At 39.3% G+C, this 72,089-nt stretch overlaps 1 long non-coding RNA gene across 1 annotated transcript; it reads right to left on the minus strand.

Moving 5' to 3' along the window:
• Positions 1-4,593: 4,593 nt before the first annotated feature.
• LOC144302273 (uncharacterized) lies at positions 4,594-32,513 on the minus strand. Its single transcript, XR_013369109.1, has 3 exons — positions 32,487-32,513; positions 6,840-6,925; positions 4,594-5,486 (listed from the first exon to the last, which is right to left on the minus strand). It is a non-coding gene; the product is annotated as an uncharacterized LOC144302273 (long non-coding RNA).
• Between the last annotated feature and the right edge of the window lie 39,576 nt (positions 32,514-72,089).

Consider the following 72,089-nt stretch of genomic DNA (forward strand, 5'->3'; position numbering starts at 1 on the left):
AGAGGTTCTGTGCTACCCTGTAGCCATGTGTCCCCTCTTCACTAGAACCAGATGCTTCAGGAGTGTCTCCTGTTGTGTGTGCCCTACCATTATGGCCGAGCCCACTTGCCCTAAACCCAGTCAGCTGCAATGGCCCACCTCTCCTGTGACGGGATGGGTTTAGGGACTATCTGGGGCCACTGTGGACTTAAGAAGCTTTTGTTGGTGGGCAGGGCTGGTAGTCACGTCAGATCTCTGCCTCCAGTCCCTCTGTTGGGGATGCTGACACACTGATAATCAAGGCACTCTCTGTGCATTGCCAGTTCCAAGATTTAGCTACAAGGGCTGTAGTCAAACTAGTGTATATGGATATCCTCCAGGCAGTTTCAACTGCTGCTTCTGTGCCGTATCTCTAAAGGATTATTTACATGGAAGGGACTCAGTTTCCTATTGCCCTTCAGCTCTCCCAGAGTTAAACCTACTGGTTTTTAAGGTTCCCACAGTTAAGTCTCATTGATTTTCAAAGCCAAATGTTAGTGGTGACTCATATTCCCAGTGTGGGTCCCCTGTTTGAATGAATGGAGTCTGTTTTTCCTTCTCTTAACCACTTGTGGTTAGTCTCATGGGGGGTTTGGTTCTCAACCACATTATTACCCCTCGTACCCTTTCCAGTGTGCCTCCTCTCTATGATTAATTATGGAAAGTCTGTTCTGACTTTTTCACGGGTCATTTTCTGGGTTGGTTGCACTGATGTGGCTGTTATCTGGGTGTATCAATGGGAGAAGATGAACTCAGGATTCTCCTACTGCACTATCTTCCTAACAGAACACGTTAAAAAAAAACCCAACAACATATGGAACATGAAACTATGGCTAAAAATATTTGACTTCTGAAGCTCTAAAGAGAGCTGACTCTGGAGGCAGATCGACCACCCCGTTCACCTCCCACGTAGGCCCAGTTTCTAGATGTGTGCCCTTGGCAAAGTCTCTGAGATTCAGTTTCTTCATTTGTAAAATAAGATGATAGCATACCACAATAAGCACTAAACAAGTAAATACATCTAAAGTACTACTTGACAATAATATGAGCACTAATAATAATTATCATTACCTAGAATTAGGCATGAAGTGAACTTTTGGCTGTGATTAATAGACCTAGCTACCTACAGTTTACAAGTCATTTCAATGTACATTAGTCAGTCAGTCACAAATATTGTGGAGATATTTAGGATTTGTGTTTTTATTCTCATTTTATAGAAACCTAAGGTAACCCCCGCCCCCCCATTAAACCCACATCACATTTAAAATTTAAAATAAAATTGAAAATTCTTTGTAGGATGATTTATACAAAGCAATGGAGATAAGCCAAATATAATCAAGAGAAAATGATTTTAAAACCCCCTCCCTCTTGACATGTTTAAAACAACTACTAAATAGTACTCTTTCAAATGTCTTTGCTAATAGTTTTGTGAAGAAAGCATAAAGAATTATAGAAAATAATGAAAATACTAACAATCATAAATAGAATTTTAGGTAGGAATGTCAAATGTGTGTATGTGCATATGAATACACAGTCACACGTATATTCATATATATACACATATATATAGACATGAGTTAAACTTTGCCCAGATTGAAACCACAATATAAAGATGCCATACATAGCTACCTACCACACACCACCACTGCCCCCTCATCTGAATTAAAACTACTTATCCGATTTTAGATAAAACCCTAAATTGATATTTTTATAAGATGCCTAAGATTAACTGAAGTAAAATCAGAATGCTAAGCTATTTTTCTTTAGCAAAACATTATCACTTGAGGAAAACTTCCCAGTTTGTCCTTACATTTCCATAACAGGAAGGATTATAAGAAAGCTTTGGTAAAACTGCTGATAACCTCTCCCTTTTACATGAGCGATACACAATCTTGGGACAGCAGAAGCTGTCTCCCTAGGGCTCCTCCTGGTTAGCACACACATTTGGGTCCCAGTCCCCACTGCTCTCAGGTGTGCATCCTGAGGTCTACTGAAAATGGATCCCAGAAGGAAATGACTTATCAGGACTGACACGTTCTGAAAGGCCAGTGGGTTTTCATATCTTCCTAACTTGTACTCATGCTGGACTATCTGTCCCTAACCCTATGTCACATATTCTTCTTTGCTCCTTTTGAACTTTCATCTAGTTGTTTCTCCCTGGGATTATTGGCCCTCCAGAGCAGGCAGACAGTCTGTCCCCACAAAGAGAGAGAGAGAGAGAATGAGAGAGAGATGCTTGTCATTACTGAGGACATACGTGCTCTCCTCTCTACCCCTGTGATAGTCTGAGGGACACTCTTCCTCCCAACTTCATGTCCTCTACCCCACCCATCAGGTATACCACCTGACCACCACTTGGGATTAATTTGGGTTTGTGAGAAGGAAGAAAAGGAGAAAGGGACCCTGTGACAATGTCTGATATGACGGGATCAGACAGGCCTCTGAGGAAAGGACCACACCAGGAAACCACAGCACAATACCACGTCAGACACCAGAGCCAGTAAGTTCTTCACAAAGGCCATTTAATCTGCACACGTTGCTCCAGGAGTTGCCTTCGGCTCCCTGTAGTCTGGGCCTGGACACTTTCATTGACCAGTGAGCTTGACAATTAAGTGGAAAACTCACCTCTTTTTCAATATTAGAGGGTTTGATACCTGATTCTTGAGAGAGAGAGAAGGAAAAAGCTACAATAGATAGCTTCCCTCTCATTAATTTTTTTTCTCCCTGCTACAGCATCTAATTATCTTGTCTTGAGGCTACTGGTTCTTAATCACTTTTCTAAATCACCTAAAAGCTAATTTTAGGTTAAGGAAGGGGATCATTTAAAACAGAGTTCTATCCTGCTGTGCCTGGGCACACCTGACTCCCCAAACTGCAGTGATGACCTGCTTTCTCTCTTCCAGAACAACTGATCCTGCCCAGCAGGGACATGCCCACAAACCTCATTATGCGATGCCTCTCTAGTCCAGCCCTACCCGCCACCAGTGGCTCCCTCCTGTCCCCCCCCCCCCATACATCTGGAGCCACGGCCTGCCCCAGTCACCTGGCCTCTGAAGCTGGAGGCAGATGAGGACCCTGAGCACCTCACCCCTGCCCAACTTGCTGCTGCCTGGTGGTTTTTGATGAGATGCTCAGCCTGACCCCAGCTACCTCCTGCCCCCATACTGAGCCCTTTTGCCCAGTCCTGGACCTGCCCAGTCCATATGCCCTTGACCACCCTTGACCTCACCTCTCACCCCTAGCCCTTCCAAATCTATCTGCTCCCACTGGCTGCATCTTGTCCAGTGCTGACCCTTCTGTTTTGATGACCCTTCATGTAACCCAGCCAGCAGGGAGTAGGGCGGCTCTGTCCTAGGTCTGAGCTTGGAGTAGGGGTTGGGATCCTTCTTCCCACCTGAAGCTTCGGCTGTACAATAATGTGCATAGTGTGGAAACACTAAGAGCTATAGAGTGACCGGTCCCTCATGAGCACCAGGGACTCTACAGGGTCCTGCCATACTTGGATGCACACAGCTCAGGGAGGGAGGGTCTAGTGGTGGAGGTTGTAGCAAGCTTCAGCCCGTGGGGAGTGGGTGCTTACACTCTGTTCCATGTACAAATTTTCCAGTGGGCTGCTCCTCCAACTTCCCCTTTTTCATGGAAATGAAGACTTAGTCTCATCATGTTTTGTAAAACCACCTCTCCCATGTCCACCCTTGGCAGGGACATGCCAAGTTGGGGAGGAAGACACACCACATCCATTGCTCAGGGCCAAGTCATGACCCTGTCTGCCTAGCTCTAGTAAAGGAATCCCTTGTAAAGGAAAAAAAAAAAATATATATATATATATATGTGTGTGTGTGTGTGTGTGTGTGTGTAAGTTATAAATGCTCATAAAAGGTAGCCTTCCAAAAACGCAGAGTTCAGAAGATATTAGAGTTAGAGAAGACCTTGACGTGCTCCCTTCTGTCTCCCTGAATTTGACAGAGCTGGATGTTCAGGCCCAGTTAGATACATGACGTGGTCATATTAGCCAGTTGCAGTGTTAGGACCAGAATCCAAGCCAGCGCCTTCTCTACGTGTCTCCACATGGGTGCACACGACTTCCTTTATCCACTTTGGATATGGGTAGATTTTTATCCAAATAACGACCATCTTTGTAGTGCTTTATAATATGATGTGTGCTTTTACCTTTATGATCTCGTCTAGGATGTCTGTCCCAGCCCACTGGGACAATGCAGGAAGGTGGAATCAGAAAAATCAAACCACTGATTTTCAGGCTATGCAATATTAAGCTAGAAAATCTAAATCAAGAGTCAATGAATAGTATGGTGGCTGGAAGCTAGTAGAAGACAACTGGCAGGGAGAGGACTGACATGTGGGGAACGAGGCAGACCGAGGTGTCCTGATGTGGTATGGTTGCTCCACAACGAATATCCAGGAAGTTGGATTCTAGTGGCTGCGCCCCACCAGGTCAGACCCTCACTAGAGCTCGGCGAGGTAGGCGGGTTCTGTTACAAATTTCCTAGGGCTGCCAGGATAAATTACGCAGAGTGTGTGTCCTAAAACAACAGAAATGTATGCTCACCACTGTGGAAGCCAGAAATCTGAAATGAGGATGTCGTCAGGGCCTCACTCCCTCCACTGCCTTAAGGGGAGAGTCTTCCTTGCCTCTTCTAGCTTCTGGGGGCTGCTGGCGCTCCTTGACATTCCCACAGGTCTGTATCCAGATGTCCCTCACCTTAGAAGGACACCAGTTCTTGGACGAAGCTCCACTCTAATCCGGTTTGACATCATCTTAATTTGGTGGCATCTATAAACACCCCATTTCTAAATAAGGCCACACCCACAGGTTCTGGATAGAATATAAATCTGGAGAGGAATGCCCTTCAACTCAGCGCACGGCCCTTTTAGAGAAGCGGAGACTGAGGTCCACACAGGTTAAGCAGTTTTCCCATAACAAATTGGAATCTAAAACCAAATCTGATTCCAATCCTGTGTTGTTTCTGCTGTCCCATAAAGTATGAAAGTTTTTGATGTTATTTGATTCTCCATATAAAGCCTATAAAAAATAGGAATGCTGCAGCATGACTGTTCTCTATATTTTCACTAAGAAAAAAAAAATGGCTTCCCTGAACTTTCTGCCCCTTCTATTTGTTCCCATGGCAACCTATTATAAGTCTTTCATAAGAGTTATCACTTTATTGTGTTTGCCCAATTATTTATCTCTTTCTACTAAAAGCAGAGAAAAACAGCATTGGTGGTGGTGCTGGCAAACAAGAGGGGGACAAGAGGGCCCGCCTTTGTCACCTAGGTTAGATACAAAGCTTGGACTTGAACCCATCCTCGGCGACCGGGGCTTCGTCTCACGTAGCTCCTTCCAGGGTCCAACCCGTCCTCCTAGGTGCAGGGCCACCTATTCGTGGGTGTCATCAGCCACAGTGCCCATAACTGATGAATTTCATAAAGGCCAACAAAATGTGCGACACCTGGAAAAACACCACCCCGTTACAAAATAAAAGAACACAGCAGCACTAAAAGCGGCACGCGCCGTAATTAAACTGTGATAAAATATATGAACAGAATAACTGCAGTAATCATTACAGAAATAAATATGCAGATCAGAATTGATCGAACACCTCAGTACATTCTAATTTACTTATAACGTGGAATAGGTGGTGGTGGGGGGGTCTCCAACAGTAAGAAGGCTTTGGGCCTATAAAGATCCTAAAAACGCCCGATGGCCACATTAAAATCAGCTCTTTTTATGAGGATCAAAACAACTCCAGATTGTCTGGCATATGAGACGGGAGAGTGTGAACAGCTCTTTTTTTTTTTTTTTTTCTTTCATCACAAGTAAAGCAGCTTCTCCTTCTTATATAACCATCTTACTCAGGCTCAGTAATACAGCATTTGGTGAGGTCGTCATGTACTATTTGTGGCTCACTTAATCCTAGTGTTCCTCCCGGGGATAGGCCTAACCGAGAGATGTTTCATCTTGGTGTGTTTTTCCTGTGAAATTTTTGATCCAATTATCTTTTAATCTTTTGCTGCACAGTGTGTTGGGCAAGCAACTTAGCAGCGAGAGCCCTCGTCTATAATGACAATTAGCCCAAGAGACAAGAGGACTGAAAATATTTGAAATCAGGGACGGTGATTCTAAGCAGGAGAAAGCTTTATCATTTTCTTATCTCTCTGTTCCAGAGGACACCCAGCTAAAAGAACAACTAGATCTTCAGGATATTGTCAATTCTCTTAGTGAGGATTAATTTTAGTTCCAGCTCCCCTATACCCCCATCCATGCAATGAGTCCCTTCACGGTGAACATTTCCATGACATTCAAAGGAGATCTCGGAAATCGATGTGGACAACGTGGTTCCATACTGGGGAACCCTACAACCCTGGTGGGCAATGAGGGTTTACTGTGCTTAACTACAACGAAAGCCAAGGATGTAAAGGGACTCTGCACTTTTGTCACAATTTCCCAGCCTTCTACTGACTTCCCATCCTTTATTCTCTGGGCTGAACTCTTAGACCAGGATTTCATGATTCTCTTGCCAATCTCCCTAACTCCCTCGGCCCCTTGGCCTTCTCCCGTGCACATTTCACACACCCTTGTCCTGTGTTCATCCCGGGACCTGTCACTTGCTTCCACACGAAGTCAGCCGAGTACCGTTGACCAGATCCCCTGCTGTTCCACTTGCAGTCGGCCTCGGGAGAGTCCTCCTTCTCTTACCCTTTTATTTATCTTTGGTCAGCAGCCTACCCCAGTTCCAGTGCATCCTAAACGTTCTCCTCAGGTCCTCATCCCAACACTCAAGCTCATCAAAAAGCTCACCCACCTCCACAGAAGCATCAGGCTTGTGCCCCCTCAAGTTTCCTTCCCAATTCTCAGAAGTCTCTCTCTGGCCACACCTTCTCCTCCAGTCTGAGAAAAGGGAAAGTCTGGAAATTACTGATTTAGATAGAAGTGAATGAAGGACTTTCCTACTAAATCTAACTTTCACTTGGTCAGCAGGGTAGTTCATACTGAAATAATTTGCCTTTTTTTTTTATTTCTAGAGAAAACATCTCTTTTAGTTTAGGTTAATCAGCTCTGTAAACTATTAGTACCCATTATTTAAAATAAATGGGAAAGTAGAAATAGAATAACTTCATACAGTGGCTTTTAAGGATTACATTCTAGGGTATATTCCGATGTCCATATGCTCTCATCTATTCTATATTATCTTTAAACATTTCTATTGGGGGGAATTTTGGGACCTGGGGAGAATTTTGGGACAATCAGAACTTAGGCAATTTAGATAATTGGACAAGAGCCCTCTATACCTGGAAGGTCACGTGCAAGTGGGAAATATGTCCCTGTGATACATCTATAAGATCTCTACTCCAAAGCATAAACGTGTCTTCTAATTCCTGTTAGTTTTGTATGGAATTAAGGCTCACTTCTAGCATCTGTCTCATTTCCCACATTGTGTGGATAAATTTTCCCAATCGGGATACGCTAAAACAAAGAGTAATTCTAACTATGGGTCACTCAAATAAGAGAAACGTTTTTACCCAATTTTTTTTTTTTTTTAAAGACTTGTTATATGAGGAGAGCTGATGTCGGAAAGACTGGCTACTCAGCTGGCTGTTAGAGCGTCTCCTGACACCCCCTCTTTAGTAGTGGCGACGTGAGTTTGCAGATTCAGGATGTGACCTATGGAGAGTCCTAAGGAAAGGAAACTCATGGCTGGAATTCCACCAGCGACGTGCCAAATCGCCCTGGCCCTGACCAGCTAGGGCCAACCAGTTCACTTGGGCAGCCCAGCGTTCTGGTTTCTGCAGGATACTTCTGGAAACGGTTCCGTTTCACCCCTTCCACGGTCTTGGGCTAATCTTTGCAGATCGAATGCCCACTGGCAATTTTGAAGGAAGGATCAAGTCTGCGACTGATGAGACTAGAACTAGTGTCAGAAAGTCTGGCATTGGGCAGCCCTGGTGGCTCAGCGGTTTAGCACCTGCCTTCAGCCCAGGGCCTGATCCTGGAGACCCGGGATCGAGTCCCACATTGGGCTCCCTGCATGGAGCCTGCTTCTCCCTCTGCCTGTGTCTCTGCCTCTCTGTGTCTCTGATGAATAAGTAAATAAAATCTTAAAAAAAAATTCTGGCATTTGTTGTCTCCACTGTAATTTTTGGTGGCATCACAGGAATATAGAAAGATATCAGATATTATGGAACTGCAACACCCAACGAGTGAAGGCCAGGAATACAAGGTTCCTTTTTCACATTCAATGTATTTTTTTCTCTTGTAAGTACATTTCTCATAGTCATTGAAGGCAATGAAAAGTGCTACTGCCTGGTTTTAGGAAACATTAATATGACTTCTTAGGCCTTCAGAGAAAGAGAGAGAGAGAGAGAGAAGGACACCGTGTGTTGTACACAGCAAACTTGTTATTAAGTTTCCATGCCTTATTCAAGACCCAGTCTTAGGAATTCTGCTCCCTTACCAGATTATGTGAACAAATCCCAACCCTGATGCCAGCCATTATTCACTGAGCCCAGAAGGGGACATCTGGCTTGAGATGACTCACTGATTTTCTCATCTGGGAGTCTGAAATTTGTATCCAGAAGTTCTAGTTAATGTCATAGGAGCTTTTACTGTGCAGCCCTTCCATGTTCACTCAGAAACAGAAAGAGGCAAGATCTACAAAGGGGCAAATGCTTAGAAAGACGCCAGTAAGGTCCTGAGTGATAGGTATGCACGTGAAGGGATGAGGGAGAAGGAGCAAGAGAACCTAGGGACTAAAAGAGAATGGAGACTAACTTAGCCCCCAGCTGCTTGCTTCTTGCAATTCTTGCCCTTAAATTCCATAGATCATCCGTGCATGCTAGTAAAAGTTATTTTGTTTGTTTGCTTCTGTGTTTTAATCCAATATACACAAGTGTGTAACTCCCAGCAAAATGATTCCTAGGAGAGTATGAATACATCCGCTAAGTAATTGAAGCATTCCTTCCAAACTACAATACCTTCCATATAATTTTTGATAATATTTTTGGTAAGCAAATTTTCTATTCATGTTTCAACATTTATTCTGTACTTAAAATATGTATACATATATGTATATGAAATATGTATATTCATATATATGTGCATGCGTGGGTGTATCCAATTTTTTTTAGGAAACACCCACAAGACATTCAATTAGTAATACCACTTATGTTTTGCCCATGTTAAAGAACCAACAAAAACTCCCTAGTAATATGTCTTTTGCATAGTGATTAAAAACATGGGCTTTGGTGCCAGACTGACTGAAATATTGGGAGGATTACATGAATTAATTTATGTGCAGAACTTGGAACCATTTCCCACATATATAACAAGCATTCAAAACTAGTATAGCTTATTATCATAATGTTCATTATCTTTATAATTATAATATATAATAAGCATTCAAAGTTATTGTTTTCATCATAATTACTAATACTATCATTATTAAAAAGTTGGTTTAGTCTCTGGAGAACTTGTTATAAGAGAGAACTACAAACCTAAAAGAGCAAAACCACCTTTTCAAGGACCATAAAACTATTTAAATTCAGAAAACAAATCAGCCAAAATCAAATATAAAAGCACTAAGCTTAAAGGATGAAGGTTTCTTCTACTTGGGAGCCAAATTAGTGGTAGAACATGAATTTGAAGAAGGTTGGACAAACTGAGTTTTGCTGCTTAGAGATTGTTTGGCAACATGGCAACAAGACATCAGCCAAGATCCTACGACTCCAAGCACCTTGTACTGCTTTATAAAATGTATGAAAGGGCTATTGACATCCTCTTGGAAAAAATAAGAGAACAAGGTGGGATCAAGGGTAATTGATATGGCCAGAGACTTGAGAAGTATGAATAAGAGCTCAAGCCAAATGCCTTCTTGATTATTATTCAGGCTATATGTGTGGCCCAAGAAACTAAATCTGTCAGAGAGTATCCTTTTTGCTGTACTTCCATCTTAAATTTACTCTCTTAATCATTAGAGCAGTACTTAAGATGACCACGATTAATATGCTTCCTAAAGAGTTTAAGAATGTCTTAGAATAATTATGAGTAAACTGTTCTATAAACCATCAAACCGTAAATACTCTAAATTTTGTGAGCCATTGTTTCTCTGTTGCCAGTACTCATCTTTTCCTGCCGTTACAGCCTGGAGGTAGCCAGAGACAACACTAATGAATGAGCTTGGCTGGGTCCCAGTGAAGCCTGATTTACAAAAACAAGAAATAGACCAGATTTGGCCTATGGGATATTGCTTGCCAGTGCTTGTCTTAGAAGATTCCAATCACTTTTCCCCAACAATCTTCTCTCTCAGTAAATACTTACTTAGAGACTTGGTAGGCACTTCAATATTGTTTAATCTCTAATGTTTGATAGAGCAAAAAAAGCCAGACCACTAGTGTTTGTATCTAAAGAGGATGAAGGCAAACAATTGGAATGGTAAGCTTCAGGTCATGCCTTGTAGTGGCAAGGAAGAGGAGAGACAAGATATGCCACTGCTCAGATTATCATGCATGTGCTACAGTGGTTCTTTAATGAATCTGGGTTAGAAAATAGAATTATAACACATCAAGCAGAGATATTCCTACTAGGTAAAAGGAAGAAGGCAGGTGCATAGGAAAAAGTCGGTGAATAGGGCTAATTTCCCAAAGGAAATGGCTCGGTCCTAATACAGGGAAGTCATCGGACTGTGAACACTACAGTGACAGAAAATATACTTCTTCACATATTTGGGACCCTAACACCGAGCCTGCACTCAGAAAATGTTTAATAAATCCTTGTTCAAGCATATCCAATCAAGTGGCAACAGGGAATATAATCTAATCATACCAATAGGGGATCCAAGCGGTGGTCATCACTAAACCCTGTGTCTTTACGTGGAAGATGTCCAGCTCAAAAGATGACGACATGAGAACAGAATCTAGTCCTAGAAAGTAGAATACAAAATCCAAGGAGAACTTTGTGAAGTAGGAAAGAAGAGAGGAGGAAAAATCTAGGCCCTACTCCAGAGCAGGTCAACACTAGAAGAGGAAGCCATTGGAATAAAGGTGTCTTGGGAAAATATGAGCATTTCATATCTACAGTATTGGATTCCCAATCTGATTGATAAAAAGGAGACTTAAAGGGGATCCAAAGGAAGTCAAACAAGGAACCCATCAGATGTTACTGGAACACTGACTTCTAAACCTAGAAGAAATTCTTAGCTTCAAAACTCAGTGAGGTTGATGATATAGTATCATAAGTCAGGGAAGATTTTTAGGGACGAATAGAACTTAAACACATGGGTATTGTGTAGAGGTAGCATATAGTTGAAGAGGAGAGGTTGAAAGGTTGGTTAAAATACAGTGTAATCCACTAGGATCATAGATCTCAGAGTCAAGTATCTTGGATTTAAATGTTGACTCTGCCACTTAATGCTTTCCCACGTTTAGCTTTCACTCTTAAGCAAGTTATTTAATATATTTATCTTCAGTTAGCATTCCTATAAAATGAGCATAAAAATAGCACCTGCCTCATAAGATTGCTATAAAAGCTTAATGAGGGAAACATGCAGAGTGCCTTTTGTCTGGCTATATAGGAACTTTTCAATAAAGGAAAGATTTTATTAAATAGGAAAAGGAAAAAAAAAACTAGTAGGGAAATAGGTCTAGCATGTCCTACATTAGTATTTGTTAGAATATATTTAGATTTATCAAAGTACAAATCTAGGAGCACCAAGTTCATTTTTATTTTCTTTTCTGTATTGGCAAGAGCCAGCACTCTTGGACTTTGCAAATTTTGCTAAAAGCAATTTCCAGGATAGATTCAGAGCCTCCAGCAAATCAGATTCTAATCTATGGGTTTGGGTTGAAATTTAGAGACTGCTCTACTATAAGGTAAACTGGCAAGTTCCTGGCTTGAAGAAAAATACACGAGCTCCAGCATTGCAAGGAAAAACTAAAATTGTTCCTAAAACTTTCTCAGAATCAGCCACTCCTCAGTCCTTAAATTTTTCCTGAAACCAAAAAATGAGCCTAACATGAGACAGTTATCCTTTGGAAGGCTGTCAGAATCAGGCTTGTAGGCCTGTGATGACCTCAATCTGAACCTTTGGAGGAGTCAAGAGAACACTAGTGTGGCCTGGTATTCAGTGTATCAGTGGATTCATCAAACAGGAGCTTTTATTCTTTTCTTTTATTTTTTTAAGTTTTGTTTATTTGAGAGAGCAGGGCAGTGGACGGGGACAAAGGGAGAGAGAATCTCAAGTCGACTCCCCACTGAGCGTGGACCTGACACAGGGCACAGGGCTCCATCCCACAACCCTGAGATCATGACCTGAGCCAAAATCAAGAGTTGGTCACTTAACTGACTGAACCACGCAGGAGCCCCCAAGAGCTTTTATTATTTATGGTTTTCTGTGGCACAGTGACCTCTCCCTCCCAACCTTGCAAAAGGCCAGATTTGGACAGAAAATAGAAAACTCAGGATAGGGAGAATGTCCTCCATCTCCCATACCTCCCTGGACACAATGGGCTTCAGAGACTTACTTCAGATAGTCAGTCTAGCAGATGGCATATTGCCTGATGCCAAATATCCTTTGGAGAAAATGAAAACCAAGCCCAAGTGCCACGAAACCTTGTCATAAAAGGTATATTCTTTTTCCCACATTTTTCTAGATGTAAGGTGGTTTGAGTTTCCAAATGAACTCTGTTAAACATTTAAAATATGTCTTCAATGTGATTATAAGTCACTTAAAACATCTTCCAGGCTACCTTTGTGATATTTAATTCATATCAAATTTAAATACATTTCATTTCCTGAATCGAGAGGCAAAAAATTCAAATAAGAAGGAAAACAAAACTTTGAGTTTCTGTATTTTCTTATTTGGAATGATTGAATGTAAGACCCACAACACCTTGAGGCATTGCAACACTTAAATTATGCTTTCACCTTGAAGAATCAATATGGTCATTTGTCATTAAACAGTGACTCAGAAGGAAAATATCAACAGCACAAGGACATTTCATTTGAATTTTCTCTCGGACCTCCTACATCAGAATCAATAAGAGTATCACTAAAAAGCTGTGATACATCACCCCCCAATCCCCCCAAAAAACCCAGTTAGTTAACTAGAATACCTGAAGTAGGGACTCAGAAATTCACTCCTTGCCAAAGTTTCCAGCAGATTCTTGTATACTATAAAATTTGAGAATCCATGACTCAGGGATTCTGTTCTGACACTAGATTCAATAGTCAAAAAGATTTTTAAAGTAAAATTTACATAAACTTTATAATTCATTTTTGTCCATAATTTCTGGCACATCACGGACTATTCTATTACATTAAAATATTGTATTAGTAATTTCTTAAACCCAAATAAAAATTTTAACTTTCAACCAAATATGCAAAATTTTGGTATCTTTTCCTATTGGAACTATATATAGTATTAACTGGAAATTTCAAAAAATAATTACCTTGTCTTTCACAAGAAAAAAAGAAAATTTAATAAAAATCCGTGGAATTATTATCAAGCATTGGGAACATAGGAGCAAGGGACCCTTCTTTCTGATAAAATCAGCACAAATGAGGTAAGCCCCATAATTTCCCTGGCTTCACTTCAGTAGAGTATTCTAAGAACACAGTTCTGGGAAGAAGGACTGAAACAGATCAAGGAAGTTTTGTTGAGTTGAGAAAATAGAGATTCAACCGTGAGAAAGTTGAGGCAGGAAGAATTTTCAGGCCAGGGACCTGGAAGGAGTGAGTCATCAGAGGGAGAACCTCAGAAATCTGTACGGAGGTCTACCTGGGCGGGTTGCTAAAGACCACGTTGTATATGCGTAAAGTGAAGCTCAATGATACCAAGCAAAAATCAAAATGTTTAACTATACAATTTCTGAGATCACACAGGGGTAGAAGATATTCATCCTCCAACCAGCAGAGAGTAGAATGCTCAATAAAAATTCAGGGTATTTATCAGAGACCCCAGAGAGTCAGACCTTAGTAATAATGCTACACTGGGTAAAAGGCTATTCTAAAACTTTCATAACAAAGATTAAAACTAACTTAAAAAGGAGACCAAAATAAAAGGCTGACAAGTCCAGCTTGATGAGAAATGGCTTATTAAGGGGCCTTACTGGACAGAACCCTGTCTAGGCAGCTGCAAGATGAGTAGCTCTCTGTAATCCCCTCCCTTAAGACCTTCTGTACCCTAGAAACTGGGAGTACGTGCTGGGGAATCACCCGAGGAGAGAATGCTTAAGAACCGACTGTGCCATCCAGGTGCCCCTGCATTGTTTACATTTTTAAATAAACAATAAAGGGGAAAAAACATCCCCTTCCAAAAAAAGGTAGTATGTGTCACAGTCATATCTCTAGGGCAGATCAAGGGTGTTATGCCCTGGAGTATACTCAAGGGTAGTAATTAAACAAAAAGAAAGAATGTGGAAAGAGGGTCTGTGCTCAAGAAAGTTTCAAGCCACAGCATGGTCTTCATGGTAGATTTGTTCAAGATACTGTTAGTCTGGTTCCCACTATAGATACAATGTATGTAATCATATCACAATGGCCGGGATCTGATCCAAAATTAATAGGATGTGAAGACTTGGAAAAAGGTCATCTATAACCATCTATATAAAAACAGGCATAGAAATGATAGAAATCAAAGGATTAATCGTTTAAAATTACATGTATATATACATACATATATATGGAAGATGAAAAAATCAGCTTGGTAGACTTAAAAGTAAGCTTGTACTTGACACTGAAGAACATACCAGTAGATTTCGAGTTCTGATAGTAGCAACCATCTAAACTGAGGCACACAGGCAGAAATAAAACAAAATGTAAAAAGCCTCAGTGATTTGTAGGACATCATCAAGGGGTCAAACATACCTGTCATTTGAGTATAAGGAAAAAAAAAAAAAAAGGAGTAGGCCAAAACAATGTGTAAAAAAATAACAGCTAATTTTTTTTCAAAGTAATGAAAATGTAAGAAGCTGATAATATTGAGCAAGATAAACAGAGAAATCATACCATGGTATACACTGGAAAACAGTGATAAAGGGAAAACTTCAAAGCAGCCAGAGAAATAAGCCACAGTACATATAGCAGAGCAAAGATAAGGATAATCTCTGACTTTTCATGAGACCAAAAAAAAAAAGTAGGCAAAGTTGCTACTGACAAAGTTGCTGAAAACAATTAAAATTTTACATGTAGCAAAAAGTCCTTCAAAAGTAAAAGGAAACCAAAAACATTTGCATATACATAGTACCTAAGAGAACTTGGTGTCTGCAGACCTACACTGTGAGACGTATTAAAGAAAGCTCTTTAGAGTGAAACCTTGATCTTCAAAAATTAAGGAAGAGAGTAAGAAATATTTAAAATGTGCAAAAAATATAATTTTTTTCTCACTTTAAAAATTCTTTAGAGTTGAGGCTATAGCATAATACTTATAACAATGAATTGAACATATATGAAAGTTAAACACGGCAACCATAGCGCAAAGAAAATGAGGGAGAAATGGAGGTATATTGTGGTGAGATTCATACATCATATGTAAGGAATGTAATAATATTTGAATATAGACAACGATAGATTAAAATTGTATATTGTAAATCTTAGAGCAACCACTAACGAGCAAAACAGAGAGACAGCTTATAACTCAAAAAAGGACATAAAATTAAATAATAAAAAATAATCAGAAAAAAGGACAAGCAAAGGAGAAAAATTAAGAACAGAAGCAACAAATATAATGATTCTAGACTTGAACACATCCAGATCAAAAAGTAAATATAAACCTTCTATGTAACTCCAAATAAAAGGCCGTGATTGCTGGACTGGTATGTTCGGTTTGTAAGAAATGCATTTAAAACATAAAGCATACATATTTTTAAGTAAAAGGGTGACCAATTACATACTTACTAATAATAAGAAAGTGGCAGTGGCTATTGGATATCACAGAAGTAGACTTCAGGATGAGGAATCTGACCATTCCTCAAGAATAATGCTTAATAACAACAAAAGGCTCAATTCATTAAGAATAAAAATGCTTAACGGGAGCTCCAAAGCTGATGAAGCAGATACTCAACAGTTTAAAGGAAAAATAGGCAAACACAGAGTTAGAGTGTGGAATTCCAACCCTCTTCTCGCTAAAACAAGGACGTAAGGCTAGCGGCAAGGATACAGTTGGTTTGAGCATCACTCTCCACCCGCTGAGCTAGTGGACATTTATAGAACAGCCAACAATACCAGAATACATACTTTTTTTCAAGTGCACACAAAACTTTAATAAGATGGACAATATGATGTCATAAAATTATTCTCAATAAATTTTAAAATGATTGAATTTACATGGAATATACTATCTGACTATGGTAAAAATCAATAAATTTTAAAAATGATTTTCTAAATATGTGGAAATCACTTTTTTGGATGGTGGAAATGTTCTGAACATTCGTCAAATATACTGCCTTATATTTTAAAATGGGACCATTTTATGGAATACTTTTATTAATTTGATTAAATATTAATTAAAAGTATACATAAAAATACTCATTTGACCTCGTTGAAGTGTTAGAAAACTTTTATTACTGGCTTCATCTTCTAAAGAGATTTATTTAAAAAAAAAAGAGATTTATTTGTACTCCACTCTCATTTCTTATTTTAACATCTGGCTCAAGTTCTTTTTTTATGCTGGAAAAGAATTCTGGAGCTACTACTCTGCAAGCTTGGGAGCATGCCACTAACCAGTGCACGACTTCGGAGGGGAATAGCCGTGGACTAAGGGAATGAACAAACAAATCTCCAGATTTTAAAGCATGAAGCAAAAGCCCAGAACTTTTTATCACTTCTCGTATATTAAGCTCTTTTTTGTTTGTTTCCCTTCTCTTTTCTTTCCACTTTATCATTAATATCTTCTACTGACCTATTTTCCTACTTCTTAATCCTTTTTTCTTCTGATTTATTCTGCCTTCAACACTATATTGAGCTCTTAAATTATTTAGTTTTCATTTCTAGAATTTTCTCTTTTTAAAAAAGATTTTTATTAATTTATTCATGGGAGACACCGAGAGAGGCAGAGACCCAGGCAGGGGGAGAAGCAGGCTCCCTGTGGGGAGCCCGATGTGGGACTCGATCTGGGACCCCAGGATCGTGACCTGAGCCGAAGGCAGATGCTCAACCGCTGAGCCACCCAGGTGACCCTCTAGAATTTTCATTTTGTTCCTTCTTAAAATAAATTACTCTCTACTCAATGATCTTATCAAATGTTTTCTTGAACCTATTGGTCCTTTCAAAGTCCATGATTGCTCACTCCCCAAAATAGGTCACCTATATGTCTGTTTCTAGTATACATATAAATATTTAACAAAAAAGAGAGAAATCTAATTGATACTGACAACAGATCAGTGTCTGGCTGTGGCCAAGGGCTGATGGAATAAGAGAACTGACTAAAAAGAGGCAAGTAGACATATTTTTTCCTTCTTCCTTTTTTCTTTCTTTCTTTCTTTCTTTCTTTCTTTCTTTCTTTCTTTCTTTCTTTCTTTCTTCTTTCTTTCTTCTTCTTTCTTTCTTTCTTTTTCTTTCTCTCTCTCTCTTTCTTTCTTTCTCTCTTTCTCTCTCTTTCTCTCTTTCTTTCTTTCTTTCTTTCTTTCTTTCTTTCTTTCTTTCTTTCTTCTTTTCTTCTTTTTTTGTGGGTGGGGTAAGAAAATGTTCTGTATCTTGATTATGGTGGTGGTTACATTTGTACATTCCTTCTGGTCTTATACCTTTTAGTTACTTATCTAGTCCTAGACCTTTTATGTAAATACAACTAAGCTACTCATTCATACATACATTTGTTCTTCTGTTGATTCCAACAATATTAAAAGCTACTGCATGCCCATCCTTTTACTAGGGACCCAGCCATAAACAGGACAGTCTCAGCTTCCACCTCGTGGAACTTTCATCCCCCTGGTGGCCCTCTATCTTTCATAGTTTTCTCACACTCTTTTGTTTATATAAAATGCCATGCTGTTTCCATCTATATATTCAAACTATACACACTTATTCAAAGTCAATTTTAAAGGCCATGGCCTAAGTGAATCCTTCCTGTGCTTGAAGCAATCTCAAGCGAGTCTGAACTCTCATGTTAAGTTATTTGTTCCTCTAAAGGTATTTGTGTAACCTATCTTGCATTATTAATGAGGTAGCCCATCTGACTAGACTTCAGATTCTTTAGGTGCAAGAACCTTACTTGGCACACTAACTCTTCTATGTACTTCAGTATTTAGAAAAGTGCCTGGAACATAGTAAATAGTGATTAAGTGATTGAATACAAAAATATATCATTGTAATGTGTATAAAATCATGGTCTGCATTTTCATATTTTCTACCTAGTAATTCACCAGATTCTCCACTTCTAATTATTGAGTTTGAGTCACTTATAACCCTACCATGTCTAATTCTAGCTTGCATCTTCTGTGATACTTTATGCTCACAAACCAGATAATCAAGCTTATTAAGGACTGTGTATTAAATAAATGTAATTAGGTACTTAGGGAGGCTATAATGACTTTTCATACATTAAAGCATGGCTTGAGAGTTTGGGTTTTAAATCTAATAGCTCAGAAGGACTATTTTGTCAACATTCACATTTGGTTTTATATTTTGAAGAATAGACAATGGTTTCCAGAAGTCTGACCTCCATAAAAATAGGGTACTGTATTGCTAGAAAAATCATTCCTTTTATAGAAAATGGCCATTCTAACACTGGATATGTGTCCTCTCTGACAAATGAATTCTAGTGTTCAGGACTCAGAACCAGACAGCTGTCACAGCACCACTGAGGATTCCTCTAAATTGGAGCAGATGGTGCTACTTATTTGGCCATCTAATGCTATTCTGAAGTATCAGTTGGCCAACTGCTGTGGTGGAGGTATGAAAATAGGAGATTTATTTAGAGCCGGAGGATGCAAGCACAAATGTTTTGGGATGCATAGTTTAAACTGATACAGAAAAATTGTATACAACAAATTGCCAAGCCAGATCTATTAGAGGGTGTGGTTATAAAGCCCCAACTCTCAAATGAAAGCAGTCATGGAAAATACAACCTCTTTGGCCAGCTGCACTGTAATCTATTCCATGCCCTTTTCCCCTGAGACACACACATGCTCACAGGCATACTCACACATGCACACAAATAGAGCACATGTATTTCTACACATACAGTTACTAATCAGTCTGACATTTAAATTTAATGCCGCTAAGTAACCAGCTGGGTCACCTGTGGCCAGTCTGTGAAAATATGCACAGCATGTGTCAGTGGCCTACATCAGAAGTGAGAGTTTTTCTCAGCTCTGGCTTTAAGGTAGCAGCTGCAGTCCTATGTAGCTTTTTATCAACACACAACAATCTGGGCTTTCTGCATTACAAGGATATCAAATATTCTGGTCATGCCTTTGGTCATCTCCATAGCAGCTATGGCTCATTCCTTATTGGAATTGTATCTACTTAAACAAAACTCTGCTTACCACTGTTCAAAACACAATTTTAACTCTAATTTATATCATTAACTATATATAAAGCCTAAAGATAGCTTACAATATCTATTAAATAGAATACCAGTGCGTTGTAAACTCTTTTTATAAAGTCAGTAAATTTCTACTATGTGTATAGTGAACTTCTTACTTGAGAGAAATGAACTAATTAAATTATTCAACTGAGCAGCAATTTAGATTGGTATGCTATGTTCCCTAAAAGGGAGTAACTTTTTTTTTATTTTTTTATTTATGATAGTCACAGAGAGAGAGAGAGAGAGAGAGAGGCAGAGACACAGGCAGAGGGAGAAGCAGGCTCCATGCACCGGGAGCCTGACGTGGGATTCGATCCTGGGTCTCCAGGATCGCGCCCTGGGCCAAAGGCAGGCGCCAAACCGCTGCGCCACCCAGGGATTCACAAAAGGGAGTAACTTAAAAAAAATACACAGAAAACTTAGAGATTATTTCCAGACATATGTATTGGAGACCAAGCATATACATGCCACATGAATTGGAAATACCAAAATGCTGATCAAAATGACAAATTAAAATAAACCTAAGTAAATCGATGGATCAACTTTGCATAGTCTATCAAGAAAATTGAGCCTTTCATGGATAAAGAAGGCTTTAAAACACAGAAGGAGTACCTAGCCATGGAAAGGGGAAGGCCCCCAAACTGATCAAGATCAAAGGCAACTAGGAACTCCCAGGAAAGATGGCAGAGTAGGAGGGTCCTGAGCTCACTGCATCCCATGGACACACTGAGATAATAGCCACATCAGTGGGACTAACCCAGAAAGCTACTTGAAGACTGCTGGAACACTTTCCACAGTAACTGTAGAGAGGAGGCCACATCAAAAAGGGTAGGAGGGACAGAGACACAGTTGGGAACCAAACCCCTATCAAGACTAACCACAAATGGGAGGAACCACAAGGACAGAGGAGCAGGATAATCAGCCCTCGCACCAGACACTCCAAGCATGGGGAACCTGCACTGGGAATATTGGCTTTGAAAACCAATGAGGCTTAACCACAGTACTTATAATTATTGAGGCTTAACATGGGTACTTTGAAAATCGGGGCTCAGCTCTGAGAGAGCCTTAGAAAACTGAGTCCCTGTCCTTAAAGAGCCAGTATAACAAATAACCTGGCTGAGCTACAGCATAGAAATGGCAGTTTGAGAAACATCTGGGGTATACTGCAGGTGATTTATGTACTAATCTCAGAATGTGCACTGGAACAGCAGGAAACTTTAGGAGACTTACCCAAGAACATAAGTTCTGTGGGCACCATTGTTCCTCACCCCTAGGTAGACTGGACACTTGGAGGAACCAGCAAGAATACTTGCCACCTGTTCTCCTAGCCTTGCATACCCCACCTCCATGCTCTCCTGTGGATTTACCCCATCCAACCTGACCCACTTGGCTCTCATCCTTCCAAAGCAGCTCCTGTCCCCACACATCCTACAAACAATTCTAGCAGGGACCTGAGCCACTTCAAAGTGACTTCTGCCCCTGGGAGAGAGAAAAATAACCACATATATCAATGGCCTATAGTCTCAGGTGCATGGAACCTTTAGTTGGTAGTACAGCAAGTACCCAGCTGATCAGTCCCAGACTAGGTGCCAGCATCTGGTATGGCTGGTTGCATAACCTGCCAAAGAAAGCCTTTCAGAAGACAAGGCAAGCAGAGTTCCCTGAAAGTGACTACAGCCCTAGCAGATGGGTTAAGGGCAAGCAACTGGTCTGACTGCTGACATTGCCCAACCACAGGACTGTGCCAGCTCCAGACTGTCACCTTAACAGCATAGAGACCAAACCCTGCCCAGTATACCCACAAAGGCCAATTGAGCCATTGCACCCAACTGGACTGAAGGCAAATGAAGCTCAGCTACAATAGTAGGACACATGTGACCTACATGGGAGAATCCATGAAGTATCTAGTTCTGGTAAACAGAGGACAATAAATAGAAGAGTAGAGGAAGCAGAACAGATCAGTGATCTGGAAGAAAGAGTAATGGAATGCAACTAAGCTGAACTGTAAAAAGAATAATAAAAAATAAAAATAGATTAGGGGAACTCAGTGACATCATTAAGCATAATAGCATGTGCATTATAAGAATTCCAGAAGGACGGGATCCCTGGGTGGCACAGCGGTTTAGTGCCTGCCTTTGGCCCAGGGCACAATCCTGGAGACCCGGGATCGAATCCCACGTCAGGCTCCCGGTGCATGGAGCCTGCTTCTCCCTCTGCTTATGTCTCTGCCTCTCTCTCTCTCTCTCTCTCTCTCTCTCTCTCACTGTGACTATCATAAATAAATAAAAAATTAAAAAAAAAAAAGAATTCCAGAAGGAGAAGAAAGAGGTAAGGGGGCAGAAAAATTATTTGAAGAAATGATAACTGAAAACTGAACAATTCTGGGAAAGAAAAGAAACATCCAGATCCAGGAGGCACAGAGAGCTTCCAACAAATTAACCCAAGGAGACCTGTACCAAGATACATCATAATTAAAATAGCAAAAAGTAATAATAGAAAATGTTAAGATCAGCAAAAGAAAACAGTTACATATAAGGGAAACCACATAAAGGTCTCAGCTAATTTTTCAACAGAAACTTTGCAGGCCAGAAGGGAGTGGCATGATGAGGTCAAAGTGCTGAAAGGAAAAAACAAACCAACCAAACAAAACATGCAACAATGAATACTCTTCCCAGTAAAGCTATATAATTCAGAAGAGATAAAGAGTTTCATGCAAAATGCAACAATGAATACTCTTCCCAGTAAAGCTATATAATTCAGAAGAGATAGTTTTCTATGCAAAAAAAAAAAAAAAAAAAAAAAAAAAAATTAAAGAAGTTCCTCACCACTAAACTAGGCTTTCAAGAAATGTTAAGGAAAGGCCATAATCAGGAGTAAGAAAATTATGAAGGTAAAGAAAATTCACCAATAAATTCAAATATAATCAAAGTAGTAGAATAATCATTTATAAAACTAAGACAGAGGTTAAAACACAAAAACAGTAGGATCATTTAAATCTATAAAAATCAATGAAGAATTCACAAAATAAAGGGATGTAAAGTACGAATCAGGTGCACATAAGAAGTGGAGGAGTAAAAGGGGCTTTAAAAGGGGTTCAAATTTAAATGGCATCAATTTAATATAGAGAGATATATGCATAAAATGTTGCATATGAACCTGATGGGAACCACAAATCAAAAACGTATAATAGGGGAACCTGAGTGGCTCAGTGGTTGTGCATCTGCCTTCAGCTCAGGGCATAACTCTGGGGTCCTGGGATCTAGTCCCACATTGGGCTCCCCTCAGGGAGCCTGCTTCTCCCTCTGCCTGTGTCCCTGCCTCTCTCTCTGTGTGTCTCTCATGAATAAATAAATAAAATATTTAAAAAAACAAAAACAAAAGCAAATACATATAGTACATGCACAAAAAATAGAAAGAAATCCAAGCATGTCCTTAAAGAAAGCTATCAAACCACAAAGGAAGCAGCAAGAGAAGAATAAAGAAATAGAGAAGAACTATAAAAACGGTGATAAAAACAAGTAATAAACAAGACATTGCACTTGTAGGGGACTTCAGGACTTCTTCAATAGAGAATTCAAATTAATGTCATAAAAAATATTCACTGGCTTTGAGAAAAGAGTGGAGGCAATAAGTACCTACCTATAAATAATTACTTTAAATCAGAATGGACTAAATATCCAATCAAAAGCATAGGGATACTGAATGCATAAAAAAACAGGATCCAATTGTATGTTGCCTACAAGAGATTCACTTTAGACCTAAAGACAGATGCAGAATGGAAGTGAAGGGATGGGAAAACATTTATCATGAAAAAGGAAGGAAAAAGAAAATTGTGACAGTAATGCTTATATAAGACAAAATAGACTTTCAAAGACTGTAACAAGAAACAAAGACACTACATAATGATAAAGGGAACAATCCAACAAGAGGATATAGCAATTGTAAATATTTGTGCACCCAACATGGGAGCACCTCTACATAAAGCAACTATTAACAGACATAAAAGAAGAAATTGACTGTAATACAATACTAGTTGGGGACATTAACACCCTACTTACATCAATGGGTAGGTTATCCAGACAGAAAATTGGCAAGGAAACAGTGGCTTTGAATGACATATTGGACCAGATGGACTTAATATATTCAGAGCATCCTATCCCAGAACAGCAGAAGACACATTTTTTTTCAAGTACACATGGAATATTCTCCAGAATAGAGCACATTAGGCCAGAAAAGAAGTCTCAATAAATTAAAAGGCCTGAAATCATATTATGCATCTTTTCCTACCACAATGGTATGAAACAAAAACCAATCACAAGAAGAAAATCCAGAAACAATATGCCACTAAACAATGAATGAGTCAACCAAGAACTTAAAGAGGATATCAAAAAATATAGAGACAAGTAAAAATGAAAGCATCAATCCAAAACAGGATGTAGCAAAAGCTGTTCTGAGAGAGAAGATTATAGCAATGTATGCCTACTTCCAGAAGCAAGAAAAATCTTAAATAAAACAACCTAACCTAACAACCTTAAGGAGATAGAAAAAGAGCAACAAACAAAATCCAAAGCCAGGAAAAGAAAGAAAATCATAAAGATTTGAGTAGAAATAAATAAAATAGAAACTAAAAAACCCAACAGAACAGATCCATGAAACCAGGAGCTGGTTCTTTGAAAATAAAACTGATAATCCTTTATTCATATTCCTTTAAAATGGAGAGGACTCAAATAAATAAATAAAACCAAATATGAAGGAGGAGAAATAACAATGAAACCACAGAAATACAAAAGATTATAAGAGAATATTGTGAAATATTATATGCTAGAAAACTGGACAACCTAGAAGAAATGGATAAATTTCTGGAAACATAACTCCCCAAAACTAAATCAGGAAGAAATAGAAAATTTGAACAGACCTATTAATAGCAATGAAATTCAACTAATAATGAAAACACTATCGATAAACAAAAGTCCAAGACGAGATGGCTTCACAGATAAATTCTACCTCATATATAAAGAAGAATTAATATCTGTTCTTCTCAAACTATTCCAAAAGGAGAAGAGGAAGGATAGCTTCCAAGTCCATCAACAAAGCCAACATGAACCTGATAACAAAACCAGATAAAGATACCATAAAAAAGGAAACTACAGGCCAATATCTCTGATAAACATAAATGCAGAAATTCTCAACAATATACTAGGAAATTGAATCCAACAATATATTTAAAAAAAAAACATTCAGCATGATCAAGTGGGATTTATTTCAAAGGTGCAGGAGTGGTTCATTATTCATAAATCAACAATGTGATATATCCACATTAACAAGTGAAAGGATAAAACTATATGATTATCTCAACAGATGTAAAGAAAAGCATCTGACAAAGTTCAATATCGATTCATGATAAAAACTCTCAACAGAGTAGGTTTAAAAGGAACATATCTCAACAAATAAAGACCATATATGAAAAGCCCATAGCTGACATCACACTGGATGGATGAAAAGCTGAAAGCTTGTATGTAAAATCAGGAACAAAATGTGGATGTCCTTTCTCACCACTTGGATTCAGCATAGTACTAGAAGTCCTAGCACAGAAATCAGACAAGAAAAAGAAAAAAAAGTTATTATACTTTGTAAGGAAGTGGTAATGGCACAAAAATAGCACAATTTGTAAGGAAGAGGTAAACTTTTATTATTTACAGATGACATTATACTGTATAGAGAAACTGTCAAGATTCTACCAAAAAGCTGCTAGAACCAATCAATGAATTTAGTAATGTTGCAGGATACAAAATTAATGTACAGAAAGGTGTTGTGTTGAATTTCTATACACTAATAACGAGATAGCAGGAAATGATTAAAAATACAATCCCATTTACAATCGCACCAAAAATAATAAAATATTTAGGAATAATCTTAACCAAGGTGATGAAAGACCTGTACTCAAAGAATTATAAAACATTGATGAAATAAATTGAAGATGACACAAATGGAAAGACATTCCATACCCAGGGATTTGAAGAACAAATATTGTTGAAATGTACATATTACCCAAAGCAATCTACAGACTTAATAGAATTTCTATAAAAATACAACAACACAGGGTGTCTGAATGGCTCAGTCACACATTTACCTTTCCCTCAGGTCATGATCCCAAGGTCCTGGGACCAAGTCCCGCATCAGACTCCCTCCTCAGTGGGGAGCCTATTTCTCCCTCTCCCTCTGACACTCTCTCTACTTGTGCTCTCTCACTCTTTGTCAAATAAATAAATAAAATATTTTTAAAAAACACAAAATACAAACAACATTTTTTACAGAAATAAAACAAATAATACTAAAATTTGTATGGAACCACAAAAGACCCTAAATAGCCAAAGCAATCTTGAGAAAGAAGAACAAAGCTGAAAGTAATATAATACTAGATTTTGAGATATAGTAGAAAGCTGTAGTAACCTAAACAGCATGGTATTGGCACAAAAATATACACACATATCACTGGGAAAAATAGCACAAGAATAAACCCAAAGGAGGTAAGAATATATGGTGGGCAAAGAATATACAATGGGGAAACTAGACCACTTTATTATATCATACACAAAAATAAACTCAAAATGAATCAAAGATCTAAATGTGGGACCTAAAACCTTAAAACTCTAGAAGAAAACATAGGCAGTAATTTGACATTTTCCTAGATATGTTCCTTCAGGCAACGGAAACAATAACAAAATTCAACTATTGGGATTACATCAAAATAAAGAGCTTTTGCACAGTGAAGAAAATCATCAGAAAAAGAAAAAAGCAACCTATTATATGGGAGAAAATATCTGCAAATGATATAATCCACTATAGGGTTAATATCTAAAATATATAAAGAACTTATATAACTCAACACTCCCCATAATAATCTGATTAAAAATGGGCAGAGCACCTGAATAGAGACTTTTCCAAAGAAGCCATAGAAATGGCCAGCACCCAATAGCACTAGTCGTCAGGGAAATGCACATCAAAACCACCATGTGATATCACCTAACACCTGACTAAATAGCTGGAATCAAAATGAAAATAAATAATAAGTATTAGTGAGGACGTGGAGAAAGAGGAACTCTTATGCACTCTTGGTGGGAATGCAAGCTGGTGTAGCTACTGTGGAAAACAATGGGTAGATTCCTCAAAAAATGAAAATTATATTCACCATATGATCCTGAAATTCCTCTACTGGGTATTTATCCAAAGAAAATGAAAGCAAAATTTTGAAGAGATACGTGCCCTCCTATGTTTATTGCAACACTTTTTACAATAGCCATGATATGGAAGCAACTCAAATGTCTATACATAGTAGAATGGATAAAGAAGATGATAGATGATGATGATGACAATGATGAAGATAGATAGATAGATGATAGATACACACAATGGAATATTACTCAGTCCTAAAAAAGAATGAGACCTTGCCATTTGCAACTGGATCTACAGAGTATGAAGCTAAATGAAATGATTCAGTCAGAGAAAAATAGATACTATATGATGTCATTCATTCACAGGTGGAATTTCAGGAATAAATGAAGAAAGATAAAAAATGGATTCTTAAATACAGAGATCAGACCGATGGCTGCCAGAGGGGGAGTGGGCAGAGGCATGAATGAGTTGGATGAAGAAGACCACTGATCTCGATGAGCACTGAGTAGTGTACAGAATAGCTGAATCATACTTTGTACCTGAAACTAAGATAATGCTATGTGTTAATTGTACTTCAATAAAACAGTGCAAAGGCAACTAAAAATGGAAATTGCTTTAAGTACGTACGTACATACATACATAAACTCTTACACTAAAATTGAGAATTGTCCCAGGATGACCTTGTAGCATTAAATGGGTAAAACTTAAAAAAACAAAACAAAACAAAACAAAAAAAAAAAACAGGGATGAATATCAACTATAGAATCGATGGAGAGAGGACACTCATGATCACAGCAGGCAAAGTGCCCTGGGGACGGTGAGCTAGAAGCAGACAGACCTGTGAATGCTTTTCTCCTTGTGGGAGAAAATATTATCAAGGATGTCTCTACCAAATTATCTTTCCAGTAGGTTCTAAATCCTTGAAACGCCTGTAGGGAAATTTAGGGGCAAAAGTGTCATCCATACTGTTAGGACAGTAAGAGCCAGCAGAAATAGCAGACTCCAAGCTGTTGGCATTTATCAGCACAGTCTCTTGTCTGACAGGTATGGTCATAACTGATTTCTTTTTGTCCCAGGTTAACTCTTTGCCCTGACTTGAGATTTATGACTCAAATTATTTAAATCCTATTAATTTCATTTCACAGAAAAAAATCTATTGCTGACTTGCTTACTGATTTACTTACTGACTGGCTGGTTCAACCTCCACCCCATCTCCTGTTCTTTGCTACCATCCCTTCTACCAACTTTCACCAGGTAAATTAGGCCTGATACTCAATTTGCTGAATTTTAATTTCAAGCTTGTGAACTATACCTGTTTTGCAATCCATTTCCCATTATCTGGAAGAAGTGCCGTAGACACAGATTCAAAATGGTAAAATTGCAACATACTCAGGTAAAATGAACGAATCAGACTTAGAGAATCCATATTATAATGGTTAATATTTATGGAATACTAAGGGATAAGGTCTGTTTTAACTTTGCATGCCTATGTCACTTAATTCTCTGACAGCTCTTTAACATAAGTAATAACCTCATTTTACTAACGAAGAAGCTGAGGAACAAAGAGATTAAATAATATAACTGCTACTGCTAGAAAATGGCAGAGCTAGGATTCGAACCTAGGAAGTTTGGTGTCAGAGCCTTTCCTAGTAACTATTAAACAATCTTCTTGAGAAATGAAAAACACTAAGGAAAAGAAAAATAGGGTGCTCTTAGGATAGTGTGTAAATCATCATTGCAAATTACAATCTTCAAGAACATCTTTGGATCACTAACGCCACAAACCCATACGTACTCATCAAGAAATTAGGTTCTGGAGAGCCTGAGTAACTTAGATTGATGAGTCTGTAGTTGCCATATCTAGACGAATATAACGAAAGAATCTCTAATGACAGGGGGAATCCTAGACAGCTTCCAAAGCTTTTAGGAAATTGAAGTGGTTGTCTATTTTTAGTTGTCAGGTGTATCTTTAGTTCTATTCGATCCTAAGCTTCAAAACAAGGCAAATGTCCCTAGAAGTTATATGCCCATAAGAGATTTTAGACACATAACTGGGATTGCTATTCCTATCAAGGGAGGATATAGTGCTATTTTACCACACAGAGTGAAAATCCATGGTTTACTGTTGAGCAGAGTGTCAATAAAACACAATATCGAGCTTAAAATGACAAGGTTATATGATGAATTTGATGTAGCCTTAATCATTAAATAGCGCTATAGCTCATTATATAAAGACTCTGCAGCAATTCTAATATCTTGGGGGTGAAGGACTAGGGAGAGTCCATAAGCTGATAAGTATAGTAAGACATGCCAATACTTTGCATGATGATTGGTGCCATGATTTGAATATTTGTGTTTCCCAAAATCTGTATGTTGAAAACTTAATGCCCAATGGGGTAGTATTAGGAGGTGGGTGATGATTATAGAAGAGGCCCAAGAAAGCTACCTTGCCTCTTCCGCCATGTAAGGATACAATGGAGAAGTCAGCAGCCTTCTGTTAGGAAGATGTGCAGCCTCTGGACTGTGAGAAATAAAATTCTGCTCTTTATAAGGCCCCTCATCAATGACCTTCTGTTAAAGTAGCCTGAATGGACTGATGTGGCTGACAATCTATTTTTACTTATGTTTTCATGTAACAGGGTACTTTGTAAGCCTGTCTGTATGGCCTGAAGTTAATCTGGGTAGTCATCTCATGAAGGGAGCATGTTGCCAGGATTAATACTAGAAAGTACTGTTGAATCAGGAACATATTTGGAATGAGTGAGGATGTTCTGAGTTGAGAGTAGATGGCATTGTGAAGAAAGTGTTAATATTTTCATGTTTTTGCCTTCTCAGAGCTTTCTGAGCAAAGATTACTGGCAACATGGGTTAAAGGATGATTGATTAGAAATGAGTAGAGACCTCTAGAAAAATTTAAATATTTATTTTCTTGATCGCTTGTGTTTACAATTCATAGAGTAATAAAATCTGGAGCCCTTTGTTTACATTTAAAAGAGAGGTTGTTATAAAAACCTAGATTTATCTCTTCCCAGAAAGAGTTTGTTTTCATCAGAGAAAAAAAAAATTTCTCTTCCTCTCTCTGGGAGAGAAGTTCCTATATAAACTATAAAATGTATAGTTTTAGAGTTCCTTATCTATAGTGTAAAACCCGCTTTTGTGCATGCAGGTGACATCTGCCCTCATTACCTTACCATACGCAGGGGAAGAATATTAATGCTGAGGTTGTTATATAAGTAAATAATTTGCCTTTCTCTGATGCAAAAACCTCCAGGATTAAAAAAAATACAGATAATAAAAAAATAACTAGTTATATTGTAAATAATAATATTCTAAGGTCTGATTAACCAGTGTGTTTGTTCTATATGAATGCCTCCGAGAACAATTGCTTCTCAGATTTGATTGTGCAAGATGTTCATGTGTTGCAGAAGTAAAAAAGGTCACTAATTAAGTCAATTTGGGAAAAGTGATGTAGCATATCCCTCTCTAGGATATTTACAAATTGGGGTCTACAGACTCAGAATTTAAAAATGTGTTCAGTGTTGATTTAGGATTTATAATCAGAAATACCATTGTAGAATGACCTCATAGCGTTATCTTCTCCCTCTAAATGTGTCAAAAAGAGTATCTGGAAGTTAGTGCCATATTCATGGGTTTATTTTCTGCCTAAATATCCTGGAAGAGTTACAAGTTCATGTCATCTTTTATTGCATTGTCCTCAGAGTCTTAGAAGTTACTCTCTTGACCATGTAAAAGCAGTGACTATTCACAAAGAGCAGGGCTTTTCAATACCAACAGCACATTAGAATCATCCAGGCAACTTTAAAAAAATACCAATGCCTATGTCCCAAATCACACCAATTAAGAGAGCCTCTGAGGATGAGTCTTGGAATCTGTAAGATTTAAAAGCTTCCCAGGTGACTAATGAGCAGCCAGGCTTGTGAACCACTGATACAGAGCAGCGGCTCTCAGATTTTAATGAATGTGGGTATCACTGGCATATGAATGCAAATATCTGCAGAGCTTATTATTCAGCAGGTCTGAGGTGGGTAGAAAGCTGCTTTTAAGACAGATATTCTAGAAGACTCTGATAAAGTTCCTCATTGACCACACCTTGAGATACATTAGTATAGGCCAAACATAGCATTATGTCTGCTTCTTGACAGTTAATCAAGAATCCCACCTTCTAGAAAACAGAGAGTGATTTTCCAACTCTCCCTATTGTACCTCTCAATCCACGTCCATTTGCAGACACAAGGGGTTTGAAATTACTTTTAAAATTCTAACAACAATGTCCTGACCCATTTTTATTGTCCCCAGCAGAACTCTGGATAAGGATGAAGAGTCTAACTTCCAGCAGCTAGACTCAGTTGTAAGAAGAAAAGCCCAGCCACCCTAGGAATACTCTCCCTTGACAATTCATAAATCCAGCTTCTCTGGGTAGTCTCTCCACCTGTAATATACCTGCTTTAGACCTCAATTACACATGAAAGAGAATGAGATATCCAAAAACATTAATTTCTTTTAGAAAATATGGGGAGAAAAATTTCTCCTTTTGGTAATACTCAAGTAGTTCCTATCAGATCAGACAAAGATGCTATAAATAACAACTATGATCTCTGAGCAGAATATAGAAGACTCAAGGGACTGGAAGGAAAACAAAAATGCCCAAACATCAGAGAGCAGTCAGCACATAAAAAAAAAATCAATGAGGTAAGTTTCCCACTTTTTATAGTTGCTAGCCTAAGAGCAGACCACCACTGGCATGCAAAGTAGATAAAGCCCAGGAATAGACACCAGAATATGCAGGAAGCAAAATGCAGAATATGGAAATCCATAGGATCTGGAAAGTGAAGCAGAGGATCCTGCAAAGAAGAGAACATGGGAGCCCCAAATTCTTCAAATAACTCTGTTCTAATCTCTGGCTAAACCTTCAACTATACATTCAAGAGGCAGCTTCCAAGTAGCCCAGTTAAGGCTTAAAAAAAACCCTGAATGATGAATTCAGAATTTGTAGTTTCCCTGTAGGAATATGTCAGAATCCAAAACTACAATATCTGATTCATAATATCTAGCATACATTCCAAAATTACATGATATATTAAAGCTACAAAAATATGACCGATTTTCAAGAGAAAAAGTAAAGTCCAAACTCAAGATAATGCAGATGTTGGTTTTTAAGCAGCTTTTAAAAATATGCTCAGTGAAGTAAAGGAAAATATACTTGTAATGTGTTAAAAAATAAGAAGAAATCCTAGTAGAGAAATAGAAATATAAAAAGTAACTAAGGGTTCTGACACCTGATTCCAGTGTGTGGAGAGGAGGGGTTTCCCTACACATACAAGCAATTCTCAGACACCAGCTGGATATCCTATAATTCAGTTCAATTCTGATGCTAGCTACCTGGAGATAGTATCAGATTCCACAGGGTAAGGGCTCAGTCCTCCCAGACTGCCCCCACCTCAACTTCAGAGGCCAATTATAAGACTAGATTGTCATTTGTGCTTCTGGCCAGCTGTAGAGTGAAGATATCAATGACCTCACCCCCTGTACCACCACCTCCTGCTCCTTAGTTTCCATTAATTTGCTACAGTGGTTCACAGAACTCAGAGAAACATTTTACATACTAGATCACTATTCTATTATAAAAGGATCTAATTTAAGAACAGCCAGAGGGAAGAGATTCCTAAGGCAAGGTACAGAAAGAGGAAGAGTTCTCATGACCTCTGAGTGCACTCTCCAAATTTCCATGTGTTCACCAACCTGGAAGCACAACCTTTTGGAGGCTTCTTTACAAATGCGTGACTGATTGAATCGTTGGCCATTCATGACGATTCAACCTCTAGGCCCTCTTCTCTCCTAGGAGAACAGGGGGATGGGTCTAAAAACTCTAACCTTCTCATCATGTGTTTGGTTCCCCTGACAACCAGCCCCTGACAACCATGCTTAGGTTAACATAAACTCAGGTGTGGTTCAAAGGGGTTTGTTATGGATATTAGGACACCATTATCATTCCTATCACTTAGGAAATGCCAAAGGTTTTAGGAGCTCTGTGCCAGAAATGGGGACAAAAACCAAATACATATATGTTATATTAAATAAATATATAATATATGCATTACGTGTTATAACATATATTACCTATTATTTTATATATTTATATATATTTAACATATATTTAATCACAGTATCACAAAAACCAATGGAATTCTAGAAATAAAAAGATGCAGTATCTAATATAAAAAATTCTGTGGATATGCTTAATTAAGTAAAATGAAAATTTCTAAAGAAGGAATCGGTGAATTCAAGAATACACCCATAGAAATTATCCAATCTGAAGGAGTACAAGAGAAAAAATAATAATAATGCTCCAGAAACCTGTGGGGCAATACTAAAAGATACAGAATACATGTTAATCGAGTCCTACAGGGGCTTTCTGAAAAAGTATTTGAAGACATAGAAGAGTCAAAACTTTCTTTAATTTGGTAAGAGACAAATTTATAAATTTTTCAGCAAACTCCAGGCAGAGTGAATACCAACAAATGCCCTCAAGGACACCAGTAAAACTACCAAAGTTCAAAGATAAAATTTTCAAAGTAACCAGAGGAAAATGACATTGAATAAGAAAAACAAAAATTCAGTCAACACTGGCTTCTCATTGGAAACAACAGACCCAAAGACAACTAGTGTGTGGAAGATGACCCAGGCACAGATATAGGAGTGGGAATGATGGAACTGCAATAATTTAACAGGTCCACTGAGATGACAATGAAGAAAATATTGAAAACTCAAGATTGTATGATATGACTAAATATTATAGATAAAAATGAGATATAGGAGAGAAAATTCTCCATCAGTCGTAGAACAAAGGAGATATATCACATTAACGCGACACACGTCACCAAAGAGCAAAATGCATATATTATCCCGAGGTTACGTCTGAATCAGGACCTGCACAGTGTTGCCCCCCCCCCACACCATGGCATCATAGAAAGAAGGCCATGGACTCCACGTACCCGTTCCCTGACTACACAAACACTCTGTTCACCGAATGAGAATAGCTCTCCAATGCCAGTTCTGCTCCATTTGTACTATATAATATACTTGTATGTTTCAAAAGCCTCTAATATTTGTATACTTTAACACAATAATTACAGTTTGATTCATTTAGTCCAAGGAAAGTGTGTGAAATGCAGACAAACATTTATACAGAAGAATACTCATGGGAGTTTTATTTATAGACATAACAGGATGATACTGTTAAAGTAACAGGATTACTTTGTGGGTAATTTGCAAATAATTCACAAGAACCATGTATATTTAATAATTAAAAAGAAAAGTAGAAAAATAAATATAGTTCTTAGAGAAACAAAGACAGTTTCAGTTGTGAGCTAAAGTAATGAGGCTTGGTAGGGGGAGTTGGAGTCTAGGTGAGACAGTGCATCGGAAATTAGACGGGGATCAGAGACCCACGTGTATATTGCTAGTAATATAAGAGTTAGGACACTCGGGATTTAGGGAAATCAGAAAACTGGCAGGTACAGGCCATGGAAGGAAGGAGGAAGGGAGGGAGGGAAGGAGGGAGGAAGGAAGGAAGGAAAGAAGGAAGGAAGGAAGGAAGGAAGGAAGGAAGGAAGGAAGGAAGGAAGGAAGGAAGGAAGGAGGGGGAGGAAGGAAGGGAGGGGGAGGGAAGATGGATAAAACAGGACAGGCAGCAAGTACTCAAGTAGAAAGTCAGAAACAAGGAAGAACAAAAATTACATGACTGCGGGCAAGGGGACATTGAGCTCCGGAGCCGGGAAGCTTCCCGTGTGCCCTAAACTAGAATACAAACCCATCTGAGGATCTGGCCAGTTCAGAGTCCGCATGGGAAAGCACATAAATCAGTAAACCTACCAAGAGAAAGGTAAAGATGGAGCATGGATTCCTAAAATCTTTTATGCAGCTGACACCAGGGAATTTGAAAGGGACAAGAAGAGGAGAGAGGGGCAGAGAGAAAAGGAGAGAATATGAGTGAGGTTAAGGGTCTCCAGAACTTGCCTCACCAAAGAGCAAACCAGTGAGGAAAATCAGGGCACTGGGACTTCAGATGTGCAGTGTGGCTTAGCCACCGGCGTGCAGTCTAAACTGTGACACATGCAAGAAGAATGACGTTAAACTGCAGATTGTATATACTTAATATTTGTAGTGAATATAGTGCTTATTATCTACAAAATGTCCCTTTCGTGTTTCAGCAGAACAATTTATATCCCGGTTCGTTATAGGAACGTATAAGCACTTATTGTATTTTTCAGATTACTGTTCACTAACATACTGCCATTCGGTTCCTTGCTAACATTCTACACTAGAAATGCCAATTATTAGAATTTGCTGACTACATATTTTTGATATATTACAAAGGTCTGCTATGGGTGCATCCTTTGGAAAGCTCACAATCGCACAAATGAAAATTTACTATCTATTATTCAAAGTGAATAGAGAATCTCTAGATATTTCCCCATGTCTTTACAGCTTTTCACAGATTCAAAAGAGAGACTTTGGCCTTGCACTGTGCCTGTAAAAATGCCTCCTTCCCTCCTGTCAATGTTAATAACAAAATAAAGTTCCTATGACGATTTTTTTCAATTTAGAGTTTATCTCAATCAAACGTATTAATAGCTATATTCAGTTCATTTAAAATTAACCACATCTTCTGTTCCGATGTTTCTGGAATTGACCTAGAATGTCTGCAGAGATAATAAGATTAAGGTGAATGAAGTAGTGAATAGTATAACACAGCCTAATTATATACCATACTCCCATTCACCTTAATTTGAGAAAGAACAGAAGCTGGATGGAATTCAAAAGGCAGCAGATTGAAAATGGATAAAAAGACTTTTTATGTGGTGCATAATCAGCTTTCAGAATTCACTGCTGCAGGATATTTCTCAGGCTAAAATTTAGTAAAGTTTCAAGATAAGAATAAGAATGGCATCTGTGGGTACACTAGCTGGATGTGAATTTATGAAAGCCATCAATCCTCATGCTGGTAGCCATAAAATCATCACCAGCTGGTGCTGGGATGGAAACTCTCCCTGTGGTATCCCGCCGCACAATTGGCCAGATGCATGATGTGCTGTTGTTGTCGTACAAAGACAAAAGAGCCCAGAAAGCCTAAGGCATTAGCCTTTGCAAAGGAAAGACTGTGCGCGTGATGGAAACTTTCACGCAAGCCACGAGCTGTGTTCCTGAGGTTCACAGTAACCTCCTCTATCTGTTTTTTGATCAAATGTCATTTCTCCCATCATGGTAACGCACAATGATTCCTCCTTTCCACAGAGTTTATTCAGTGTTATCCCTGAATCGGTGTACATGTTATCGGTTAGAAATGCACGTAATTTCTGCAGTGAATAACCAGGCTACCTTTCATTTAAAACTGGCAGGTCCCAAACATCCCCTTTTTAAAGTGGTTACAATAGTGACAGCGGTCATCGGGGGCTTTGTTAATGGACAGCATGGCAGGTCTATTTGTTGGCATCCTCCCTGACACCCTGAGCCATTTAATTCTGTCTAACAGATTCAGGCCATGCTCCAGATCTCACAAAAGAGGCAAGAGAGAGTATTGATCCTCCTGTTATTGTTGGTGATTTACCGTCCCATTCCTTTAGCAAATTCAAACACACACGCACACATACAAACACTCACTGCTGGGGTCACAGCTGCTGGATGGAAGAGTAATGAGTGATTATTTTCTTATCTCTCCTAAGCTCTATAAGTAACTCCTCTTGTGGATTCATGACAGTTCTGCAGATTTAAGCCAAATAAATAATATCTTTTCAACCTGGGGTCAAAGGGTTCCTAAACATGGTAATAAATATCTGCTTAAAATAAAAACCCATACGTGTTGAAAGCATGCTGAGAACTGAAATCGGCAGGCTACAAATCACATTTTTTGGCTGTCCTACAGTCAAAAACAAATTTGAAATGTGCCATTTTAGAGTAGTCTAACAAAATGTCACTAAAAGGATAAATAATGTGCAAGAGCACATTTAGGTGTATTGTTAAAATCATGACATGAAACTGCTTCTTCTTCCAAAGCCCAGATGTTCATCATGGAGATTGTTCCTCTTAAATGTTGCAGCCTTAGGAGACTCTGCTAACGTTAAACGTAGTGCTATTGTATAACCTCCTTTTCAATGTTTTTCTTTCCTTTCCCAAGTTTCTTTTTTCTTTCATTGCATTATATACTTATAGTACTTTTGCCCACAAAACATGATATAAGCAGGTTATTTTATTAATGTGCATGGGATTCCATAACAAAATACCATAGACTGGGTAGCTTAAGCCACAGATTTATTTTGTCCCAGTTCTGGGGGCTGGGTATCCAAGATCAAGGTTCCAGCAAGGTGGTTTTCTGGTGAGTCCTCTGTCTTAGCTTGAAGATGGCCCCATTCTCCCTGTGTCCTCACACGGCCTTTCCTCTGTGTGTGTACAGGAAACAAAGAGAGAGGGCTCTGGTATCTCTTGCTCCTCATATACGGGCACTCGTTCTATTGGATTAGGACTTCACCTTATGACCTCATTTACCTCCTTAAAGGTCCTACCTTGAAATATATGTATATTGGGAATTAGGACTGCAACATGAGTTTTGGGGGGAAACAATTCAGTCAATAACAATCATCTTTTTTTTTAGTCTCAAATAATTCTTTCCCTATACAAAAAATATCAATTTTTTCTTGAGGTGGATGACACTCAGTATTTTGATAAATGCCAATTTGTAATAAATTGAAAAATATATCCCAGACTCTTAAGGCAATTCCAAAAGAAGTTCTAAAGATGTGCTGAAAAATTCAGCATTTGCCAGAATAAAATTCCTAAGATGACTACATCTGGAAAGAATAATTCATAAAAATTAATAATTTCTATTTCTTCAGAAAAAAATTCCATCCCATACTAATACTCCATTTATTCTATAGAAAAAAGTTGTCAAATGGCTGAATAAGCTCCAAACAGCTTCAAACATTCCTTCTGCCAATAAACCGAGAACAAAATACCACAAACATGTTGAGGGCTTTGAAAAGGAGATAAGGCAGGCAGATTCTGCAAAGGAAAGAGGGAAGAGTACTATATATGTTTTCTGTTCCTATGGGCTTGGCTGCTTGAGGAGTGGCTAAAATTCGAATGTTCTGATAGAAAGACCACCATCTTTATGTGAAACCAGGAAATGGAAGAACCACCAGGGAATGGCTCCAACAAACAGAGGTGATAGAGAGAGGGATGGGATCATGGAAAAGAGAGATTCAGAAAAGGGGAATCTCTAAATTGTGCGTATAAAGTCTGCCCCAAGTCTTTGGCAAATCCCTGAACTAGGCACGAATAGGGAAAGCAAATAGCAGACAGACCATCGGTAGATGTCACCTACCACAAGTGAGCCAGAGTTTGCAGTTTGAATCTACCAAGTTAATTGCCTTCAAAACCAAATACATTAATACCCCTCTAAGGAATACAGTAGAATCTAGAACTACACAGAATTACATTTATAATGTTTAATGTGCAACTAAATTATGACACATACAGATAACCAAGAAAGCTTGAGTCATTTTCAAGGGAAAAGACAATCAACAGAGTCCAACCTGGAGATAAAAAGTTGGAATTCTCGGACAATGACTTTAAAGCAGGTGATATAAATATATATTCAGTGATATGAAAAAAATATACCTGTAATAAAAAAGACAGTAGAAAATATTAGCAGAGAAATAAAATACACAAAGAAACAATCAAATGGAAATTTTAGAAGCAAAGATATAATAATATTAGAAATTCAGGGCAGCCCGGGTGGTTCAGCGGTTTAGCTCCGCCTTCAGCCCAGGGCATGATACTGGAGACCCAGGATTGAGTCCCACGTCAGGTTCCCTGCATGGAGTCTGCTTCTCCCTCTGCCTGTGTCTCTGCCTCTGTGTGTGTGTGTGTGTCTCATGAATAAATAAATAAAATCTTTAAAAAATAAAAGAAATTCAAATATAATTCACTTAATAATAGAATGGAGATGACAGAGAAAAAATCCGGTGGATTTGAAGTGAGATCAACAGCAATCATCCAATCTGAAAAGAAATAAAATAGATTAAAAATAAAAATTAACAAATAAACAGAGACCTGCAATAGATCAAAATATCTAACATATGTATAATTGTAGTTCAGGAAGAAAAAAAGAGTGAGCAGGATAGAAACAAATCTGAAGAAATATTGGCCGAAAAGTTTACAAATTTGATGAAAGCCAGATTCAAGAAGCTTGGCAAATCCCAAGCAGAAAGAATACAAAAACTCCCCAACACATACTCTGCCAAGTATATCATACTGGTGGCAAACAAAAAGCAAGGGGAGAAATCTTGAGGGCAGGAAAACATACTTATATGTACATACATACTACATACAAGGAATAACCGATCTTAAAAAAAACAAAAAAAAAAAAAAAACAAGGAATAACCGATAAAGTAACAGAGAATTTGCATCAGAAACTGTAGAGGACAAAGACAGTGACCATTATTTTAACTTACCACAGCAAAAAACAAAAAATAAAACAAAACAAAACAAAACAAAACAAAAAACAAAAAACAAACAAACAAACAAACAACAACAAAAAAGAAAAAATCAATCTGGAATTCTCTATCCAGGAAAAATATCTATCAAGAATAAAAGAAATACATTTTACATAAAGGAAAACAAAGAGTATTAGTCACTTGTAGATCTACACTAAAAGAAAATTTGAAGTTCTTCAGGCTGAAAGTATATGAAGCTGGGGACAATTTCAGATCTTCAGGGACAAGTGAAGAGCACCAGAAAAGGTAAATATCTTAGTGAATGACAGGCTATTTCCTTATTTTAATTTCTTTAAAATGCATCTGACTGTTTATGAAAATTTACAAAAGACTTCAGGAGGGTAGGGTAGGGAGAAAAATGACCTAATCATAAGGTTTCTACATTTCACGTTAAGTTATATTAACTCTGATTACAGAAAATATTTGGGGTGAAAGTGGAATTTTTCTTTTCTTTTCTTTTAAAGATCTTATTCATTCATGAGAGACACACAGAGAGAGGCAGAGACACAAGCAGAGGGAGAAGCAGGCTTCCTGGGGGGAGCCTGACGTGGGACTAGATCCCAGGACCCCTGGGGTCACACTCTGAGCCAAAGGCAGATGCTCAACCGCTGAACCACTCAGGTACCCCAAAAGTGGAATTTTTCTCACTGAAATATTACTCATCCATTTAGCAACATGATTTTAAAAATTATCACCCACACCAAATACATTTGGATTTTACTTCATTTCTAAATATTGCTTGCTGCATCATCATCAAATATACTAAAATTATGATAATACAAGAGAAGAGTAATTTTCCTACTAGTAGAGCCAGGATGATGTATTTACAAGTAATTTAATAATTTACAAATAATTTAATAAGAATGTAATGATAAGATTTACTCACTCTTTCAAAAAAATTCTTATGGAATGCCATAATGGAAAAAATATATATTTGAATTCCTCAATCACACACACATATGCACACATGTTAATAAGAGATAGATTAAAAGCATATGAAAAGGGATGGAAACATTGTAGCTTTCAAATAAAAACATGCTTTGTTTTAAAACAAGACAAAGAAAGCACTAATAATGAAATAAATTAAGAAAAAATGGGTAAACAAATACATTGGAGTGGTTTTGCATCAAGAAATATTATAAAATACACAAAACAAAACTCAGAAGAGAAGAAAATTAAAACTATTCCTAAAAATCGGTGAGTAAAAGAAAAACAGTTAAAATGAAAAGATATGAATAGATACAAAAGAGATAACCAAAGTGATCAATAAACATAAATATATAATATATTTAATATATAAATATATATTTTCTATTAATAATTAGTGAGATTCGAGTTAAACCAGTGAGATAACATCTTACCCCATCAAATTAACAGATATTAAAATACTTGACAATAATACATTTTAGTAAGGATGAACAGTAATGGAACTCCTATATTGCTGTGATAGGTAAATTGGTAAATTTACTTGTTTAGATAGCAATTTTGCAGTACAGATAAATACAAATATGCTAATCCTCAGCAATTTCACTTATAGATACATCTAGACAAATTATTGCACAAAGGCATATGCATAACAATTTTTGCAGCACTATTGATAATAGAAAAAAGTCCTTGAAGGGAATGATTATGATTTTATGATTAACTTCATAAAAAAGGACATTATATGGTGGTGAAAAATAAAAATTAAGACAGGTAAACTTTTATAGATCTACATAGATATATCTCACAAGCATAATGTTAAGCAAAAACCAGCTGCATTTATATCAAATTTTAAAACAGAACAAAACTATGTATTGTATGTGTGTGCGTAAAGCTATAATAAAATTCTTAGGAAATGCATAAAATTGTAGTCAGGAATATTAAATTCAGTATAGTGATTTTTCTTGGAAGAGGTGATCAGGGAAAGATACATATCACAGCAGAGAGGACAGTCAGGAAGCTATTAAGCTGATCCTCACAAGAAATAGTCACTTGAACTAAAAAATTATGGAGCTAAGATATGAATTCTGCTTTTTTTTTTCAACTTGCCATTTGAACTTAATTCACTAGTAAGGGATCTCATTCTCAATGAGTATATGTTTCTCTTTTCATTATGTGAGAATCCTCACACTGAGCCCAACCTTCCCTCATTACCAGAAAGAAGCATCTACCTCCTCACCTTGTCACATGACTATCCAACAGCACACAGCTATCATCAGCGTGTATAATTAACACACTGCACAGCTGTTTATAAGATGTTCACAGAAAGCAGCAATGTTAAAACATATCGATAAAATAGATTGGGTGAAAGCTTAATGTATGCTAAATATTTGAGTTACAATTTTGGCAATATAAGTTTTCTGCATGTCCTCCCTTCTTTCATATGTAGTGCTGAGAAATGAGATTTCATTAATATTTTCTGTAAACTCAATATCTGGCCACATCTATCCCTTCAACATTTCATTTTAAGTAGCACGCTTTACATCTGAAAAATTGCTTGTCTTGATATAATTCCCTAAAAATTCTCTGCACATATTTCAGTGTGATGCCTGTCATCCAGGGATTTCAGAATGTTTCAGTCATGTTGACACACTAAACACGCATATATATTTAGTAAGCCATTTTTTTTACAAGGTACTCCAAATTCTTTAGCTAGTAATTCATAAGTTTTATTTCTTAGAACTGTGGTACTTGGGAGCAAGTGCCTCTGAATTTGCTGTGGATAACCTGGAAAGGTCAAGAAGGAAAAAAAAATTAATCTCATCTTTTTCATAAAGAAAAGTTCAGATATTCGATTATTGAAATTTCTCATATGCACTTGAATAAATGCATTTTCTAATGGAAAAAAAAAAAAAGGTTTGAAGGCCACTATTCTGCACATGCAGTTGGAGCTCCAAACCAAACTTTAAGCATAAGAGCTTATTCGGATAATGGCATCCTGTGGGTCAAGATTGAAGCTAATAGGTAACTACCCTAAAGAAAGATTCACTCCTGGAGAAAAAAAATTCCTTCAAAACTCAGCCCTAAAACAAAAATTCTAAAGCTCATAAGAAAGACAAACATTATGAAAATACCCTACAGCAATAATCTGAAGAACTTACATCAATGAAACAGAGATGGCACATGTATTTTTAAATCCTTAATTAGTAAGACATTCAAGAATGCAATATTGGATCTATGAACAAAGTGGTTTAAAAGAATTAAATATATATAGGCCAGTGAGAAATAGCCATAAAAACCTCAGTAGACCATATATAGTAGAATAGCACATATGAAGAGAAGATTTGTCCTTCAAATAAAGCACTGAAAAGGTCTATAGAGATGCATCACAAAGACACAGAAGAAACTTTAAAAATAAAAGAAAACTTAAAAGACAGTGAAGATGGAAAAAGAAGTTTAAAATCCTTCTAGTAGCAATCCCAGAAGAAAAGAATAAAAAGAATGGCATTGAAGCAAAAGGATATCTATTATTTTTTGAGATAAATAATAACATGTATTCTCAAATTGAATTGGTTTATCATATACCAAGCAAGATTGAACAATAAAATAAATGAAGGATGGAAGGAGAGCCGGCCAGAAGGAAGGAAAGAACATAGATATATTACACCAAAGCTATAGGATTTCAAGAAAAATCTTAAAACATAAAGAACATAGAGAATGTAAGCAGAAATTAAAATCTAATTGTGCCAGATATATATTTATGGTGTCTTGGCTCCAAATTCATACTTTATTACCTGCTATAAAGAAACAGAGATTTGAATATTTTCTCTTGCCAGCTGATTTGAGGCTAAACTTTGCCAGTAAAGGGCATTGAAGTGACATGGGAAATAGAGGTTTTGCTTCTTGGTTCAGCCTGCTTTTTTTATCAGGCTCCTACGATATATGTCTAGCTCCCACAGCACAGATGGCTTCTCCAGAACCTGGCGACAGCTGCAGCTTCCCCAAACCCCAGCTTCTGCAGCACGGTGCAGGGAGCTTCTCCGGTGCCGCCCTCCTGTACCTCAGATGCCTTCCTCAGGACCCACCTTCTGCAGTGCTCAGTTGCCAGCAGCACCCAGCACCCCACACCTTCCCTTGGCACCTCTCTTGGATGGTGTAAAATTAGAGAATAATTCACAACACCATCCTCACTTCTGAAACCAACTGCAAGTTTGAGGCTCTCTACGACCACTTTTAGGTGTGATAATTCACTAAAGGTACCTCTGGAACTCACTGAATGTTGTTGCACTCACATTTATAGCTTATTACAATAAAAGGATATAGATTACAATCAGCCAAGGGAAGAAATCCGTGGGGCAGAGTCCAGGAGGGTTCCCAACACAGAGCTTTCAGTTGTCCTTTCGAAGTGAAGCCATGATCAGTGTGTGTAACAATATTCTGTGAGTGTTGCCAACCAGGGAAGTTCACCCAGCCTTTGGTGTGCAGATGTCTTGGGTCACGTAGACATCATTGGCCACCTGTGGGGCTTACCTTGGTTTCCATCCCCTCTGGAGGTTGGCTGATATGACATGGCCCAAAGCCCCTACCGTAAATCTAACCACATTAGACTATCCAATATGTCAAACAAAGATACTTTTAGGAGGCAGAGTATTCCAAGGTCTCATAAAGAATATATCCCAAGAGCCCAGGGCAAAGGCCAGACCTCTCTTTGGCAATATTCAATCTCCACTACCCAGATGTCTTCACTGCAGGGAGCCTCTAATGACGTGACTCCCCACAAAGAGCTTTCCTCAGCACCCTACAAGGCAGATGTCCAGAAATGTCCACCATTGTGGTGCCCCCAAAACTGTGATCCAGTGAGTCATGAATGTGTACAATTCAACACTGTCTGAATCTCAATCTGACATTAGAAACAATTCTTCATATTTGTTATTCCTATATTGTTTATATTCTACTTTCCTTCTCATTATCAAATTCCTTGATATTCCAATCCCATCACAGTTGATGATTCTTTATATTAAACTTTCCCTATTCAAATTTCTGTGTGGTTCTGGCCCCTGATGGCTTAGGATACACTGATTAAGTACAGACTTTATAGCTGTCATGAGAGTCTCCAGAAGACAGTGGAAAATGTCTTCATAATGCTAATTAAAATTAGCCACCAACCTCAAATTCTATGCCAGGAAAAAAATATATTTTGAGAATGAGTAAAAATATTTTATGACATTCAAAAACTAGAAGATTTTATTGAAAAGACTGCCATTAAAAGAACAACTAAAGGACTTAACATCTACGAGAAGGAAGATAAACACAGAAGTGAAGAATATGATGCAAGTTATAAGAATGAACAGAAAAATAAAATTATACTACTGGTAAATAAAATTAAATTTTCCTCTCTCCTTTCTGCCCTCTCCTCTTCACCCCTTTCTTATTCCATGTGTGTGCGTATGTGTAAAACCAAACTGGAGCTAAAATTATAAGCAGTATCATTCTAAAGATTTTTTGGAAATGTAAAGGACAAATAATAGTCAAAATGATTTTAAAACACAAGAACAATGTTGAATGACCAACAACTGATTTTAAGATTTATTATAAGTTTACAGAAATAAATGTTCTGTAGTATTGGCAGAAAGACAAAAAAAAATAAATGGTAAAGAATTGAGACTTCGTAAGTACACATACATTTCTGGACAACTGATTTTTCACAAAAGTGAAGAGGCAAATCAGTACAGAAAGAAAAGGGTTCTAAATATATTGTGATGGAATATTTGTGTAGCATTAAAAAAATTAACCTCAGTTATTAAATCCAAATATAAAACCCAAAACTATGAAACCTCTAGAAGAAAGCAGGACAAAATCATCCTGATGCTGAATTAGGCAAAGGTTTCCTGACTACAATACCAAAAACATGATACATAAAAAGCAAACTGAAAATTAAATTCTATATAAATACGAAGTTTCTGCTCTTCAAAAGGTGCTCTTCAGGGAATGAAAAGATAAACCACAGATGGAGATAAAATATTTGCTAGCATATATAAAACAAAGGACTTGTATCCAGAATATATAAAGAACTCTCAGAAAGTAAACAATGGAAAACAACCAAATCGAAAAATGGCAAAAGATTTGAATGGACACTTCACCAAAAAAGATTTATAAAAGGCGAATACACACATGAGAAATTGGAACTTTCACTTTTGGGAAATGGAGTAGATGGACTTTTTCCTTTTTCTCCTAACTGGATATGCTAGGCATTATGTATAAAAATAAAAAAAAAAAAGAAGAAGAAAGAAAGAAAGAAAGAAAGAAAGAAAGAGAGAGAGAGAGAGAGAGAGAAAGAAAGAAAGAAAGAAAGAAAGAAAGAAAGAAAGAAAGAAAGAAAGAAAGAGAAAGAAAGAAAGAAAGAAAGAAAGAAAGAAAGAAAGAAAGAAGAAAGAAAGAAGAAAGAAAGAAAGAAAGAAAGAAAGAAAGAAAGAAAGAAAGAAAGAAAGAGAAAGAAAGAAAGGAAGAAAGAAAGAAAGAGAAAGAAAAAGAAAGAAGAAAGAAAGAAGAAAGAAAGAAAGAAAGAAAGAAAGAAAGAAAGAAAGAAAGAGAAAAAACTTTAAGAAGACAAGGAGACTCTGAGGGTAAAGAACAGAAAACAGAGGGCTGGACCCTCAGGACCTGAGGAACAATATGGTGATGAGTTTCCTGGGTTCCCTTTTTAACTCACACGCCCCAGTCTTGAGAAGCCAACAACGTGGAAATACCTACGGGCACAAAACCTAAAGCCCTATTGAACACTGTCTTCTCCAGCTAAAGGACAGGGAAGGGACAGCCTAGCAAGACAGGGAACTTCACGACAGTAGCCTCTCTAGCTAAACACTAGTGAAAAAGCTACGGCCCCATGTGTGTCCTCACTAGCAAAGGCTGGGTTGGGAGGCGACACTCTCATGTTCAAGAGGCTGTAAGGAGGCATCCAGCATCCTTCCCAGATTGGTGGAAGAGAAGACCATATAGGAAGCTGGGATTTCATCCCTTCCAGCCAGTAGCAGGGCAGGTCCTCCTCCCTCCAGTGTCCGCGGGCCCACGTAGGGAGTCTGGAATTGTGCCGTCATCCAGGGGTAATGAGGTCACCCTGACCACACTGTCAATGGAAATCACCAAAGGAGCTAGAACTCCCACTCCTCCCCGCCCCCAGATGTTCATGGAGGTTGATGGGAAATCGGCACTTTTATCTGCATCTGGCATTAGTGCAGTAGTATCGCCGCTAAAAAGGCTGCAAGAAGAGATACCCTGGAAAAGCAACATAGAATAATGAAAATGGAATTGCGAAAAATATTCAAGTCATTCAGAGTGAGCCAACAAAGGGAACACAGAAACAAAAAATAGAAAGAAAAAAAAAAAACACAGGAAAAAAGCAGTCGTAAGTCCTAACATCAATATAATTACCAGTCATCTAGATATAATTAAGAGACTGGAATAGAGTAACAGGGCCCAACTCTATGTTGTCTGTAAGAAATTCACTTGAAATACAACGATATAGGTACGTTTGTAGGTAAAGAATGTAAAAATGTATTTCACACAAACATTAATCAAAGAAAAGCAGGAACAGCTATATTGACACCAGACAGAGTAGACTTCAGAGTAAAGATAATTACCGGATACAGAGAGAGATTACGCGATAAAACTGTCGATCCACTGAGAAAACATAGCAGTCTTAAATGTTTATGCGTCAAAAATAGAGCTGCAAAATATGTGAAATAAAAACTAACAGAACTGAAAGGACAAATACAAGAATTCATAATTATAGTCAGACATTTCAGCACCCTTTACTCAAGAATTAATAGAAAAAAAAATAGATCATCAACAAGGAATAGAAGAACACTTCGCCGAACACCATTGAACAAAAGGATCTAATCCCCGTTTCCAGGACGCTACCCGACAACAGCGAAACACGCATCCCTTTCAAGTCCCCACGGAACATCTACTGAGATGGATCCTGTGCCGAATCATAAAACAATCTCAAGGAAGTAGGTTTTCCAGCTTCCATGCAATCAACTGGAAATCAATAACATAAAGACAACAGAGATAATAGCTATACGTGCTAGCAAAGATAACAGAAGCAAAACAACATATTCTCAATAATCCATAGTTCAAAGAGGAAATCTTGAGGGAAATAAAAACAAATATTTTGAAAAATGAAAATAAAAATACCACTCATCACAGAGTGTGTGGACGCGCTAAAGGTCCACGGAGAGGGAAACGTAATGGCACTAAATGGACCCATTAGACAAGAAGAAACGGCTCCAATCAATAATTTAAACTCCCACCTCCAGAACTTAGAAAAAGAGCAAAATAAACCCAAAACAAGCGAAAGGAAGGAATAAAACAGATAAAAGCGGACATCAGTGAAATTTATATAACAGAAGAATACCAGAGGAAAATCAATAAAATAATTAACTGGTTCTTCTAAAAGGTCAATAAAATGACAAGCCTCTACTAAGAGGCTCTACAAAAACAAACAAACAAACAAAAAAAAAAAAAAACAAAAAACAAAAACCCCCACAAATTACTAATTTCAGGACTAGAACAGAGAGTCCTCCCACAGGGCCTGCAGACATTAAAAGGACAATTAAGAGACAGTAGGAGCAAGTGTAGGTACATCTACTCATTAATTGACAACTTAGACAAGATGCATCAATTATGCAAAGAAAAAACCCGCTAACGACCACAACTCACCCAGGTTGGGAGCCGTACCTGGAGCAGCTCCTAAGGAAACTTAGCTTGTGATTTAAATACTCCGCCAAGGGGCACCTGGGGGCCGCCTGTCCGTGTTGGTTCCCGGAGGATCTCGGGGCTGGGAGGCCGGCTGTGTGCGCTGTGGAACCTGCTTAATTCTCCCTCCCTCCCCCTGCAGGCTCGCCCGCCTTCTCTCTAAAAAATCAAAAAATCCTGCCCCCAGAGAACCCCACAGAGCAGATGGCCCCCCATCATTTGGAGAAGAGCTAGCCTGACTTCTACACAGTCTCTCCCGGGGGGGGGGGGGGGGGGGGCGGGTAACACTTCCCAATTTATTTTACGAAGCTAGTATTACAATCTTGATGCCAAAATCAAAGAAAATCCCAAGAAAGGGAAAAGAAAACTACAGATTATCTTCGCCAACAATTTCCCCAAGTCAGGGCACCGAGGAAGAGCAGCGGTTTGTGCATATTACCTGGGAGACTCCGAGTTAGAGACGTGGCCTGGAGTAGTAGCCGCCCCCCCCCCCCCCCCCCCCCGCCCAGTCCACATAGAGACGGGGATCAGGGGACAAAGGCCTCCTGTAAACAGGCGGGGGCCCCAGCGGACAGGCCGAGGTCCCTTCGGGGACCCTGTCCCCTGATCTTGCTCTTCCAGAGCTTTCACGTATTTCTGAGGCCGCTCGCTTTGAAGGGAAGAGTGAGCTAGCAGGTGGCGCCACCCCGGAGCCTGTGGCCTAACCTCGCACAGGTGCGCGGGGAGCCCCTGGAGCCCAGGCCCTGCTCTGTGGGCCCAGGAAAGGACGTCCACGTCACGATGGCAAAGTCCGAAATTAGAGTCGTCCCCAGCTGGGCACCTGTATCCGGGCACCTGTATCTGGGCACCTGTATCTGGGCACCTGTATCGGGCACCTGTATTGGGGCACCTGTTTTGAGGTACCTGTATCCGGGCACCTGTACTCGGCACCTGTATTGGGGCACCTTGCTGGGGCACCTGTTTTGGGTACCTGTATCGGAGCACCTGTATTGGGGCACCTGTATCCGAGCACCTGTATCCGGGCTCCTGTATTCGGCACCTGTATCGGGGCACCTGTACCTGAGCACCTGTATTCAGCACCTGTATTCGGGCACCTGTACCTGAGCACCTGTATTCGGGCACCTGTATTCGGCACCTGTATCGGGGCACCTGTATCCGGGCAAGAGGCACAAGCAAATGTGATGCCCTTGACTGGCATGTGGAGGCCGAGGATGCAGGTGGGAGGAGGTGAGGGTTACGGCCTCAGACCCAGGGAGCAAGGTCGTGGCATCGTGAAGGGCGACGGTGGCCTCCGAGAGCCCAGGGCCGGGGCCCAGTCGCTCCCCACGCGGTCCCCCCGGGCCACGGACGCTGCCTCCTGCGGACTCTGCTCCCCGTCCTGATGCCCGAAGGACGGTCTTATGCAGGTGGTTGAATGAATACACGACCCCCGCCCCCCGGGGCTCCGGAGCGGCTACTGATTTAACAAAGAGGTTTGCTAGAGGGACCCTCGGCCTCCTGCTCCCACGCTGCACTGCCAGGGACTGTTGTTATCTGCACGTCCTTCCTGAGCTGCACCTGTTTCACCCGACACAAGACACGACCTCAGGCTTCCCGTGGGCCACAAAGCTCACTCTTGCCGCGGCCGAGGCCTGCTCAGGTCGGTGCTTCCACCCCCACAGGTGCTGCAGATGGGCCGGGACCCGCGTCACGGGCTCTGCTGAGGGTACCGACCGCTTGCAAGCCGCTTCCATGTGCAGAGCCCCGTTGGACCCCCTGCCTCGGCGAGCTCGGGGTTGCTACCGATGGAACAGACCAGGCGCCCGAGGGAGGGCAGACGTCCAGCCACTTGACCCCAGGTCACGCAACCTCTCACTCTCTGCTTTGCTCCCTTGCTTTTTGTTTTGTTTTCAACAAGGAGGGTCAGGGAAGCAGTGGGAACCCAGCATCCCAGGCCGGGCCGTGCTGTCGCCCACTGACTCTCCTGTGACTGGGCTGTTTCCATTCGGGGTTCGCTAGAGGCCCTGGGTACGCGTTTGCTGGGGCAAAAATGGATGAGTGGAGACAGATCCGTAATAAGCAGTTTATGTGCTTCTTCTGTTGCTTAAAGAGCAGATGCTCTGACTCTGATCCAGCAATTACCTTTGTCCTTAAGGAGCCGTCGTACAGGTCTGTGCCATCACACGGTGAGTGGTTACGTGATAACCCAATGTCACCAATAAATAAATAAAGTCTTTTTATATGGTGAAACCTTTTCCTCCACCTTGCCAAAATCATAGTTTCGAAGCAAACAGGCGTGAATTTTTATTTATTTTGCACCACGGAAGTTAAGCAGATTATAAATCATGCGCGTGCACAGACATGCGTGCGGCTCCAGCTATCCTATGTACTTTTCCATTTTCCCTTCTGAAATTGTTTCTGTCAATATTTTGATTTAGATCCAACCGAAAGGGGAGAAAGAGAAAGATTTAATCAGAAGATTGTCAAATGCCTACATATGCCTAAGAATTAGTGGATATTATAGTATTTGAAGTTTGATACGTGTAATTCTTGGGAGATGCATCTCTTATAAGCATTGCTTTTCTTCCACAAATGTGTTTACTTATAGGAATTCCAGATACAATTTCGTATCTTCAGCAATCGTCTATTCATGTGACGAATGTGTGTGTGTGTGCATGATTTATATATTTACAGTCCAGCCTGGATAGCAGTCTGGGCCTGAACATCAAATAATTAGAGAACTGTTTTATTAAAAAAAAATTAAACATGGAATTTTAGTATACGTGACTATAGGTCTTATAGATGTGGAAATAAGCTTTTTAAATAATGAAAAGCTCAAGACTCTTTCAGGCCACAAGTAGGCATGAAGGTTTGGAGCTTGCGTGAGCTAGTATGTGACTTAAACATTCAATTTTGCAGGATCCCGAGGCTCAGCGCGTTACCGTATTTCCAGGAAGGAGGATACGGCTCTTTCCGTGCTTGGTGATGCTTACGGTGACCTCTTCTGAGGGTTAATTATTAAAGCCTCCCCGTGGAGGTTATGCCTGTAAGGTGTGAGGGATTTAAGGGCTTTCATTGTCTGGTGTCAAATTTCCCGCCCAACCTCATCTTCCTCTGTCTTACCCATGAACTCCCAGCTCCAGCGAGGCCAAGCCACAAACCATTCCTTCACTTTCCAATGGTTAAGTTATTACTCACTTGACCAGAAATAAATAAGACATGTAAACAATTAATTTTTTTATTCCTCTCTGGAACAGGATGTATCAGAACAGGGTATTTGATAATCGTGTTTCCTATCAAGCAGGTGATTGATTAAATGTTTCATTTTTCAACCAGTTTAATCTGGGTATTTTTATGGTGATTGGATTCTAGAAATCTCTTTTCCTGCCTGTATCTTCCGTACTGTGTCATGGTGGAGGTGGGAGAGAGCCATGTGATTCTTATTCTACATAAAGGATTAATTGTTGATTTCAGAGGAAGGGAGATGAGTTGGAAAAAAGAAAAAAAAACAACCATAAGATTCTGCTTCTTATCCATGAACTGAGAATAAGAAAGTAAAACAGGAAAGGTGCTAAGGGGCACGTTCATTGCACTGAGGCATTTTCAGTGGATACTGAAATTAGTAGATTAGATACTGGAAATTAGTATTAGAGGTAAAAATACTTCACTGGTACATTTAAAAGGAAAAGAAAGAAGTACTAGATATTTGTGTTTTTCTTTGTGAAAAACTATTATCCGAAAATCCAAATTGCAAAAGAGAAAAAATGTAGAGAGCTTTATTGGCATTATGAAATACCATGATGAGGTCATAAATATAAGGATTTTTAGAAGTCAAATTGAATAAATCAATAAATATTCCTTGATAATTTACTGTAATTAATTAATAAATTACATGAAACACACACACACACACACACACATGCATACACCCTAAACTGTATTTTAAACATTATGAATCAAAAAAATAAAAATAAAATAAATAAACATCATGAATCGGTTCATTTCTGTTTAACAACATTTTTGTTTAATTTAGACTTTGCATGATTATCATTACCAGATTAATAGCCACACATTTTTGTCTGCTATATATGACATGTACTTTATATGTTTTCTTTAATCCCCAACTGTCTATTTATAAGGTAGGGGATAACATCCCTAATTTATGGATCATAAAAATTGGCATTCAGAAGTTTAAGAATCTCACCAAAGTAAACATCAGAACTGGGCTTGAATCTATGTTGTTCTGACCTGAGTTGAAAACCAGAATCTCTGTCCAGTGTCATGGTTCCTCTGCTTGGAGAAAGTATTAGTACTACCGGATTTTGATGACAAAGTTATAAAAATATTAGTTTTAAATGGCATTAAACAGGTATGTTTGGATCAATTAATATCTAAATGGATAAAATTCTTTTAAAGTAAATCTGAGGAGATGCATCTAATTGCCATAATTCCACGTTAAAAGATGATTTGCAAGTACATACTTCCTCTTTTAAGCAATATACTGTGATAATTACTTGGACGACAAACTTCATTAAGAATATCTTAAATAACTGGATGACATTTGGCTAGCACATTATGTAATAAATGTCTTATTGAATTTAAATTAAATTCCTATTTGAGCAACCAAATTGAAATTACAATCTGGCTGATGAAATAGGAAAACCTAAATTGTAATAGGCAAGCATGAAAAATTACTTGACAATGGAAAACTCTATGAAAATTTCAAAGATTTACAGACCATGTGCATTTTTTTTTTTTAGTTTACAAATAAGTATATATTTGGGATGATTATGCTAAATTAGTATTTTAGAGTTAAAAATATTAGCCAGCATAATTCAATATCTTCCTTTTGAGGAAAAGAAACCTAAAGGCTAAAAGACTTTTCAAAGTCAGTTAGGGAGAGAGAGAGTATTAGGATTATAAATAATCTCTTGTATTCTTATTTCCATTGTACCGTATGTCTTTTATATATTAACCAGGGCGTATAACCACGACACGTTGCCTGGTACGTAGCGGTATTAGTGCCCACTGAATGTCACTAGCCTGCTCTCAAAGGTTTGCTTGGCCTGGCTTCCACTCTTCAGTGTTATCTCCTACACAAGCACAGACATCACCTGGGATCTGAGATTCTGCGTTTCCAACAAGAACAAGAAGCTAATACCGCAGAGTGAGGACAGCCCTGTGAAGAGCAAAACCTTACAATTTACCTGAACTTTCCCTGTATGCCAGACTCAAACTTCATACCTTCCCCAAGGGTTTCCTGCTTCCATAGGCCTCCAACATGAATGCCCTCTCTTGATCTCTACTTACTGAAATTCTATCCATCTGTCCATGCACTCACCTGTCTGTCCATCTAATTACCCGATACCATTTGTTCATGAGTGCATTTCTTGGTCATTTCTTCTTGAAGATGTCTATTATGGCCATACCAGCTTCCCACATCTGTATGTGGTCTACCTGAAAAGTTGGCTCAGCTTAGTTCCCTAGTTAATCTCTAGGTTGCTCTTCAGAAACAAGATTCAGATGATGAGTGGTTCTCAGCCCTGACTGCATATTAGAACTCTATAAAGTACTAAATCCAGGTCCCATCCTTCAGAGTCTGATTGAATAGCCAGTTTTGGGGTGAGACACAGATATTGGTATTTTTTTTTACACTCTCAGTGATTCAAGTGTGAAGCCAAGATTAAGATAAATTGGTTTGTCTATGTGACCCTACTAATCCCGGTCTTGATGGTTGGAAAGAAGTTATTTTAACAGGTGGTACATTCGGATGCATATGTGGACAAACCTCCAAAGCTCACAATTTGTTAGGTTTTCTGACAGATCAAGGATTTTGTATAAGTTGTTAATGAAAGTTAATTTAAAAGAAAATGGGGAGGAAAGAATGGAACTATATTAATCCTAGCAAGAAAGTATAAAGTAGTACCAATCACCTTCCTACATTTTGTTATTCTACGGCCCAGCAATGACTGCCAGACCCCAGGAGAGCTTCCAAATTCCCTTCTAGAGTATAGTACTTCATGGAGTTAGGCATGAAATGTGGAACATGGACTATACCTAGCAGTAGTCTTGGAGATTTCTGTGTTTAGTCATGAAATAGGTCATGTACCAAATCCAAATGCTACAACAAATAATGGGGAAAAAATGTGAAAGCAAGAAGGTCCAAAATGTCAACTAGTTGATGGAGAAAAGGAAGCAGTGTGGGAGCTAGGAAGGAATTCTTGTGCCTGGCAAGGCCATGAATACAATGGTGTGTGTGTCTGTGTGAAGCTGTCATGAAGGTTATATGGGGGTACTCCACGGGATCAAGGGCCTAAACTTGAGCAAATACTAGCCTCGACTCCTAATGCACCAGTCTCATTCCAACCTGTTGTCTCTGATCAATTTCTAAGTTACAATAGACAACCTACTCCCACTGCAACTTGTATTTCTGATCATCATAACACTATGTTGCTCTAACATTTTTAATCATTTTCACGTCTCTTGAATTAAAGCGCAAGAGTCTGTGCCTCATCATCTTTGGATATGACAAGGTATTTGGTGCAGTTTGTTTCCATTGGCAGATTGGTATGCGGTAAACATTGTTCTATTTCTCTATAAACATTGCTTCATTATAATTTTTGGTTTGGATATCTATGCCTCTCCTTCCTCATCCTCTTCCCCACCCCGGCACGTGTTTTCTCTCAAGACAGAAAGGCAAATCTCCCAAAACACATCCTTGCTTAGAAGACTCTTAAAGATTCTTCAAAATATGATCACATTTGTCCTCCTCTGTGGAGACATCGCTAGGGTCTAAGTTAATGTCTCGTCTCTTCCCTAGGTACTGTAGCTCTATCTTAGATGTGCTTCTATTGGTAGCGATATCACGTTGTATTTTAATTATTTAATTGTATATTAGTGTTTCACACTAAAGGAACCACTTCGTGCATCACTGCTTCATCAGCATCTGGCAAGATTCCTGGAGCCTCGTAGGTACTCACAAGTATCTCCTGAATTGAAATGAATATCTTTGCATAAAACGCATAGTCAGCTCCATGCATTTTATACAATGGATGCTTCAGTAAAATTTATCAAGTAAAGCAGGTATGAAAGATAAAAAAATTCAATAATCATTAGAAAACAACTTGCCCATAATTAAGACAGTGCTTTTCTGTGTTGATGTTTATCATTACTACATAAATAATAGAATCATGGCTTTATTCTTATATCTCCGCACTAATGAGAACATGGGACAATCTCCCTATACTGTAGTAACTATACTGATAAAATCCATGTGAAAATTTTTTTTTTCTCAATCAGCCAGGGCATAAGTTAAGATGCATTTGCATCCATTAACTTTGAGTTAAGTTCTCTTTGCATTACTAGACAGGTGGCAAATGCTTTTGTGCTCTTCTGCATATGAACAGCTTCGAAAATTTAAATCTCAATTGATGCTTCAAAAGTTCTTGGGTGACAGGCAGTTAACAGAAAGGAGAGTTTACTTGCCAAAGGGTGATGGATTCAGTGAAGCTATGAAGCATCATAAGAAGACATGGCCATTTTCCATATCATTAGATAACTCCCTCCTGCCGGTAAGCATCATTTATATCTTGCTTAGAATAGGCTGTCGACCATTTTCTTTCATCAAGATCATTCTTTCAAATAGAGATAGCAATGCAAATCTACATACAAAGGAGAAGCATGGACTGAAGTACTGATGAAGTTGTAACCAATAATGCCTACAAATATCTACTTAATCTCTTAAATGCTGATTTTCAGGGCTAGTGTTAAAAGCAGATGATTTGGTTATCTAAGTAGAGTGAATTCTGCATAGAAGGGAAGAACCACCCTTTCCTCTCTAGCCTCTATCACATTCATAATCCACACTCAATTCTCCTTTAAACAGTGAATGGCTCTGAAAACGGAGACAAGTTAAGCCTTATCGGTACTTTATACTTTATTTATGCATTAGTCTATCAGGCCTTTTATAGGAACTACTCTTTACGATAAAAGTATGAAGAGCATATAATCTCATCAATTTCCCAGCACAGTGAGATGAGATGTGCATACTCTGAAGAGGGGACCACAGGTGGAGGTGGAAATGTAGAAGTAAACCTCCACTACTCTGCAGCCCTACTGGTGGCCAATCTTCTTGTAAACAAACAGCAAAGTAATATACGACTGTAGACTTATGAAATATATTGCCTTTTTCTGTAAATGCAGTCTCACCAAATTCTCAGAGGGTAGGAGCCAAAAAAAAAAAATTCCCATTTATAAAAGCTAAGTAATAAATAGCTTTCATTAAGCATTTGCTCAGTGCCAGGGAAAGTACTTTACATGAATTATTTCATAAATGAATAGTCATTCATTCACAGAGTTCACCTGTTCTAGCTACTGGGCTACATCACTAAGCAGCAAAGACAATCAAAAGTCCTTGCTCTTGTGGATCTTAGGCAATAAATCACAAACGTAATACACAAGTGTATTACTAATGTATAGGTGGTTGTGCTATGGAAACAGCATCACTGTAGAAGAGAGCAAGGAGGACAAAAAGTAAAAAGGAGAAATTTGATAGGGAAGTCAAAGACGATGAAGGACAAAGCCAGGAGGCCACGTGGGAGGAGAGTATGCCACACAGGAGGAAGGTGGAGCGAAAGCCCTAAGACAGGAACACACCTGACGTGTTAGAAGTTAGCATAGCGAGTGTGTTGGGAGGCTGGAGTGGGTAGAGCAAGGCGATAGTAGGAGAGGAGAACAGAGAACCAACTCAGGACTGGGAGGGTAAAGGGGCAGGTAGTGTAGGGCTATGAAGGGCCTCAGTTTTACTCTGAGATAAATGGATATCTTGCAGAGTTTTGAGCAGACACACAATCATCTAATTTTTTATAAGTCTGAGAAGGAGGTGAGAGACAATGTGACTTCCTGGGACAGGGTGATAGCAGCGCGGGTATAAGAGGCGCTTAGATTCTAGTTGTATCTGAGAGAGGAGCTGGTATGATTTCCTCATGGGTCATACAGAGAGTATGAGACTACAAGAGGGTTCCCGCAAGGCCTGGGCAGCTAGAGGACGAAGCTTCCACTTCGTGTATATGTGAAATGGTAGAGACTACGTGATTTGAGTGACCATCAGCGTCTGTCTCCGACCTGTTATGTTTGAGCTATCTACTGTATGTCCAAGTGGAGGTGTCAAGCAGAAGGATGTGTGCTCAGATCCAAAGCTCAGGAAGGAGGCCTGGGTTAGAAATAGAGCTGTGTACCTATTTCACATGTGAATGGTATGTACACATGCACGTAGCAGGGGGCACAGAAGAGGGCTGAGCACCGAGTCCTGAACACTCCGTGGTGGGGAGGAAGAGGGGGATTAGCCTGGGGACTGAGAATAACCAGTGAGGTGATGGGAAACCCAAGAATGTGCAGTCCCTTAAAGCCCAAGGAAGGAAGTACTGTAAGGGGGATGGAAACCTCAGCTGTGCTGAAGGCTGCTGTTGGACTCAAATAAGCTGGAGGCTAAGGAGCGACCTTTGTCTTTATCAGCATGGAAGAAACTGACGTCATTACTGAGACCAGATTGGATGGGTCAGAAGAGGGAGGCCTCACCGGAGGGCTTTAGGGAACTCTTTCCACATTCACGGTCCATATAGTAGGCATTAAACAAAGAAGTGCTTGAAATTGAAGTCGGAGGAAAGATCAGACAGCGTTTGATTCGCCCTGATGTACAGACTGGGAACCCAGTAGTCCTAGCGGCCAAGGCCGTGAGCTCCGGGGAGACCCGCTGCCACCCCGGTAACGACTCATTGTTTTCTGCTTAACAAATAGAAACTTGGTGCCTTGATATTAAGAGCAGCCTTCCGTCAACACCAGCTAGAAGCAGGAAGCTCTGTGTAGTAAGGTCTCCCTTTCCTGGGACTTCAGATCTAAATGACAACCCCTTGTCCGCGAGGTAAAACCAAGACAATAGTGCCCGTGTCTGTGGATATTGGATGTGAAGCAATTGGCGATCCAGGACAGGTGGTTTATGAGGAAAAGTCAGGAAGGTCTGGTGGGAGGAGTTAGGGCCCAAGAGAGTTTAAGTGCACGCGGATGTCTAGACAGCAACTACCTGCCGAAATCCCCAAACGTGTGCCTCTGTCCCACCCGAGAGATCTGTGTCACAGCACTCTGCATTCTCGGTCTCCGCGAGCTTGGGGGAAGGATTCGGTATCCTCACAGCCAGCCCAGCTCTGCGTCCGGGGACACAAACAGTGTGACACTCCTGCGGTGTCATCTAGTCGGAATGGAAGTTGAGGAATTTAATAGGTTCTGTACCCAAACCAAGCATTCGTATTCATCTGATGCCTTTTAGATTCCAGCCTCAATTATACTTCAAAATACACATTTTATTGCAAATACCTCCTTATAAGGACTATGGGGCCTCTGACTTGATCAATACCAGGGTCCTTCTGAATGAAGATGGACCTTGAGAAGCTGCTTTTTTTTTTTCTTTTCTTTTCTTCTTTTCTTTTCTTTTCTTTTCTTTTCTTTTCTTTTCTTTTCTTTTCTTTCTTTTTTCTTTTTTTCTTTTCTTTTCTTTCTTTTCTTTTCTCTTTTCTTTTCTTTCTTTTCTTTTCTTTCTTTTCTTTTCTTTTTTCTTTCTTTTCTTTTCTTTCTTTTCTTTTCTTTTCTTCTTCTTTTTTTTTTTTTTTTTTTTTTTAATAAAAGTATCTTCCTTCTCAGAGCAGGGCTTTGGAAGGAGGGTCAATAGATCAACCCCAGCCATGTGCAATTTTCATTTATCCTTGGCAGTAACCCTAGGTTCAAGGCTATCCGAAGCCTGCCAGATGGAGCTGGTGAATCTCTGTCAAGGGAGAGATTATGATTTTTACAGTTCAGCTGGAAAAGGAGCAAAGTTTATTATCCATCTACCCTGCTAGGTAACAAACTGTCTATAATATTCATCGTTTCCCTTCATTCCCTCTGGGCTATTTTGAGTGAAACTGAGAACAAATTTCTGCCATCTGACTGTTCCTTGAGGTTTTCTAAGGTAATTACACCTGCTTTAAGCACAATTGGTCTCCATCTTATGGGGTTCGGGGTTCACGGGAGGGCGGCACAAATGCAGGCCAGCGTGGGACCTTCTGCAGCACCGCGGGAGGGGGTACCAGGGACCACGGTCTGGGGTAGCACACATACCATGCGCCTCCTGGCTCCACACGTCCTGAGCAGGCCGAGGGAACCAAGTCGCTTGGAATCAGAGGGGTCTCCAGGGAAGCTGTGTGATCCTGATTCATGCGACCCGAGGGGGCAGGGAAGCAAAGGGGGTGAGAGAATCTTCCAGGAGAAAAACAAGATGTTTTCATTAAAAGTTAGTGTAGGCAACTGTCTGGCAGTGCGCCTGGTCCTCCTCTCTCGGCTCCCTGCACACCTGGAACAGGGTGCTGTGTCCAGGCGGTCGGGAAGCGTAGGAGACATCTGACCTTTGTCCGCTTGGTACACATTCAGGTTAGGGGCATATTGGGGCCTATTGGCCTCACTTCTCATGTTGCAGAACACCAAGGCCTGGATGTACCTGCCCATCAATTTCTGGAACTATCCTATATTTTGGTGGCACTCAGACCCTAGCAGGATCCCCACAAACCCATGGCTTCCTAGAGAAAGGATCAGGAGAGCTTCCCCCAATTATTCTGATCCTCTGACTGGAGTCCTCGGACCTCAGTAATGATTTGGTTCCAGCCTCCGGCTCAGGCATCCCATGGTCCTTCATCGTCTCCCCTCTGTGCCGGGGTGGGGGGGTGGGGGGGGGGCAACGTGATACACAGGGCGGCCTAGTCATGAACCCTGCCGCCCCTCGAGCCATCTGGCTGGGGACATGCCCCTGGAGCTGAGGGACTCTCGGCTTCCTAAGCAGCAAGGTCCTAACACCTTCCTGCAGAGTCGCTGTGAGGCTCACAGTGGGTTAGGTCCCCAGAGGAACCCAGGATGTGGAATATCAGATGGACGATGCAGAGATGGCACGTCGCGCTCAGAGACACCTTGTTTGGGGACAAAACAGACTTATGTCCAACTCCCAGTTCTGGTTCATCCTAGCAGTGTGGCCCTGGACAAGCTACTCTATCATCCTGGAACCTCACTCGCCAATTCACAAAGTGGAAATGAAATGACGGCTCTTCTTCGTAGATCTGCTCCCGGTAGGGGTGACACATGCATGGAAGGCACGGAGCGCAGCGGGTGGGGTGCCACACAGCACAGATGTGTACCCTACCGGCCGTGTCTAAACCGAAGTGTGTTTTGACATCAAGACCATCCTGAACTTCTACGTCCTGCTTCATGTCCATTCTGCCGGCCTTGAAAACCCTATATGCCAATGACTTGAAAATGTCTCCCTCCAGTCGGATACCTTCCTTGGCATTGCTGCTCAGAAGTCTCACAAGCGTCTCAATCTTCACTTGTCCCAAACTGAACTCCCTCTACCCCACTCAACTCTGTTCCAGTCCCAATAGTCCTTATTTGGGGGAAATAATGGCACCTCCATTTACCCACATGATCAAGCCAAAAATTTTTAGAGAATGGCCTTTTCCTTTTAAAGTTGACAAAACGTGGACATCTTTGGCTAATGGCTCCCAGAAAACCATGAATCATTATGTCCAATTTCTACACTTAAAAAACAAAAAAAGATAGCAAATAGATTATATCTAGGCAAAATTACATAATAAAATATAGTCTTGGTATTTCATATTTTCCTTTCATAGATATTTTCTCTACGATCTAAAATATTCATATCTAATGTCTCTTCCCTACATGTTTACTGGTATTGCTTTTCTAGTTATGGACTCTTTGTTTCTGAATCTTCATTTCTTTCAGAATGAAAATGTAAAAAAAAATAAATAAATAAAATAAATAAATAAATAAATAAATAAATAAATAAATAAATAAAATGTATCTACTTGGGTGAATGTTTGTTTAATGAATAGATATTATAGATATTACCTTCCAGGAGCATTCCATGAGCTGTGTATTCGCAGGCTGTTAGGCACTTTGTAGGCCAGAGTGACCACACTTGTATGTCGTATGTGGATGGCCTATTACACATTTGCCTCATTCATTTAATGAAAAGATCGTCCTAAATATAAGGGTAAAAGTGAAACTTGATGAAAGCTTCCAAGCCACAAAACTTTTTTAGAGCAACCAGCATACTCAGAGCACTAATCACTTTTGGGCACTAAATCAGAGATGAGATTCATTTTCCCCCTTGGCAACTCATCTGACTCTACGTACCAAGAGACAAGCCTTAAAGGAAATAAGCCTTTGATGTAGCACCACTTAAAATCCTCCGCTAAACGTTTAAATGATTTTTTGTATGATACAAACATGCCCATATTCATCCAAGAACTGCAAGAAGTCATTTAATGAGGAGAGATTGAGGAAGTCAATACCAAGTCTGGGCTTCAGGAAAAACGGTACCTTCGGCCAAGGTAAACATTCCTGTGGTGGAGAAAAACAAGGCATTAAAGAGTGTGGAGGCGATTAGTGTTCTGTTGTGAACTTGATGTGCTTAGACTCCTTCTAAACTCCAGGTGGGTGGAAAAAGCCGAGGTTCGGGCTGACAACAGGAGCTGCAGCTCTCTGCAATCCTGCACGAGCGCATCTTGTTTTCCATTTCAGAATCTGGTGCACAAGTTTGCTCCTGCATTAAATGGACACGGGTGGCCGGACCTTGCGGGAGTCCTGCTGCAGGTGTCTGCGAGCTTGTGCCTTCAGAGGCCTACACACATGACACGTGCTCAGAAACTAATATTCCCATGTTACCCAGAATCATACCCCGCTTCTTAGTTCAATCTCCCCGGCCTTTTGCAGGAGATGGGTGATTTACCATGTTCACCTCCGAGAGAAGCAGAAAAAGGTGAAGGGGAAATGAAGCTGGATCTTAGCTTTGAAACTGCCACCTAAGAACTTCTTCCCTAGAAACCAACTAAGTACCTGGAGGTTGTGTTTTTACTTTGCCCACATTAATCAGTTGAAAATCAAAGTGTTGGGCAACATTTTGCTTGTATTTTTCCAGATAACATGCTTGATAAAAAATAAGGAGCAACAAAATTAGTAACTGCATGTTGAAGGATGTAGCTCCCCAAGCAACACACTTGACGTCTTAGGTACATTTTTCACTTAATGTTTATAATAACTTTATGATGCAGATGACAAGGAAGTCTTGGAATTTAAGGCGGTAGTGATATGATGTTCTCCTGCGAAAATTTACTGAAATTTATTTTATGTGTGTATGTATATATTTCAGAAAGAAAGAGAGAAGGAGCTGCAGAACCATGGGGACTGAGGGTGGGCGGGCAAAGGAAGAAGAGCGAGCATCACCCCTAGTGGACTCCTCACCCAGTGTGGAGCCTGATGCGGGCTTGGTTCCACAACCCTGAGATCAAGACCTGAGCTGAAATCAGGAGTCTAACCAGGGACCTCAAAAATTTACTGAACTTTGAAGAAGGCCCTTTACACTTAGACTTGGAATTAATATTTTATAGAGAGGTTCCTATGAAACTAAATACAGAACATTACTTTATCACCAAAGAATACCACAGCAGTTGAGATGAGGAAAATATACTAGGATGCCTTGCTTTATCTCAAGAATATTTTGAAGGCTCAGAATGTCAAGAAAAGTTTAGTAATTATTTCATGATCCTAATTCATGAGATAAAAAGTGGGAAAGAGTAGAAAATTTTCACCTAAAACTGCCCTCTTTTCCCCTTATATTTGTTATCTTTGTTTATACGTCTTTATATAGAAATGAAGTAATTACTCATGAGATTTATCTCATTCAATAGTGGAAAGTAAATAATAACTCATATGTTTTAGAAAGTATGGAAATAGGGAATCTGGCTTTATACTCAGGACTATTTATAGGCAAGAATATAAATAAATCATATTCAGATTTTTTTTCTAGTTCAGTCATATATATACATAAGGAAGAGAGAGCCAAAGGAATTCATCCGTCAGAATTTTAGCAAAGGGAGGAACAAGAAAATAGGAAGCGGTATTGCCTCTTATTTACATGTGTGCGTTTGTTCAACACATACTATTAAAGTGTAAACCTCACAACATGGAGAAATTGGTACAAAAGTACTCCAGACTAGCTTTTTTGGACATTATCTCCCCTTAAGACCATGTATTATGCTTGTGAAAAAATGTAGTATATATGTGTATATTGGGAGTAGGGTATTTTCCACTATTTTTCAAATATACCTGTTAATTATGGGAATGTACAACAGGAAAAAGAAAAACTAATTCATTCCTAACTTTTCTACCTACTGGTAACACCTATTAGTATTTTGCTCTATCCCCTTCCAGTTTTATACCTTCTCTAGCAGCAAATGGCATGTTAATAATCTTTTCTTGTTTATGAATAGCTTAAAATGTTTTAATGCATACATAGCACATCGATTTTGGTATATAGGTAAACCTTAATTCACTGATTGAATCCTCTATTGTTGGATACTTAAGTTATTTAAAATCTGTTATACTATATACAAATGTTCTAATTGCTAAATCTTCTTGCATATTCATATTTCTTTCCTTAGGATAAATATGTAGATTTAATTATCCGTACATAGGTCTAAACATATATACTTATTAAGGTTCTGTTATCTATTGGATATTACCACCTCAAAATGCCTGAGCTGTGAATTCTCCTTATACTGATATATTTAATATCCCCCATACTGATCTTTATTTTATCTAAATTCTTATAATAATTAAAAAAAACAGCAGAGTATTTGTTTTGGTTGACAGTTTACATGTGCAGGTTCTCATGAACTAATGTATAGTTGTTCACAATCTGAAAGCAAAAACATGTCAGATGGTATATGGACTACAACTCGAATTTTGATCATTTCCAGTGGGATTGTGGCTTCTCATCTGCATCGTCCTAGAAGGGAGAGATGTGTGATATTAGAGGGGGGATAGGAAGCTTATGTGCAAGGGCCTGACGAACTTTAGGCTTCATCAGCTAGAAGATCCCTCTCTCTTACTCAGCTAAGTGTGGTTTCCTGTAAAGCGGAGGTAGACCAGATGCATGGGTGTGGCTGTGTTCTAACGGAATGTACTTACAGAGAGAGGCCAGAAGGTCAGAGCTGCCAACCTCTGCAATCGAATATGGGCTCTTGGCCTCCCGGATATTTATCTCAGATGGCCGAATAGCCCAGAAAGATGAAACTCAAGAGATTTATATTATTTATTATCAGGCGATGTTGCTCTGGAGGTCTAGTCTCACCACCCTAGAAAGAAACATGATGCTGTCTGATGCATCAGTCAGCTCTCCTTGGGATTTCACCTAGACACCCCATCTGGGACTCACCACTCTGGAACAAATACCAAAGAAGTCTCCAAAAAAAAAGCAAAAACAAAAAAAATCCTAGCCTATACCCACAAAGACAATTCAAAATACCTTCTGCTCACACACCCAATTCACAGATCTCTGTTTTTCCAGACACACTTAGTTTTAGAATCCTTCCAACTTTGCTATTTTGCCTCAATTATGTCATGTGCATTTTTCGCCACTGTATTTTACTTCTTAGATGCCAATCTTCTTAAATTTTACCATTCCATTTGTCTGGGCTCTTCCTAACATAGTAATCTGCCAGAACAATTTTTTTTTTTTTGTAGAATTTAGTCAAATGTAAAAAAAAAAAATTTAATAAGTTTGAAGTCTTTCCACATAGCATCTTGTATGAGGAGTAAGTTTTTATTCGCTCTCTGCAGACATTACAGACCTCTGTGTGTAGATCCCCTGCTGACTGGGCGGCAGAGAAATGTAAGACTCAGGACTATTCTTTAAAAGTTCATAGTTAGTGCAGGGTCAGCAAATAAACCTATGATTAGAGTAGAATATAAGTCATGATTTAGAAACACACAAAAGCAAAAACAAGGTGCAACTAACTCAATTTTGGTTTTGGGAACTATTTCCTGGAGTGAGAGGCTTAACGTGACTCGTGAAGAATACTTAGGTTTTAGGGTGAAGGGACTTCAAGCAAAGGGAACAACAAGCCCAGAGATCCAGGAATAGTAGAGGGAATGACTCCATTTGTGGGAATGGATCTTGTTGATAAAGCTGCAGCAAAGATCTGTGGAGTGGGCATGATGGGTGGGGATTAAGCAGCCAAGGAGGCAGTGGTCCATCTGTGAACTACCCTGGGTTTAAGGAATTTGTACTTTGCCCCAAGGGCCATACACATCTTTCTCTATTAATCTAATTGGGAAAATAAAATAAAAAAAAATAGAACTTAAGACCTTGTATTTAATTGACAGAAGTGGGCAGAGAACCAAAAGTAAATTAGCTCTACATAAGTCTCAGGGTATTACTGGTTCTGCTGGGCCTTTTATAAAAGCTTTTTAAAACAAGGTGAATGGAAATGATTTCTTGGAGTATTGAGTTCCCCTAGCAAAGTACTACTAGCTCAAATATTTATCTTCTACCTCTGCATTAAGCTGTGAGCTCTTGCAGGGCTGGGATAAGGGCTCACTCAGAGAGAGCATTCCATCAGCATTTATTAATTGGATGTTTTCTTTCATTGTTGTTTTAAGATTCTCAACCACAACTCCCCCTATGAACACCATTCTTGATTTCCCCCCCACATTTTCTTAAGTATAAAAGATACTAATATAGAGGGAGATGGATTCTAGAAGAGAATTACAGAGGTTTGGTGACTGAAGGGCCTCTAACTACGGATGAAAGCCTTCGTCCTTTGGTGTGGATTGGGTACTTGTAAGGGTTCCACGCAAGATATGACAGTAGTGACACTTCACCTGTTGCACACCAAACTCTATGCCACACATTATCTCATTTTACCCTACAACCGTCCTGGCAAGGTAGATGTTATTGCTCCTATTTGACAAATAAAAATAGAAAGAGGCGTAGAAAGGTTAAATAATTGACCTCGCTTCACAGAACTACCAAATAGCAGAGCCAGGACTCAAACCCCATCCTCCACCCAGTCATATTATCTCTCCTCTAGAGGAGTGGGACTCGGAGTGTGGTTCATGCACAGGCAACACCAGCTTGACCAGGAAGCTTATTAGAGATTCAGTGTCTTGAGCCTGATTTTAGATGTGATGAATCAGAATTTATATTTTAACTAGGTCCCCAGGTGATTCCCTTGCTCATTAAAATTTTTGGAAACACTGTTCTAAACTGCTACACTACACAGCCGAGGGGCACGGCTGAAATTTTCAAGTTAAGGGATGAACGTTATAATAAAAAATTGTAATGTTTTATATCTTGATCTGGGTAGTGGTTACACAGGTATAGACATATATTTAGAAATCAACCATCTGCATCCTTAATATCGGTCACTCTATGCACTTTATTATATGTATGTCATATCTAAATAAAAGATAGTAGATCTGCCAGTATATTTATTAATTCAACAGCTATTTTCAGAGAGTGTGTGCTGGCAACGTCCCATGCTAGACACCGAAGATTAAACACTAGAGAGTGAAACAGAGGTAGATTGAGAAAGAGGATGTCTTTCGACACGGCGTATATTGTGAGGAAAGGGAGATAGAACATTGTAAAGCAATGTATTGTTTTGTAAAACAAATACTAAATACTAAAACAATGTATAGTATTGTAAGACAGATTTATAATTACAATCAGAATAAGTGCTATGCAAGGAAAGACCGCGTGTGTAGTTTGTAACAAAAAAAGTCTATATTGAGAGCGTCAGTAAAGGTCCCACTGAACAAATGATGTTTAAGTTGAGATCTAAAATATGAGCTGGAATTATCTTGATTAATAGTCTAAGAAAGAATTTTTCAGGTGGACAGAGTGGCATATTCGACAGGTGTGGGGCCCCCGAGCCCCACAGGGGGGCTGGGATACCCACGATGGGTGAGGGAGGAGGACGATGGCCAGAGCGGATGTTGAAGAGACCCAGGGGTGGGGGTGGGCAGCACATGCAAATGTGTAAAGATCATCTTAGGGAATCTGAGAACATTTTCTCAACTATGTAGTCAGCACTACTGAAGATTTTTAAGGCTGCACAGAAATATTATATACTTTACAGTTAAAAAAAAAATCCCTCTGGCCTCTGTGTAAAGACTATTTTGGAGGAGGGACGCGAATGCAGTGGGGAGAGCCGTTAGGGAGGCGTGCAGTGGCCTAGGCAGGAGCAGGGGCGTGGATTAGGGCATTTTCTAGAGATGGAGAGATCTAGATGAATTTAAAGTACATCTTGGGGGTGCACTCACCAGCTTGGGGTGACTGAATGTGGGTGGAATGGAAACCATCAGTGTTAAGGATTCCCAGGTTTCCAGAGTATGTTGGGCGTGGGTGGCGAGTGCCGAGTAAGGTTTTACTTTGAGATACGTCAAATTCGAGACACTCTTTAGAAATCTAAGCGGAGATGCCAAGTAGACAGTTTGGAGCTCAGAGGAGAGACCTGAACCGCAATATGAATTTCCAAGTCTTTATCCTAGGACTGGGACGCAGAATAAAAGAGAAGAGGGCCCTTTATCAACCCATGGGTAAGTGTTAAACACATCATCTAGCTGATGGATCTTGCCCAACATCCATGCATCAAACCAGTCCACAGAACTCTGAAGCCAACAATTTGGTAGAGCATCAAAATTTAAAAATCCGAGCCTAGGGAGAGTCTGTGCACAGAATCTGCGGACTGTCGCCTTCTTGAGGACAGGCAGCCACACACTTCCTTGCACATGGCAACGTTCCAGGACGTAATTAAATGAGCAAAAAAAGAAGCCTCTCAGTAAGTCACCCCACGCATGTACCGGCGAAGTGCAAGCGCGGTTACTCTCCGGGCTTTGCTGCGAACTAATTTTGAGCAAAAGCCACTTGAAGCATCTGGGTCTCCGTCTCCACGTTTGGAATATGTTGGAAATAAATCAGATGAACTCTGAGATCCTGTCCAGCTATGAGATTTATGGCTCAACAGTGTCCTGTATGGACGCCGTCCCCCCTGTGCCCTGGGGACCAGGGAGCTGGACCAGAAGGAAGTGGAGCCCCAGTTAGAGCCCTCTCCTCCGCTCAGGAAATAGAAGGCAAGGGAACAGAGCTCGGGCTCGCTGGGGCCAAGTCCTGGGGTTTTCTACCACCCACAGTCCGGTTGTCTTGCCAAGATCCAGGACGTAGCAACTGGGAACTCCTTGCCTGAGCAGGCAGGGCCTAGGAGCTGGAAAGCACAGCTTTTCCTCTTTATGATTCACACATTCTGTATTTTTAAACTCACCTACTTACTAAAATCTATCCGTGACCTCAACACCATTACTTGCAGGACTTTTGAAATCGTTCACAGATGGATACAGAGAGGTGAAAAGCCTGAGTCGCCCGACGTGCACATCTCCAGCGGCGGAGAACAGGGGGACGCTCTGCCTTCTTATCTCAGCCCTCACATGGGGAATTTAAGGCCATGTTTCCCGTGTCTTGGTGCCTCCCGTCGGTTACTGTGCGGTTTAAAACGGCCCCCAAGGGTAGGGCTGGAGCGTTTGCCTTGTGGAGCAAATATCTGTGTTAGATAAGCTTCTTGCAGGCGTGAGCTGCAGCGCTGTGGGCCATGAGCTCCAGGTGAATTAATTAAGAGCGTGTGTTGCACAAGGCGCCCGGCACAGAGCTCCCAGGACCGGGGCAGGCATCGCCAGGTGATGAAGACACCGTGGCCGGCGCCTCTCAGGGAGCGAGCCTGTGTTTCTCCCATGGGCCACTGTCCAGCACCCACCAACCCAGTGTTTGCAGTGACTTTAGGGACCGTGACTACTGCAGAGAAGGAGACTGGCCATTCCTGTGTGCGCTTTCCTGCGCAGGCCTCGGCGGCACAGTATGGTCACTATAGGGCCTCCCGGGGGTGGGTATCAGGAACGGCTGCACCAAGGGACATGCTGCCGGCAGCGCTGGCCCTGCAGAGGGGAGGTCTGCGAAAGCACCAGAGGAGGGGATGCGGCGAGAGAAGCACAAAGAGCAACCGTGACACGCCAGGATTAGCACAGATTCACTTATTTCTGAAAAGCGTTTGAAGCTCTTTTTACCTCTAGGCTTCCAAACTACAAGAATGGCAGCTATGGGAAGAGAAACTGATCCGAGCTTTAATCAAGAATTATTTTATGAAAATGACAAACATTGCTTTGGAGGATTATTACAAAAATAAGTGAAATGATGAATGCAAAAGGATTTTGTGATTTGCAAAGGCTTCAGTGCATCACATTGGTATTTGTAAAAAGCAGGTTTATGTTTTGCAAGTTTTAGATATACGGAAAAATTGAGAGCATAGAGAATGCCCATATATTCCAGACTCAGCTTCCCCTATAATTAACATCTTAGATTAAGATGGTACATTTGTTATAGTTATAAGCCAATATCAATACCTTATTAGAAACTGAAGTCTATAGTTTATCCCTATTTCCTTAGTTTTCAACTAATGTCCTTTTTCTGTTCCAGGATCCCCTCTAAGATGCTACATTACATTTTGCTTTCATGTCTCTTTAGCTCTTCTTGGCCATAAAAGTTTATTAGACTTTTCTTCTTGTTCATGATTTTATCAGTTTTGAGGAGTTCTGTAGGATGCCTCCATTTATTGGGATTCGTTTAATGCTTTTTCTTGTGATACGACTGGATCTACGGGTTGTTGCAAGGAAGACAGTGGTTGTTTGATACACTTGTAATAGATCTTCTTGTCATACTCTAGATCCCTTCTTGAGATCCCCTAACTTCTTCCTAAATTTTTCCCCCCAAGTTGAATACAGTAAGGTTCACTGTGCTGTAAAGGTCTATGGGTCTTAACAAATGCATAACTTCATATGCACCGTGACAGTATCATATAGAATAGTTTCATGCCCTAAAAATCCCCTGTGCTTCACCAACGTGTCTCCTCTCTGGCTCTTCTTGAACCAGAGGCTCTGCTTAAATCATTTGATTGTCTCTACAGTTTTGCCTTTTCCAGAATGTCATATAGAACAGATCATTGAAAGATGCCTTTTTTTTTTTTTTGAGAGAGAGAGAGAGAGAGAAAGAGAGAGGCCGGGGGGGGAGGGAGGGAAACCCAAGCCAACTCCCCATTGATATGGAGCCCAACACGAGGCTCATGACCCTGAGACCATGACTTGAACCAAAACCAAGAGTCAGATGCTTAACAGAAAATGCTTTTTCGAATATAATTATTTTAAGAAAGTCTACACTTGCCATTCAACCTAACTATATTTTATTTCTTATATTTTCAATAAAAATTGATGTCTTAAATAATTTTCCTTTTTTCTATGAAATTGTTTTCTATGTATGGATTTTTAGGAAAATGCTTATGTCTCCTGTAAGTCTATTCTGCTGTGATGATTTTTTCTATGGTAACTAATAGTTCTACCCAGGCCTCTTTAAAAAGTCTGTTAATAAAATGATTATTGATCTTGTTCCTACATGGTATATGTGTGACTGGTATTGGTGCAAAAAGTAATGAATATTAAGCTATACAGAGCACAGAATTCCAGAATCATTTTAAAAGTCACATACTGCATTCTTAATTTATGACATAGTATTAGTATATTGATTGTAAACTTTAATCAAAACCAAAGTTTTTTAACATTCATCTTAAATTACCTTAAGAAATGAACATCAATAAAAATCTAGTTATATATGAAGTGGAAGAGCATCCTGACATGATGGTTCTTTCCTGTTAGTCTGTGGATTTATATATAAAAAAAGGAAACAGCAGTTGCCATGGCAAACTTCTGGCTCTGTTGAATTCTGGAACCTGGCATATAAGCCTAGGATTTGATGAAACTATGCAATATTGAAATGAACGGGCATATTTTACATTGCCATTCACCTTATGCTGGTTTAGATTCTAGAAAGTACAGCTGTTCCATTTAACACAAAAGAATAGACATTTGAGTTTAAGAAACACTAAATATTCTTAAAATCATAGACTGAATTTTTAATATCATGAGTCTAGAATTCTAATATTTTTAAGACGTATAAATTATTGAGCAAGGAGTTAAAGAAATTATCTATGTCTTTTCTCCAGAGGCTGATTTCATAAGAAAAGCTGTCATTATATTAATAAAAATATAGTGCTCCCTCTGCATCTAGATCGTAGGTTATAAAATGTAGTTTCAAATCTCTTTCAGTACATGAGGCACATTATGTATATAAATCCACAGCTACACAACTGGGGTAACTTTTTAAGTTTTTTGGTCATTGAAATTCATTTGTATTCATCCCAATATTCAGGAGTATAATAAATGCATGGTATTCATGTTGATGACATATACTCCATAAAAGTTTAATTGTCATTCTGCATTAATTAAGCCTGAATTAATGAACACTTTCAAAGTTTTGCAACAGTTGAATCACCAGTTCTCATCAAGCGTGACTGAAGCAGAATTAGCTCATTCTGAATGCTAAAGTGATTGGAAAAAAAAAAAGAAGAAGAAAAAGAAAAAGAAAAAGAAAGAAAAGAAAAGGAAGAAAAAATCACGAGAGATACACAGAACCTCACTCAATTATAATCTTGAGCAAGCTGGGTGCATTGGCAGAAATGACAAATTCCAGGTAGAATTTAAATCTAAGATCAATATCTTTCTTTTAATTCTGTTGTAAATAGAGTAAGATTTTTTTTTTTTTCTCCATTACATAGAAAGCTTTGAATACTGCGCCTGCACTGCACCGTGTTGGGAGAGGGGTCTACATTCAGGGCTGATTTTCTGGCCAGTGTAGAGGTGATGGGTGGTTAGGATTGACAAAGTTCAGGACACACTACCCAAAATATAGCACCTTGGCATACTGAATATTTCAAGCTGAAAGAATTTGAGAAATGGCAGGAACAGGAAGGGCTTTCTGAACTTCCCCTAAAGCAGGTCACAAAACCCTCCTGTGAGAGGTGCCCTCCTTACCCCTGGAGTAAGGGAACATGCTTATCCCCAAGGCCCAGCGAGGAAGCCGAGCCAACAGGCCTTGCCGTCTTCCCCGGTTTGCTGTACTTAGGAAAACAACAAACAAGATTATCAGCTATCACATTTCCCTACACATTTCTGTTCTTCCTCAAATCTAGCATAAAAAATTCAGGCTTATCCATGTCTTCAGGTCTTCATTTCCCTACGAAGACTCCAGTGTCCTGTCAAATTTGTGTTTAACAAATTTATATGTTTTTCTCTTGGTAATCCATCTTTTGTTATAGGGGCC

The sequence above is a fragment of the Canis aureus genome, chromosome 31 (genome assembly GCF_053574225.1).
Source record: "Canis aureus isolate CA01 chromosome 31, VMU_Caureus_v.1.0, whole genome shotgun sequence".
Taxonomy (NCBI): Eukaryota; Metazoa; Chordata; class Mammalia; order Carnivora; family Canidae; genus Canis; species Canis aureus.